The sequence below is a fragment of the Saccostrea echinata genome, unplaced genomic scaffold (genome assembly GCF_033153115.1).
Source record: "Saccostrea echinata isolate AGI-Se365-2 ecotype Australia unplaced genomic scaffold, CSIRO_AGI_Sech_v1 ptg000045l, whole genome shotgun sequence".
NCBI classification, from domain to species: domain Eukaryota; kingdom Metazoa; phylum Mollusca; class Bivalvia; order Ostreida; family Ostreidae; genus Saccostrea; species Saccostrea echinata.
Window position 1 is genome coordinate 48159 of NW_026889794.1, and position 72089 is coordinate 120247.

A 72089-nucleotide genomic window follows, 5' to 3' on the forward strand; every position below is an offset into this window, starting at 1 on the left:
TCAGAATATGTTAGCTTGGTGCTAAAAGTGTAATATAAACTTTGAAAAAATATACCAAGCCAGGTGAATTTTATGAGGAAAAGCAAAATGGTAAAAACCAGCCTATGTGATTTTCTTTTATGCAAGAAAATACAACAGGTTATTGAGTAAATGTAATATCAGTTCACTCTGTGCTCCTTTAGAAACATTTTTGAAGGAAAAAAGAGGATAAATGAATGAGGATTAAACAATTCTACCATGATTACTCCAGTTGTGTACTTTTTCGGGGAAATATGGAAGGTTTTTCATTTTCCAAGTCTAAGGAGAAAAAATCAAAGAATTATCCACTTTTCTAAAACTGTGACCTGATTTTAAGTCTCCTCCAAAGAAAAAAAATTGTTTGTATCATCTGTCCTTAAGAAATATTAGGGGTCAAAACCTTTAAGAAATTTCTAAAGTAAAGTAAATGAAAATATCAAAGTATTTACTATGCTAGTAGTTAACTATAGTAATTTTTTGTTAAGGTTATTCCTCCATGGCACCTGATCCATCCTCTGATGTTTTTAGAGGCCCGTGTTTACTTTGCTCCCGTTTGTATTGTTTCAATGAACTTTTGAGCTTGATCACTGTTCGTTATCTCCGTATTTCATTGATTGATTGTATGTTGTTTTACTTCCCATTCGAGAATTTTTTACCGCATCTAGAGACGTCACCATATACCCGTAAATGACTTCAGATTCAGACCTTTACTTGGCACTCAGGGCCATTGAGCAGTGAGTTTTTTTTTAATCCTGCCAACGGCTACCGTGACACTGAACCTCGATTTTTAAGGTTTCATTTGAAAGATCCTTGACTTTCACTTCTAATTAATGCCGGGCGCTATACGAAGGAACAGTCACTACTACATGCTTTTCCACGCCTCACAGAAGTTTTTCATTTCGGAAAATGGACTAGATAGTTTCCCCCCTATTAAAGAAGAAAATCTACTATTTACTAAGTAAAGTACATTTTCTTCTATAATTAATTTCCCTTGTAAGTTTAAGATAAATGTTTATGGAAAGCCAATCTGGCTTAAAATTGATGTTTGCACATATACTTGCATGAATGGACAATTTGTATTTTACCAGTTATTTTGAAGCATTGATCTAATATTTTTGGACGTCGGTCGTATAATACCACCTGGTCGCGCAGTATGATAATTTGTCGCCACGGCCAGGCCAGGTTATACGACCGACGACATCCAAAAAAAAAAAAAATTAATTCAATGCTTATATATATTCTCTAATTTTTTTCTCTTTATAAATTTTTCATTCATCTTTATTGTACAACATTGCGCCTTTAGGACCTGGTTTTGGTAATAGAAGGGAGATCTGTTTTGACAAGGTGAAATTCAATAACGCAAGTGAATATTATTAGGAAGAAAAATTACAAAATAAATTTTAGAATTGAAATTTACAAGAATTTTATATGATAATTATTTCCGGCAAATGCTTCCAAAAGAAAGTTACTTTTTTTGAAAATACAGAGCACTTCTCAATTATTCAATGATTTACCACGAATAATTTTTTGTTGTTGCTTTTGAACTGTGAAGACTCTGCATACTTTGTCAGATGCTTAGCTCATGAGGTATAGGTGTATCTTTTACTTCAAGGATTTTGAATTTTCATGTATAGAATTGGTTATCATATATCTCATAATGTCATCTTACAGGATTTTACACATTTATATGTGTCGTATATGTATTAATTGCAATAAGACAGAGTGGATTTGATTTGTCCTGTAGCACCATCTCTCGTTGTTCGTTGCTGTTAACCCATGCACATGTATCCCATATCTTACTCAAGTCGTGAATTCATGCAATATTTCTTAAGCAGGGTATGATTTTCCTTATTATGTTATTGTACTTCAACATATATATTATGTGACTTTGGAATATTGCTCCAAGTAAAAGTGGACCAATTTATGACCTTTAGCACCGCTTCTTGTTACTTCGTGCTGTTTTTCTTTGTGCATGTATGTGTAATCATTTATCTACTGATTTTTAACTTGTTTCTTTGCCATTGTCCTTGTAAATTTAGATGTGCCTGTTTCTTTGAGCAAAATGTGACCAAGAGAAACAACTCATTGATCTAGTCATCATTATATTATTACCGCTATACAAACTGAACAATGAGCTAATTAGTTACATGTAAATTGTACTAATGTGTTTTATGTATACTTATATGTAATCATAATTGTTATATACCCCATGAGGCCATAATTTGGAAATAAATTCTATTCTATTCCATAGATGTATATAATTCTTTAAACACAAGAGTTTTAATTTGTTTCATCATTCATATATGTATCTTGGTTAGTTCTGAGAACTTTTCTGAAAAAATGGTAAGAGAGTACGAACTGGAATGAAGTCATAGAAATCTCTCGGCTACCAGAATATCAAATAAAGATTTATCCTTGATCACATAAAATGTCAAATAGTTAGAGAAAATGTGGGAACAAAATTTAGGGAAAAGTAATACCCTTGATGAAAAAATTAAAACCACTTTAAGGTCTTCCCTTGGATTATCTATTTAACACAAAAAGTTCTACACAACAGGAATATATAGTATTTGGAAAGATACGTATCCTTCTATATAGATCACAGCCCAAAGATCCAGTAATGGATTAACTTTATATTGGAAAGGATACGTATACTAGTACATGTACTGTATAAAGAGATATTAAAAACTATTGTAAAGAACGATGGGCCAAAACATACGAACACCGGGTTTATAAAAGAATTTACATTTTCAACTGAGAAATACTGTTATTTATCTTTTGAAAAAAGTGATATTCTGTCACAATGTGAAAGGATATCAAAGTAAGTTAAAAATAATTTCTGACCTGTAACAAGATAGAGATGGTACATTGTAACTGAACCATCTTGACAGAGACTAAAACTGCCAATTTCTCCTCAAATAAGTTGCTAAAATCCATATTACAATGTTTTCAATCTCACAACTGCTAAGCTCCTCAACTATGACTTCACAGCCTATAACACTAAGACAGAGGCAAAGAGAAATTCAAAGAACATGTAATAAACAGAAAATTCAATGTTTTGTAGTCTGATATGGAATTTATTTCATGAGTGGGACAGGATTTTTTTAATATTTTCACGAGTGCGAACCACGAGTGAAAATATAAAAAATTCCTGTCTAACGAATAAAATAAAAATTGTAAAATTTTCTGTTTATTACATGATTGATTACCCTCTATTTATTGCATTTTCAGTAGTAAAATACTGTAATTTATTTATTGAATAAAAGTGATATTCTTTCACAGTGTGAAAGGATACCAGAATGATATTCTGTCACACTGTGAAAGGATATCGAAGTAAGAAAATACGTTTTCTGGCCTGTCATAAGATAGAGATAGTAACTAAACCATCTGGATAGAGACTAAAACTGTAAATTTTTTCCTAAAGATATTGCCTAAACCCATATTACAATGTTTTCAATATCACAATTGCTAAGCTATGACGTCTCAACCACTCAACTAAGACGTCTTTGCCAAAGAGAAATCAAAGAAAATATAATAGACAGAAAATTGAATGTTTTGTAGTTGGATATGGGATTTATTTCACTCGTGAGACATGATTTCTGGATATTTTTACTCGTGCTTCGCACTCGTAAAAATATCAAAAAAAAAAATCCTGTCCCACTCGTGAAATAAAAACCATATACAAAGACAAAATATTGAATATCCTCTATATATTTGCAAGGGCTTAAGAGAGAGTTCACCTACTACATTTTAAAAGTAGCCAAATATTTAAGTTTTGGGCAGACTGGACAAAATGATTAGAACGTCGATCTTCGAGAGCATAAATCCTAATCTTTGTAGATGTATAAGCAAGAATTTTGCATTTAATATAGGGGAAATTTATCCAGTGGCCACTCATACATGTTGCCTTTTTAGGCTGCTGGTACAACGCATCCAAAGCCATCCAAAATGACCTCTAGCCATGAAGAAAATTGACGGAAAAGTTCACGTATATCAGATAAACCGTTACATAATTGTTCTATAATGTTCCTACTGAAGCAAGAGTCTTTCACATGACATGCAATTAAATTATTTTAGATTCAATTAGGTTATGCTTGTGCGGTTTTTTGGCAATGGCGTTATCTAGTACTCGTGTTAGACTATACAAGACGAATATTGGAATGTCACGGCATGTCTGCATTTTGCTTTTTTTGAATATTAATTTCCTCAGTAATACACCATACTGTGATAATCCTATTGCAGCGACTTTCGTCCAATTTTCCTCCAAGATTGATGCGGTGTCTTGTAAATTAAGTACACCCAAGATGATCAAATAATGATTTCTTTTCCCTTCGAAAAAATGCAATCAGTTCTTCGGGATGAAAGATAGAATTGTTATAGTTGCTGCTCTTTGGAATACTATTTCTGTAATAACTCTATTCAATTTTAATTCAAAAGCGCTTCGTTTCCCATTTTTGCTCATGTCCCTCGAGTGAGAGAAAATTGATACAGGGTTACCAGTTATTATACACATATTAAGCCTTGCGTGCCAATTGAACAAAATTTATTCATCCGCGGCAACTCTGGGACTACATTCGCGTGTTAAGATACAGACGATCAGCCATGGCGGACGACAGCTGCCCAGTATTCTATTGGCCTCGACGAAGTCGTTCGTCTCTCAATTTATTTTTGTCATTTTCTATGACTTTTTCCAGCTTTCCATCGGAAGAAAATGAAAAACCTAATGCTGTGTTACGCCTAGCACCTTTTTATTTGTCGACTTCTTCCGCTGAAATTTTTCACAATATTCCCGAATAATACCCATCTTTTGTCACGATATTTTTTTTCCAAAGGATTTTTGAGGATCATTGATTAATTAAAGTAGTTTCTGTACTCCACCACCTCGACTAATCTACAAACATAATTTGAGAAAATTATGTCGTAACTCAATTACGCACCGCTATGTGTCAATAACGTTTATATAACATAAAGACCAGTTTATTCACGGATGTCACTTTTCTATTGTAGGCCACTAAACGTTTCCTGACCATATAATAATCGTCAAACACCAGGTATGCGAAAACGTTCATTATTAATTACAAACTGGATTCATTTCTTATTTCTTTTTCTTTTGTTATGGTTGAAGAGTTATTTTTAATTCTAGTTAATGTCTCAGACTTCAAATGAGATTTCTTTGAATTTCTTATTCAGAACATGTTCCGAAGCTAAAAGAAAGGTCTAAACGTGGTAGAAAACAAAAAATAATTTTAAAAAAATTGATTCTATCATATCAAGAAAACTGGAACTCTGATTCCAAGACCATAAACTGAGAACAAACTTAACTCAAAATTTGATTTTGAATACCATCTTCCTGATTTTTATTGAATAAACTTGTTTAACAAAGTTGCAGGTTTGTATAATGTTCAGATACAATGAACTAAGAAAAATTTTGTTTTAGTTTCAAAATTATTTAACAATTTGACTCAAGTTTAAAGTCTTGGGGCTTGATCTTCAAATAAACGCAAAAAGAATCACATGTATTTGAACCGCCAATCCAATCTAATACCTCATTGATGGTGAGGAAATTTACATGTATATTCCACTGCTTTGAGGGAAAAAAAGGCCTTTATGGAAGCTCCAACTACAGCTATATTGCCCATTATACAAGAATACCATTATAATTCATAGTTGTAATCCATAATTGAATAGGATAATAGAAAGACATTTTTTGATATAGAAATTCAGAAAAAGCCATCAATTCTAGTTATGAAAGGGTTTATGTTTTCAAAATTTTAATGTAAATAGAATTTTTAAGACTAATATCAGCAATGATTCCAAGTTCTCTAAGAGGCTTTTCCATCACTCAAAAATGAAATCAATGCTTGACTTGCTAAGATCTTGTGAAAAACACTTTCCAGTCACTGCCCTAAAATAAAAATACTTCTCATGTTTTATTATATTTTATTTTATTTAGATACATATTCATGTCATATCGTTATGTATTTTATATGGCAATAAACATAAAAGACAACAAAATCATAAATTTCAACGATAATCATTACGAAATATTTAGTACATTTAATATCATTTAGGGTCATGTACAATATTTTACAATAAATTAAAACACTAGGTTTGCAACATAATAAATTACAGGGAATTTCTTTAGATATTGTATAATGTAAAGAATGAAAACATATACATTATGTTGACATTGCAATGGTATATATAAACTTAACAATCATGATAGGGAATAATGATATTATTATATAGCATTAAATATGATACTTGGAACAGATTTATTTATTTCGTGTGAACTTGCTATTTGAAATAACTAAAACTATAACAAATTATCAGTAATAACAAGAGCATACATTACAGGTAAAATTTGCTCTTTTATTTTTATATATATTTTTAAAAAAAAACCTTTCAGTTTAAAAATTGAAAAAAAAAATTGAACAGTTTAAAGGAAAGCACTGGCTTGCTAAAACATGTCTAGAAGATGGAGCATAAAAGAAAAAGAATGATCTGTAGTGATGAACTTGCTTTCCATACATCCGTGTTACTTGAATATGCTTTACAAATATACAAAAGCTAATATGATATTATTTTGAATCAGTGGTCGATCATATATTACATGTTAAGATAGAAACAAATATCGATGATAGATCTTATGAAATTGTTTACTTTATATGAGTGTGAACACATATTTATTCAATTAGAAGCACGTACAAAACAAATAACCGAACCATCGATCATGTAATTGTGACTTTGGAAAGGTGAGACATATTATCAGAAATAATTCCACGTTTTTGATGACATGAGTACATATCATCCGCTTGGATTGACCAGTCCTTTGGGTCGCCATATGCAGTGTGGGATGATGGGTACTGGTACCATGGAGATGTTTTCACAACAGGGACAGGTATTCCACCGGTCATAGGCTGTTTGTCGTACATTCTGTAAAAAATGAAACAATGAAAAGACATAGAACCATACATTTTAACCTTTAACAGAAAATCTAAATTATCCTTTTTTTCGTCAATATTTTAGAAAAATGGATTTTATCAAATACGAACCTAGGAGGTGTTCGATTAGAAATTGCTGAATGTATCACTGAGGCTGGGGTGGCGCCGGTAACGGGACTACTAGTTGAAAGCATACCACTGTCATTCTTATTTACACAGTTCACTTTTGGACTTTCTACGGGATCTGATCTAGGTGTAGAAATAGGACTGGGGTGAACATTCTGGTTTGACTTTGTACAATGCCATGACGCTGTATTGTTTATAACGTTTACCCGCGTGGAATTATTGTTGTATATATTCACAGGGGGACTTCCCATATGGTCCGAGTTCCTAGAGGATTGGAGAGACCTTGGACTAGCAGCGTTTTTAATCACGGAACTGTGATGTAATGGCATCGTTGCACTCATTCCCTGATTTGATCCAATATCAGACGGAGAACATATCACTTTAGTTTCTTTAAACAAAGAAGACGTCGTCGATAGACATGGATTATGCCCTACAATTCCATCAACTCCATTATACATGGCTGACGACCTTAAATCTACAGGTTCTAGTGACCCATTTAGTCTTGTAGGGAGTCTCTCGTTGCCATACTCGTATGCATATTTTCGATAATCGTTGTCATAGCGACCGACATCTTCACCGTAATGGACCTTTTTGGCAATGTCCAAGTCATAAGAATTGAATCCGTACTTTGTCACATCATAACCAAACTTTGTTGGCTGAGCCATCAAGTCTGAGTAACCATTGCCCGGATAAGCAAGAGTATGCTGGTACTGTCTATGAGGATCTAAGTAATATCCATTAGTGTAGGCGTGTTTTTCTGTGTCCGACAGACGATAACTGTCCGCTGTGGGATATACAGATCCAGGAAAACTAGCGTAACCTCGATAAATGTCGGGTTCGATCGGTGACGGATACGGGTATAAGATGTCGGGTTTGAAGTCTGCACCTTCGTATCCATTGTATTGTGGGTATCCCGCATATCCATTAAGCACCGGTTCACGAGCACACTTTCGCTTTCGACCCGGACTTTGTATGTAGTTTTCACGCACACAATTTTTTTGCTTTTTGTTTTTCACATTTTTCATTTTTGATGCAATTTCGTCATTAGGAAAGTCAAATCCTGAGCAAATGTCTAAGTCAAGCAATGGATATGGCAATTTGAACTCGTTTCCTCTCTTGTGAAAAAGATCAGCACCTTCATCATCACTAAAATGTGCCACAACAATACATAAATACGCAGGCGTTGATACATAGTAAATCAAATACAATAGATTATTTCATGCCAATTATTTAATTTTCAGAGTTGGAGGTAAACTTACGTTAGTTGTCTATGAGTGCAAATCACGAAATCAGGTTTGCTGTTTTTGTAGATAACCTTGCAGCTTGACTGGAGCCATAACCATCTAAATTCTTTAGTACACCAACGGTACGCGATTAAACCAGAACTACCAGTTTTAATCACTGGAAACAAAGATAAATAAAATTATGACAGGAATTGAATAGATTAAAGAAGGAGACTTAAGGCTCAAGCAACAAAATAATGAGTATCAAATTGTCAAAGTGACTAGTGTATGTACTGTACTGTGTTTGGTACATACGTACTAGGATTTACTAACTAAGTCCAACTACATTTGTACATGTGTGGAACAAGTCAATGTTAAAAATAAAACCACTATCAATAAAACATGTACCATATTTTTATTATCAATATTAGCCAACCGGATAATACATAATTGTTACAAAAAATACAAGAATTATCCAAATTCCTTTTACATAATATAAAGACATAGTCAATCACATGCAACTATTTATGGATCATGGATCAATTTTCACCCAACAAGAGAAATGTGTGACAAAGGGTGTCAGCTATGTACTGTATACTGACTGCTGGCGACAGCCTGGGCTTCCCTTGTCCTCGTCGGGGGACACAGATACCAGTAAACAAAGACAAGGTGAACCATGAAGATCAACTATTAGCTGCCAGGTTGATTTTTAACAGCAACTGAGAGCAAAGGATATGTCAAATTGTCAAACGTCTGTCTTTCACGATATTGCATTTCAGTTTTATTTGAAATTTAATTCATTGTTTAGGATTATAATACGCTGGCAGTGATAAAAGGGGTATTTCATAGAAATTTTGTGAGCATATTGTGGTTGAAATGGCAAGAAAACAATCTCAATTTTAAAAAAAGAGAGAGAAAATCTGCTTTAAGGATCTACGATATTGAAAAATTTCAACCTGGTTTTAAGATAATAAGTATTGATCATTTAATGCTTGAATAATATTAACATGAATGTGACGTTATCTCAAAGTTTTTGAAAAAAAAAACAAACTTACATTCCTGATGAGCAGATGAGAAATAATTGAGGTCATCTGGATGAATAAGGTCATATCCAGATTTAGTTGCCAATTCTCTATCTGAAAATCCAAACATGGCTTTTCCTCTGTAAAAAAGAAAATATTTAATGAGAAGTGAATATTTTTATATTCTCTGAAGTTTTGTCATCATGTACCATTTCAATTAAAAAAAAGGACATCGCAAAAGAGCAAATCCATTCCAATATCAATTTGTGCTTGTGTAACTTCCGTTACGTACGCACTCACCCACTACCCCCCCCCCCCCACACACACACACACAAACACACAATGCGTTACTACATCCCCTCCAACTTCGTTGCGAGGGTATAAAAAGGCAACAAACATATACTGGAAAATGTTGGTAGTCTTAATATAGCTTATTACTATGCAACTGTTAAAACAGTTATAGTTATCATCTATATGTAGGCCTAAATGTCTTTGGAAAAAAAATTACTTTCGGCTTTTTCACAATATAGTTCACATTTATGAAAAGCCCTTGTTATAGGTCATCAGTGCTATTGAAACTAACCTGTTAAAGCAAAAAGACAATGGAAAAATTTGATAAAAAAGTTTTACCTTTACAATGATATACAATATGTCATAAGCTGTTATATTCCTGAAATCGGAATTTTTGTCAGCCATAAACTCGGTCAATTTTTCACTCTTAAGCGGTAAGATATAAAACAAAGATAAGTTTGAATCTTTATCCTTGAAACTGTTTTAATAGAATGTCAAATAACCAATTTTGTCTTAAAGCCTCTTACATGTATATAATAATCTACATTTTGCACTTATTTGATCAAAATTGGAGTAAAATTAATCAAGTTTTGAAGAAATAAAGTAAATAACATGTATTTTACAAATTTAGTGTCATGCTTTATATAACCCTCTGAAATATTCATACACTGTTTAATGCCTGTCAAAATATCTAAAATCAAATATTTATATAAATGTTTTCAATGCTTTAAGTCTATTTTAATTGAATAAATAAAAATGGAATGAACAACATAACAACGTATAACAACTTCAATAAAGAATCTGATTTATGTTCTCTGCCATTACAGTTAAATTCATTTAGGTAGTACTTTTTAAGAAACTGAACATCAGTTTTCATTAATTTATCCTAAAATATAGTTTTTGGTTTGTAACTTAAAAATAAATGTAGATTTTAGAATTTCAAAATCATTGCGGACACTATATTTCATGAGCGCCAATTATATTAACATTAATCAATTTTTATTATCGTGATAAAAATGACAAATTCAATGACAAACACTGACAATTGTAGAAATACAGACAAAAGCTGAAAGAAAATAAGGAAAAGAAAAGATAAATCAGGAAACAAGAAAAAAGTTCTATGAGATGAAAAATGTTGATAAAGAGTAACGTCACCAAAATCAAAATAATGATAATAATAAGTCTTAAAATTCAAAAGAACAGAAAAAAGAAGAAACATTACAGAATGATAAATCTAAATCTCGTTATTGAAGGAGCAGTAAAGAAAGGGAGAAAACAGATACCGGATATATATAAGAACAGAAATTCAGCAGAAAAAGACAATTCGGAAGCAGTTTTGAGATGAAAATTGGTGCATGAAGATCAAGCTTAAAATTGGAGGATTCTGCAGCAGCAAAGCTGAGGCCACAAAAATGATACAACTGATGATGATGTCATAAGAGAGGAAGAAAAACATTTAGGTGACAGAGATAAGACCAGTGAGAACTTATTTTGTGTTGAAATTTCAGGAAGAAATACAATTGATGTATGTACATGTATATAACTGCAGATGTTAATTGCTATCATGATTTCTTTTTGGGGGTTTATTTCTCAGCTTATTTCAGGTCCGAATACAACAAACAACTTAAATGAATTAGTTATGATAAAAAATAAAATAAAATAAATATTAAAAATATTAAGATTCTTTGGAACGGTAAATTTTTTGTAGTGTCCGTAACGAATTTGTGATTTAATAGAATTTACTTTGCTTCTTTCAAAAGACGGTTTAGTACAATACATTTAATATTGAATAAATTCTATATGAGGAAAAGAAGGGAACTCTCACACAATATCTTGAGCTTGTTTACCTAATTGGTATTTTTTCACAGTTTTGTGACTTGTTGCATTGTGTGAACATTGAAGCAAAATTGCATAGTACCGTATAAGAGGAAATTTTAGCGAGACGCAAATTTAGCGATTTGTCCTAAACTTTGATATTTTATTTTTAGCGATTTTATAATGCTCACTTAATAAGCTATTACAAATAAAACAAAATTAATTTTTAGCGATATTCTATTTTAGCGATCTTAGCACTCTCGCTAATAATGCCAAAATTAAATCCTCGCTAAAAATTCTGCTTATACGTATTTGGATTTCAAAAAGAAGTTGCAATGAATTTGCAAAATTAATTATTTTTGCAGAAATTTCAAAAGAAATGAAATTAGTGTTTTCAATAAACTATTGTGTCCGCAACGAATTGATACAATACTATTATGATATCCTCAGAAATGTAAAAGGTGAAGATAACGAACACTAATCAATCTCCTAAATCCAGTAAACAAAACAAAACATAAATAGGACAAAAACACGGGCCGCTGGAACTACCAGAGGTGGGATCAGGTACCTAAGAGGACCAAGCATCCCCTTGAAGAAATAAACACAAATTTGAAGAAAGAAAAGCAATGAAAATCTAAATAAATTGTAATATTTCTTTTATTTTCCCTACTGTGATATTTTTAGTAAATATTTTTCACATTTTGTCATAAGTAGGTAAATTAGAATGGTTGAATCTACCATGAAGTGATTATAGCAAAGAAACAATCTCAGATTCATTTTTCTTCTAATTAAAGTAAATATACAATTATATTTCCTTTATGATAACTTTAAACACTGTGTCAGATACTGAAACACTATTATAATTTTAATTACAAATATAAAAAAAATTGGTTATAACATTATTACTATGGTAAGAATAGTATACATATACCCCTTCCTTCCTCTTCACATTGTTAGTCGGTTCCAAAAAAGTGATTACAGATAAATATTTAAAAATTCTACATACATGTCCCTTTCAGAAAAATCATAAGACTTTAAAGAATATTCAGTTTCATTTTTCAAAAATGTTGCCAAGCTGTGTAAAATACTGTGAAACAGCCATTTTATGTTTTTTCCCCTTTCTTTTAACATTTCAACAAAAAATGAACTTTAGATGCACGTGAGAGAAATATACAATTTTTTAAAAACTAGTTCATTTTATTACTATTTTTATTCTGATCTTTTGATGTTTTCGTAATTCTAAACAAAGTGTAGGAGGATATTATGTAAAAACGCATTGAAAATTACCTTCTCTTTCAGATTTTGACAATATGTAAACACGTTTAAATTAAATTTTTAGAGTTAGAATATTTAACTGCTTGTCTCACGAAAACTTGTGAAATTACTGTTTTATTAGGTTACAAATTAAGAATACATTACAACATATCAAAATTTCAACAAAGTTTAACAACAATAGAAGATCGCAAAAATATACGAAATGGGATCTGAAAAAAAATTGGTTTGATTTACAAGTACATAGTTGTCCCAAATATAAACAAACATATCACCAACAAAATTTAGCTGTGTCATTGTAAATATTGAGAGCTATGATCTTAAATTACTGTAGGTCGACCTTGAAGGCGTTACAAAAATCTTCATATTCATATAAGAGATCAAGGTTTTAACATGAAACTTAAAGGTTTTCAGAAAGAATGAGTTTGCTTTATAAGAGAACAAGGTTTTAAAAGAAAAAAAAAAAACACATTTAAGACTCCTCGTTATGAAAATGCGTATAACAAGTACAGAAATACATATTACCCTAACAAAAAACATGCTATAGTTTACTATATATAGTATCAAAGTTTTTACTATATTAAATCAAAGTATTTTACTATGGATTTTAGATTGTTATATTTTATGTTCTCCAATTTGAACATGCGCATTTTTTTTATATAACATGAAAATGTTATTTGTATATTCACATATTATTCCCCAATTTCATTGGTATGAAATTTGAGATTTTAAGCTGCAAAATCTCAGAAAAAGTTCTAGAGTAAAGTTTCATAGTAAATTAAAGTATAAAAGTACTAAGTATTTACTATAGTTATCTAGCAGATCTGAAGGAAACAATCGAATTTATGTAAGGCATTGCTAATTGCTGACATATTGATTCAGTCAAAAAATACCTCAATATCAATATTCTGCTTAATATTCTGGTGAAAGAAAATGTCATCTTCTTGCAAATTAAAAACAACTGAAAAAAACAACTACATTTGACTACGTTTGACTATGTAAGTTGACATTGTCATATCTGCATAGATATTACACAAACATGTTTGTATTCTAGAAAGCTGTTATGAATCATAAGAATATTTTGTATCTTAAATATATAAAAGAATAAAACCAGAATACAACTATAGAGTTACTTTCATGTTGTTCAGTTTATTTTTGAGGCAATAATTAAACTCTCCGTTAAGGAATCATTATAACTATTCACAAAGTGAAAGAAATATTTCTCACAAGAGGAAAATTTTACGCAGATAGAAATGAAAGAAAGCGTTAGTCCTCTATGTGTCATTCTATACATTAAGACTAAATGATCTAATTCAAAGCTGATACATGTATATTTCGATAGAAATGAAATTTAACTCATATGAGTTGCCTTATAAGGTTTTTTTTTACTAGCATAATTTTATTTATTACATATTTCAAACATGAATAAACATCTCATTTCAGGATAAAACGAGCCGGGAGATTTCCTAAAAGCCAGGGCTTGTATACTGCTTAACCCTCGAGTCCATATTTATTGTCGATTGTGACTTTATTTTTCCTGAAGAAAATAAGTATTAAATATTCTTTTTCTTTGTCTAGACTGTTTCTGTATTAATAGTATTTTGCAAATTAAAATCCTTGGTGTAAAAAGAAACAAAATATATACATAAATTGATATTTTGGGTTAGAAATTTGCTTCTGTGATTTGATTCAGTCTGCAGAATGACAAACTGTTTATTTTTAAGATAGATGCCTTCTTTATTCATCCAAACCAAATAATTCTTTTAAAAGTTAAGGGCATTTAAAAATAGAATTTTCATTTTTCCCCTCCAAATTTTGTAATGCTTATGGAACACTTCATTCAAAAGAAAAAAAGAACACAACAGTGCCTTGGACGGTCAGTATATATGATCTGAATTGTCATTCATCTCGCATTTCATTGCATTCTGAACTTGCCACTGTATTATAATTTGAGTTGTCTTCTTTCATAAAAGTTTCATGCAATTTGTAACAGCAAAGTAACAATTTTATTTGTTTGAACATTGTAAATAATTAATACCCAATATTGAGTTCGTAATTTGTATCTAACAGCTCGTAAAGTATTTATTATTTAGTCATCACATATCTCTTGCGTGATTGCTTTTTTTATTTTGTAAAGAATGTTCCTTCAGCAAGTTGGTTACAATTTCCAACACTTAACCAACACCTATCATGTTGAAAAAGACTAGACGATTTATACCGCTACAAGTCAACTACAAAGTCGTGACAGAAAACAATAGCGCGTGAGAAAAAACAAGGGTCACGTAAATTTTAATGTCAATTAAGACCTTCTTTACTACGAGGCGAAAGTTTTCATTCACAAAATGCTCATGTAACATTCCCGTGATCAAATTGCTAAAATGGACAGACAACAGGCGATAAATATCCCTAATTCATTCATAAAAATAACCCATCCTTCGTGTTTGTCCGACATGCTTGGACCCGTGAAAACTTCTATATAATACGGACAAGATAGAAACATGCAATATTAGATCGCTTGAACGAATCTTGACAGTGTAGCCATACGTTCGATGTTTGTAGTCGAAATTGGTTACACTTGTAGTATTTCGTCTTGATTTTCCCCATTTTTGACTTTTTCTTTCATTGTTTGACGAGTACATCCGGTTTTATTTTCACTTTACAGAATTTGATTACAATTTGCATATACGATACATATCTATGATAATAGTGAAGATTAACATTTTCTAATGGTTGAGTTTCAATGCAATTATCTCCACAGTAAACAGTCATTAATGTGAAAGTAACACTGTTTTTCTATATCAGATTTGACAGAATGTCTATTTAAAAGATTTTGACTGTAATCCAAAATTTCTCAGCATTATCTAGGGTTCATAAAATCTTAAATCCGTTTAGCATAATTAACTTGTTCCACTGTTAAATCTGTAAAGTCATCATCACATAATGATAACAGATATCTGATATGGTCAAAGTTATAATAATTCACCATTCGAAGGATACGCGATGTCAAAGAAAAATAAATTAAAATGACAACCAATATAAAATACAGAAATTCAAAGAAGAATTTAAAGGATCGTATTTTGGAATTATGTCATCGAAAAGATATGATTAATGACAAAGGTTACAGAAAGCAGCTTGCTGGTCTTTAAAACTGATATCTAAATCGCTGTTCCCTAGATTTAAATTTTGTAAACTACCCAACCTCTTTCCATATCAGCATTGAAAACTTCTGACCTCAAATTTGTAATATTTCTATAAAGTCTTCTTTTGTGGTATTTGGTTTAGAAATTGCACAATAGAACTGAAATTTCCATCTAATGAGTAATCTAATTTGTGAGGTTTGCGACCGTTGTTGTGTTTGAAAACAACCTTTTCTACAGATAAGATGAATGGATTTTTCCTGCAAGCACCTGTGCACGATAAAACTCATTAAAGGAACTTACTAGTCAAAGATGCTCAAAACAGAAAAAAAAATTCACTCGGACATGACCGTATTTCTTTTTACTCCGACAAATACTAAGAAAACACAATGTAGATTTCACTTGCCTATTGTCCATTGACATGGGAGAAAAATCCATCTTATGCTTGGACTTAAAAGTGAGTTCTCGTGATGGGATGTCCATAAGGGAGAGTGGACCAAAGGGACAACACGTAGCAAATAACGCCAGCTGTGGCTCATCCGAACGTGCATTCTGCCCATGTAACATTCGTATCCATCCACTGATTTCTAATGTCTGTAGAAAAATCCATGCATACACTGTATATTTATCATGTATATACATGTATCTCAAAGTTAAGCTGTGATTTCTTTCAATTTACATCACATCTCGAAAGAGATATTTGAGAATGACATGTTATACATGTATTTGTCAGGTTATGGAGATATGACTGCATATGAAATGCAAAGACAGTTGTAGTTTTTAACATTGAAAATGGTCAAAAACTTACAATAAATCCAGAGGTGTTGTCCAGCAAACATCTAAACCTAACAGTGAAAGATCTATGAAGGTGTCTAGAATTTTCTAAAACATAAAAAAAAAAATGATATCAAGAGATGCATATTTTGATAAAGAGAAATTCCTTAATGCACTTTTGTCTACAGGGAAAAAGTTAAAGAAGAAAAACAAATGGAAGAGCTATTGATGTATAGGATAAGATGAATATGATATTGTTTTCCATATTTTGTTTATTATGATATGTACATTGCTTTAAGCAGTCGCTGTATGCAATGAATGATACAAGTAATCAATATTCAATATTTATGAGATAATTCAAATTTCTAAACTTTTTTTCTAAACATTATTTTAAATGTTGTTATAGATACAGTATGCACCCTATAGAAACCAACCAGGCATCATGAGCTCGTGGAGGGACATATTGGCCTTATCCTGGGGAAGAGCAGAGTTCCAGGAAAGCTGACGTTTAAATTCCTCCCTGTCTTCTGAATGTATAAGCTCCATAACACTCTGGTGGATGATGTCCGACTAAACATAAAATGTATTTATGTTTTATTTCGTGTATAAAGTTAATGGTATGATCTTGCTTAAATTACTAGATGATTAGAATGTGTAACACAGGACTTTATTCAATTGATATCATTCACTTCAGATTTTATTCTTATATATACATGTATATCATGATTTTTACTTTTTCTATAAATACTACAATAAATACTACAAAATTAAAAATAAAGACGATTGTTGTTTTGTTCACGTATAAGATTTTTGAGATTGATCAAGTTCGTTATCGTTACTTTTTTTATTGTAAACATACATGTGTTGTTCAGTAATCTAAAAATATGCAAAATAAAATGAAAAAATGAATTGCATGCCTCATATATAACTTTAATTAAAGAGTACACACAGGGTAGCAGTGTTTCAGTTTCAAGCAAATCATTTCATATTAAAGAAATACAAAACGATCAGTGATTTACATTTTTTTTTTATAAAATAGAAGCCCTTTCTCTAAAAACAATTGCTTTAAATTTTGCAAAAATGTGAAATCATATTTCAAACTCTTAACACTGAGGTTGCATTAGGAAAAATCTCCGCTCAAAGATCAAAAGAGGGAGAAGGATTTAAATTTGCACGTTCATATCACCCAGTTGTAAATTTATGATTAGAAGATTTCCTTCGTTTTCAGCTCAATTTCCAGAGACTTAAAAGAGAATGGAACAAAGATGTTTATGACGATACAAAAACATTTAGGAAGATAATTACAGTCTTCAGAGGGCGCAGTTACATGACATTAAGTTAAATCATTTGGACGGTAAAAAGATATTACTTAAAGCGATTTTATCTGTTACTTCGAGGAGGATCGGAAAATTGAATTTTTGTTGGACAATACCGTTAAATCGAGCATGAGCAAAAACAATTCAAAGGGGTTGTCACAAGATCGAGCTCAATAACTAATCAATAGTAAGTGCATTACAATCATATGGAATACACATTACGATTTTCTTGAATACATGTAAGACAAATAACAAAAAATACAATAATAATTTTGGTCTTTTTTCTACCATCCAGGAATAACTAAATATGTTTGCGTTTATGTAGTTTTACTTTATTTATAGAAAGAAACCCAGCATTTAAAAAAAATCCGTATTTTATATTCATTTGCATTTCTTTATTTTTTAGGAAAAAGAAAAAAAATGTTTCTCTGATATATTAGTATGTCAGTATAATTCTCTCTCTCTCTCTAATTATATAAGGGCTAATTTTCTCTCAGTTTTCTCTCTCTCCCTATTTTTTCTCTGTATAAAATTATGAATGTAAACCTACCTGGTGGAATCCCAGGTACTGCTCTACGGTCCTGGAGGCATAGAAAACCTCTCCATCACATGTTATCACAACCATGAAGCCATATAACGCCTGTAAAAGGAGAAAGTAGGTAGATGATCTTATAGAAATGTTTCAAAATGCACTTCTTGTTTCTTCCATCTCTCTCGTATTATAATTAACTTTGAATAATTAATATTTTACCTTATCTTGATGACTTTTGCAGACTCTTATGAACGAAAAGTTTTGGTATGTACCATTGTGTTAAACTACTTGTATATCAATATTATCAAAGTTACCAAGTTTTCTGATTCCCACGATCCACATTAATTATAAAGCAACCGGATAATAAATGATGGTATCAGTAATCATATGTGATTTAAATTACATTAATTGCACCAATAGAAATATGGTAGTGTAGAAAATATCACCAAAAAAACTGAAGTGTCAACCCGAAATCCAGATATATTGTTAAATGTTAAGATATAATAAATCACAAACAAATCTTTATATACGTTAACAACTAATTAATGTTTTAAGATGCTTTATTTGAAAGATATTTCAATGCACGAAATAAAGTTAAATAAAACACAAGATAAAGCAGCATACAAACTACCCTTATAACCCCTTTCTCTACAAGTTGTTTTAGTAATACCTGTAAAATACTGTCTCCTTCTGAAAAACCGGGTTCATGAAAGAGATGGGATCTTCCAATGATATGATGGCTATCCAAGTTGTATCGGTCGGGTAAAACTGCTACAATAAAACAGTGTTTAAATCAGATGAGCTGTAAAATATTAATAATTTATTTATTCCAATAATAATTACATGTATATACTTTATACCGCATAATATCATAAAGCATCATTCTATATATACACCTAACTTAAATTCTATCTACATGTATTTTGAATTTTTTTTTTTTTTTTCGAAAAGTCCCTTTTGCTTCCTTTTTTATTTAAACATTATTTTATTCACAAAAAATGAATGGAATTTGGCAACAAGCATGACCTATTTTAAATTTAGCCCTCTCCTTACATTAAGTTAAGGTGGATACACACTTTTTTCATTACATGACAGAGTATTGTTTATCATTGTATTTGAGAATTGAGAAAAATATCTTTTTTCATAAATACCCTTTTTTTATTGATTTTTTTTATTTTAAAGAGGTTTGATGTTTGGTATTAATTTGCAGTCAAATTTTCAGGAATGCAGCCCCTCAAATACCACCATATGCATATCAGTACATCAAAAATATTGGAGGAAAACTGATGCAGTGGATGAATATCAGGTAATTAAATATATTGTGATTCACCAAAGATCCCAACCATATAAAGTTGTGCCATGTTCATCAACAACATTGTATTACCACTCCCCAAAGAAATACTGGGCTGATCAAATTTTACCAAGAGCGGATAAATCTTGTCTGAAATGAGGTGTAACAATTTAGAGTGTTTATACCTGAGAAAATTTTAACAGAAAGCGGTTTGTCATAATGCAATTAGATCAGATCTGGGAACGAAGTTGATATCTGGACAGAATATACCTTGTTCTTATATCAAATTATGCGAAAGATAAAAATGGTAGCTGACATTTTATCTACTGTGACAAACATGGTTTTGTTTGCTTCCTTGAACAGAGCAGTCGGGCCAAGAAATGGAAGGCCTTAGTTTCGCGCAGAGATAGACGCTTGTGTTTGTTCATTTAGACGGAAAATGTCCATAACCTCTTCCACAACCATTGAGAAATTTTGAGAACTAATTATCCACAATTTTTCAGAGAGTTGTCAAAGGTCAAGAATGAACTAAAGATACTCCTATCTAGTTTCCATGGCTTTAAGTTTATTTGTAAAGTTTGAGGTTATAGCGATAATGCAGTTTGTAAAAGGAAAGCACTAACAATGCATTATTGTTTGGTAAACAGAATATCGGGAGATTTTATCTCTTTATATCAGATGTGCATCAGATTTATATAGCATATTACAAGATAAATGAAATAGTACTAGTGCAATATCAGCTTTGAAATTCCGAGCATGTCATCTCTGAAATCATCATCTAAATGCATAGAAATGGTAAAAAAGATAATTATATAAGATATGATTTTTTTTTAATCTTCAATCAGTGTGATATTGAGTTGAATCTCATAGATTGATAACTTTTTTTAAGTACATGGTAATCCAGATAAACATATATACTGAAATCAAACTTTTCATATTAAAAAATAAGGATATAAAGTTCTTAAATCTGAAATGTTCATTTGTTTACAACAAAATTCCAATTATTCCAAATAAAAAAATACCTTAGTTAACTATAGCTAACTATACTAATTATAGTTTACTATAGTATATATTGTAAGGTTTTTACTATAGTCAATCAAAGATTTTACTATAGTAAATCAAAGCATTTTACTATAGATATCACATTGTTATATTTTATGTTCTCCAATTCATATATGCACATTTTTTTTTATATCAAAGGGAAGTATGACTTGTATATTCTCAAATTTTTAATCATATTTATCGAATTTAATAGATTTTAAGCTTCCAAATCTCAAAAAAAGTTCTTAACTTTATAGCAAATCAAAATATTTACTGTAGTTAACTATAGTCAACTATAGTAAATTTATGTAAAGAATATTATTCATTGCATTATTCCACAGTCAAGTAATAAATGTAAAAAGATTAAATACCAATAAATAAATAAATAAATAAATAAACAAATAAATAAAATAAATAATTAATTTAATTAAATAAAATTTAAAAAAATAATTTATAAACCTCATAGTACTCTCTGATACTTTTACTAAATTGGAACACACTTTAAATGAATATTACTCCAATTGACTAAGAGTGTTCCAACACGCTAGCTTGATAAAAGTGATAACTATATCAAATAGCTTGAACTTTCTTACCAATGTTTGCGAGTCGTCATTATGACACATACATGCTGTTAACCCTAACAAATGCTATGGCAAATCATGATTTGTTGCAATCACGCAACTAGTTTCATTTTCCCGTTCACAACGTGTTACTATTGCACGCATAGTAATTTCAACTCTCTATAACGTTACACAAAAACATTTTAGCGGAATTTGAACTGCTGCATTGAAACCGCTTCCTATGATTTTACGCATATATAAAATAATAGCAGAAATTTCAAAACATGCTTTCTCTTAGTCATAAGCCAAAAATACGCAATTTTATTGTAAAATCAAAAGGATAAAATATCTTCTGCAAGGAATATCTGAAAAATATATGCACTTTAATAGTACAAGAATTTTAAGCTTATACCTGTCTGTGTTATTGTAAAATAATTACGTCACATATCCACATAAATAAACAGGACAACTTAGATAAGGGAAAAGCAATGACTCTAATTAAACAATATAGAGAACACTAAACTATCGCATACATTATTCAGAAAAATTCTCAAAATGAGAAAGAAGACAAGAAAATGTTCAAAGACAAGGACTGCCGTCTTTGGTCGTTTCATCTACAACTTAATTACTTAATCAAAGACGAAAAACTAAGACAGGGAAATTATACCAAGAAGACAATTCAAGCTTAAATTAAGGCAAGGCCGGCAATTTTGTCGATGGATTTAAAATCGGCTAGTAATAGAAAACCAAGATTGATGCTCGGCTGCCGTAATTATGCAATAAATCACAGGCAAATTTCCGCGCCATTTAGTTATGACGGCTTTCTCCTTTTTTTAATGTTGACTCTTTCGTTTCAAATTCATTTTCTAGAATGGAAAGACACTGTGCCGATATGTTTGTGTTCCTCTCTCAAAGTCCGATGTTCTTTTTATCATTTTTTTGATTTCCCTGAGAATTCGAGATTTTAGATTTGGTAAGTTTAGGGTGCAAACAAAACAGTCTAAATTCTGGTTTCTACTGGAAACTGAATTTTGTCTTGTTGTTGACTGTCATATACCCTTTAACTCAAACTAGCAAATCACATTTATGATAAATCTAAAGTGTTAATAGTTAAGTGTAGTAAACCTTGTTCATGTGAAATTGAATAAATTCAAATTTCCTAAGACTCTATGTGCTCCGCACACCATGTCCATTAAATGAACTTTGAGAAGGTTTTTATATGTTCATGTGATTATGAAATTGTGTTTTTGAAAAAAAGTTATGGAAATCAGACATCTCAAAATTATTTCTTGTCCAGCCCGTGACTTTCTCGACATAAACATACCAAATCATCACCCACCATTCGTCAAAAAGACGTGATTGCAGATCATTAAAGCCAGCTTGTCACATGTTAATACTATCTGTATCAGAATTTTTTAAGGTGTATGAGAAATGTCACTAGCAAAGATGCCTAATCAGTTTATATAATAGACTTTAAGATGGCAGATTTGAAGCTTTAAATCGTGAAACATAGTGTAATTATTTCATAGATACTCATTAAGTTGACTTAATACAAATGCCCTACATGTAGTTCATGCAATTTTCTTTCCTAAGACTAGTTGATGAGAATAAATTAGTTTTGATTTACCATTCCATCAGCGACTTCTTTCATTTAAAGTACAAAATTACGTAACTTTCCTTGGTTAGAACTGTAGACTAAAAAAATAATTAAAAAATGAGAAAGATGCCTCCAGATAATCAGAACGGGTAATTTTCTGTGGTTGTGGTTCAAAGTACATTTAGAATTTTGTTATAAACAGTTTACTTCAGAATACATTTCACGACACGCACACAAAAGGAAGAAAACGGTGGACTAATGAAAATGTGTTATTAAAGATATTTAGTAAATCTCATTACTTCCGTGAAACAAAAAAGAAATACGACAACAGAATGGAAAGAGGAAAAAATCGTTATGATGAACTGCGACGTTCACGATCGATTAGATAATTAGCTTAGGATTTGTTAAATTTTCAGATGACCTACCAAGCAGAAAAATATGGCAATGAAGTCAAAATTTTTATGAGAGGTGGTGTATGGAAGCTCTATTCGTCTCCAGTTGATAACAATCTAATGTCAATAGTGTCTTTTGTGTTTGCTCTGATTTAGTAAACGCTAAACGTGCTCTAACTTTGACTAATTCTATTTTCATCATCCTTGTGTCGACTTCAAAGTCAGCCATCTTCAAGACCCGGATGTTATGCAACATTTCATGGCGGTTTGGCAAATACAATTAATTTAACGATTCTAGAGTAAAAAAATAATATTATGGTTTTGATTTGACAATCAACAAACCGTCTTATGGACAGAATGCATAATGTCTTTTTTTTTTAAATGTTTGCCCTACTGACATAAATAGAAAAAAAAACTAGCAGATAGCAGAAAGAAATAATTTAAAAAAAAATATTTTAATCACATAATTTAATAAAATTAATTCTATAAAATTGTTAGATTTAAAATAAAACAAATGACACTCAGTGGTTTTTTTATGATACTAACTCTAACTATGAGGAAACGTACCATCGAATTCACTTAAGGTATATACAATTTAGAACTGGGATAAGTACATAATTCTATTGAAGCACAGACAACCGAGTCAAACAGCTGTGGATAGTGTTTTGTGGGATATTTTTCCGATGCCATTCTCTGAATTAGCACTCGTGCCAATTTCTACCAATTTCCTATAGCCACTTTAATAGAATTATCCCGAAATCAATTGCATCTTGCAATTGTAATGAAAAAGCAACGTAATTAATGTCAAACAGAGAATAAAAATGTACCATTAAAAGACAGGCTTTTCAACAAGAGGCCGAAACTTACACTTGAAAGGGAATTGTACATCACAGCCAAAACATCAATTATGCATAAACCTGGCTTTTTATGTGTGTATATGTGGCTATTATCTTGATAAAAAAGAGAACAGTGTTGTAATCATTTGCTTTATTTACTTCAGGTTTTTAGCCTCAATAATTAATTGTAAAGATGGGAAAGGTTGATATATGATGCAGTTTATTGGGGAAGTTCTACATTCCATCATATATAGACGCAGTTCTAAATGTTAGCTATAGAATATAATCCATATTAAGACACTCTACGAAGATTACTATTCATGAATGGGGATATTTTTAGATAAGGATGTCCTTTCACCTCTTAGAAATGAAATATATGGAGATAACGAACAGTATTCAACCTCAAAAGTTCATAAAACAATACAGATTTTGGATCAGAGCAAACACGGACCTCTAAAACATCAGAGGTGGGATCAGGTGCCATGGAGGAGTGAGCATCCCCTGGAAATGGATGGCGTGATCCATTTTTATAATAGTGGTTTTGTACCTAAGTACTATTAAGCCTTAGTCTATAGAAAGAGCAAAATAACACGTCACAGAAGGAGAAAAAATCTGTCAATTTCGATTCCTCAAATTCGTAAAAAGCAAAGGTAACAGGAAATCAACTTTCAAAATGATACATTGTTTTACCTACTTCATGGTATTGCTTTATTTTTTTTCTTCAAAATATATTGTTACAATTAATTATATAAACAATTTTATATCATAATCATAATTTAACAACAGTTATTTATATTTATAATGTAGTGAATGCCAATGAAATGAAAATGCAAAAACTAAATATGATGTAGATGTGTAACCAGATTGGTAAAATTACTTTTTTTTTTCCTAAATGTATCAATGTTTTTCATATAACAAAGAAAACAATCAATTTCAAGAAATCAATTGACAGGGTTATGTAATTGGTGCAATGATTAATCAAGAAAACGAGAAGGGTGCAAATTATTATATCAGATTTCTCCTACTGGGAGAAATAAAGTGGCGTTGTCAATATGTTGCTGATATTTCTATTAATATAAAAATAAAGAAAATAACTTCTTTTCTCTCTTTTATTTAGATTGACTTTAGTTATGTGATGAAATAAGAAAAATAAAAACGGAGGCACACAAACTAGAATTAGTGAATGATTACCACATGTAATTTGAAAAAAAAAGAATAAGCATACTTTAAAAAAACTTTAAAATCATACGAACAATAAAATTATATCTTTTATTCTGATTTTTATTATATTACAGAAATCAGTTTTTGTCAGAGATAGATATAGATATATATATATATATATATATATATATATATATATATATATATATATATATATATATATATATATATATATATATATATATTCCTGACAAAAACTGATTTTTTTAATATAATATATATATCTTCTGCGAATTCACAACAAAGGCTTCATAGCACTTCATCACTTTTCTTGTAAATGTTCCTGCATTATCCTCAGATATAAATCAACACCTTTAACAAGTGTCACAGAGCCACAAAAGGATCCCCTGGAGGACCATGTCTCCTCTCCAGCAATCTTAAATCAAAGAGCATTATATATTTTCTATCAGCTTTTCAATTAATTACACTTAATTACGGCAACAGTAATCCCAGGATCGATACAACACAACTGCCTCCGAGACATCTCCAAGCGGATCAGTGTTACCTTTATGAGGGATTTTATAAGGGTATATTTGTCGACCAGAGACAAATCAGATGGAATCGTAAGGGTATGGCATCCCAGACTATGGCTCCAGGCCTTTTCATAGTGATAATGTCAGTCATAACTACTCATCGCGCGATTGATGCTGCTAAAGAATGGCAGCGACATTTTTCTGGATTACATTGAGACAAAGAGAAAATTAGTATCTTGGACGATGAATCTGATAATTAATAGAATTAGATTTCACTGTACTCTGGCTTACGAGTATCATCTAACGTTTTATAGCTAGCTTTAATCATTGTGCTCTTTTTCGGAATCTTTGAGTGTTCATTAGTATCCAATGTCAGTTTCAGAAAAAAAAAGAAACAAAAATTCTAAAATCAAAATGTCTGTTTTGTTATGCATTATTTTACATAATGAAAAGACTTACTAAATAAAAAATCGAAACTTAAAGAAAACAGAGAATAGTTAAAAACAAATTCTCAAGGGAAATCAGAAAGATGTTTCTTCTTTCTATTCATAGAATTGTAAGCACATGGGCAACTGCTTAATGACTGAATTCTTTTTTTCTTAAGCAAATCCCATTGGGAGCCATCCCTAGACTTAATTAACACCTTACATTGTTTCTATCTTTACACATCAATTGTCACAGTAGTGTGGATAAACATTTTCTAAAATTGCACTTTCGAATTCCTGTATCACAACAGGTTTCTATCTATGTATTGTACTTAGTTTTTTTGCTAGTTTATTAAAGCTACTCTTCTTATGTGCCATTTCGTTAAAAATTAAAAGATAAATTATGAACTAATATTATACTGAAATACACACAATTCCATAGAGTACAAATCTTTCCATTGACAACGATTTTCATGTTTGATCATTCGTGATTAACGATTACTTTTCAAAATAAATGAAACATATTTTGTAAATTCTTAGACAATACAAAAGAAAATAAAACTAATGTAATTGATTAGCTTAAAATGATAAAGAAGTTAGTATATTTAAATTTTATAATTAGTGTATTAGATAATAATTAAAGAAGCTTTTGTTTGGCTATCTCTTACGTTTAATATTTACACTGCATAACAATTCGTGTATAGTATAATGGAAAGAATCCATGAACAATTTTACAATTTTTTACAATCTTAAGTTCATATAAAAGAAAAAAGATCCAATATGAAGAAGATTGAAAAAATAAAATAATTTTGAAAAGACCAACAACTAAAAGGACACATCATACGTGTATAAAACATCACGCATCAATAAATCCATGGCATTAAGAGGGTTGTGTGCATATCTGTCAATCAAGATTAATTCAGGTTCGTCATACACCCTAGCCATTATTGCCACAGGAAAAGAAAGTGAGGCTAAAAATTAATTATGATTGACCAATGATAAGTCATCTTCAACAAGCTTTGAAAATTCTAGGTTTGCTAGAAGCTTGACATTAACAGTAATCGTAATCACTACTGCAAACATCTGCTAAACCTTGTTTCTTTTGTTGCTTGTTTGATCAAGCGTAAAAATTACAGATTAGGCATTGATGGCTGACAAGAGAATAATGATAGAAACTTTGAATTTTTTCCTATTTTTTTTCCAGTAGTGGCACTCGATAGTCAAAATTAGCAAATCTGATTTAATAATCGATTTGTTCAGGTAAAATGGACTTCATATTTACAACTATTCTCAAATATATTTAATGTTCAGTAAAGATCAGACATTAATCAACAAATCAATTAAACACAAATGTATGTGAGCCTATGAAAACATACGAATATGTGGCACAATATACATTTCCTGGGGGTGGCTTTTAAATATTATATTAAAGAAGTTTGAAATGTTCCAGAATGGAATAAGTAGAGGACTAATACACAAATGAGTTGAAGTATTAACAGATCATACGATGGATACACGATTGAAAATACAAGGTGAAAATAAGGGATGACACAGTATAAGTTTTCTTCTCATAAAATTGATAACACATTTAGTTCATTATTCTTAAAAGTGCTTCTTGGTCATATGTTTTTCGGAGCACTGTCTATAAACAGCCTATTTTTCTTCTTTTGGGCATTTCCGATGTGAACAAGGAAAAACCAAATAAAAAAACATTGTTTCTACATTCACGATTTCTGGATAATATATTTTGTCTATGATTTTTAAATAGAATCATGTGGAAATAAAGCAAGAGATTGAGCTCATCGTTTCTTGAAATAAAAGTTGAAGATCAAGTTTAGAAAACAGTTTGTAACAAGGCTATCGGGTGATGCAACGAATCCAAATATTTTCAGGTACATAGCTTTTAGCTGACATCAAGTCTAGCACAAGTTTAATTAATCCCATCAAGTAGTATCAGGTGACAGAAATTGAACCATTATCTAACACCTTTGTACCCCGCAATGTTCCTTAGAGACTGACCTTAATACTTGCCAATTTGGTGTGTCATTTGTATGGATCCAACTTTTCGCACCAACCAATGAATGGAAACTTAATTCTAAGCTTTTTTCAGTTTCTTTTTACAAAGGAGATTATTTTATTTCTAAACTGTTGGAGTTTTTAAAAGAAAACTTTAAATACCGTGCTTTTATGTTTAAAAAAAATCATATCATATATATAACTAAGAGGTCATTTCCAGATGAAGCCATGAGTCATAATAAGTGAAATGATATTTATATCACGATAGTATAAACTAAACATGTCCTTATATTACTGCAAAACGGGGGAAGAAATGCTGAATTTCTGAAAATATTTATGGGTCATAAAAATTCCTTTTTTTTTTTTTTTTTTTTTTTTTTTTTTTGCTTTGTGAAAGGATTTGTTTTAAGAATTAAAAATATCAAGAATAGGGAAAATGGAAAGGAAGCCAGAAAATAACAAAGAAAAACTATACAAAAAATAAAAATCACGTATAAACCATCAAATTTATCGATTTGAGTCTTACAAATAGAACCCTGCATCTTCAACTGTCAAAATAAAAAAGAAACCACTATAATTTGCAGCCATCATCCTTCAAATTTATTGACAAAAGACTTCCTCAAAAAGCAAGTTATAAATTAGTATTCAAAACATTCCAATGTAATGTTTGACAGGCAAAGGTTTCATTTCTTCTGAAAATCCTTGCAATTTTCATCCTAAAAATTTGTCTTTGTAGTAAATGTAATTATTGGAACGTACGCCGTCCTTTCATACAGCGCCCATTCAGTTTCCTTAAGGAAATGAGTTGTCCCAAAAATGCCTGTATAAATAATATTTCATCGCTACTATCCCCCCATAAAACGTGGGCTCTGCCTTTCTCCATAATAGCATGTCTCCAGTGCATTATGGGAAAATAGGAAGTAATTAGTGTTCTTCAAAATGCGCTCTAAGAAGTACGCTGAAATAGATACTTAGTTGATTTTAATGTCTGTTGCAAGAAAATATGGTCAATTACACCTCAGATGCGTCGTAAATTTCTTCGGATGTCATTTTCTTGCTGCGTTTAAGTTTTGCGAGCTTTATTAGACATAAGAAAATGCTTCTTGAGTAGTTTCGAAAGTGGAAAATTGATGGAAAAGTGACTTATTGATTGGGGTTTTATTATAGATATAATGTAACATGCTTTTAGCTAAAAACAAAATAGATTCATCTAGAAAATATCATAAGGTATTTGTATCGTTTATTTTAGCCGTTTTAAAAACATACTGCCCATTTGCTATCAAACGTTAAGTATCTTGCCAGATATATGTTCGATTTTTATTGCAGTTTCTAAAAGGAATATACTTGGAAGGGTTTTAAATAGAGTACTAGAAGAAATGTACTCACTGCAATACCATAAAGGGAAAGAGAATTCTTTTTAAACGTTCATGTTCATGAGTTCTCTTTAAAGACATTAGCAAACAACCAAAAATACTAAAATTTTGCACGTAAAATGCCAGGTTTTTTGTTTTTTTTTTTTTTTAATTTTTTGTCATTTTTTTTAAAAAAACTTTATATGGCCAAAAAAGACAAAAGATATGTTCTATACTTAAGAAGAAAGGCAAACTGATATCATCGTCAAAATATACCATAGACATTAGAAGGTTAATAGATTGATCACGTTATTGATTCTTTATAAGAGACTGAGATCATACTCTTACTGCATATCTCCAAAATGAAAATTTAAGACATACACAAATAAGAATAAAAAAGAAACTCTAACAGTGAACAGAGAAAGAAAGAACCCAAAATGGAAGATGGCTCGACGTTAAAATATCCTCCGAGTAGCCATTGAAAATAATTGTTCTATAAATCACATGGAGGCCGACCATTAGGAACAAAGCATGAGACACTGCATATAATAAGGAACACAATCCATTAATGAATAGGTAGCAAAAATCGGAAGTTACAGCGTGTAGTTGGCCAAACGAAGTGACAATATGAATAATGAATGTAATGCGCTTGTTTAAGGTATGAGTTATTACGATAATTGCAGAATATCTAGATTCGATATCAATCAATTTGGGTGCCAATTGAGTTTTTATGGTACGATAACCTAAATACTCAGATTATTGCAGCAATATCGGCTATATGTGAGCATTGCTGAATTGTTCTTACGTAACATAAATGGGTAAGTATTGGTGCTTAATCTTCAGAAATATGGTATACATATAGTATATATAATATAAATATAATATAGTATACATATGTGCTAAAAATGACAATTGCACAGCATAGCATATAATCCCCGTTTAAATATTCACTTCCCTGCCTCGTATGAGTGAAAAGTTTTAGCAAAGGAGGTAAAACATAAAAAATAAAACAACTTCCTATGAAGAAAATTTTTCCGAAATTACTGTAGACGTTCTTTTTTCATCGTGGGATCCATTTACGCGATGAACTCGGTCACAGAATTTCCGAGGAAATTTGTCACAATGTACTTAAAGTGCAATAAAGACATACAACTCAAGAAATCCGCATGAATTTCTATCCGCAGATTGACATCACATTTGTGATTCCGCGAAATTATGACCCCGCGGAATAAAGTAGTTTACAGTATTTAAAATATCACTTTTCACTTGATATTTCACAAGTCATCTGGCTATAAAAACGTAATATGTACTTTCCTTTTCTTCCACTTTAAAATGTTGTATCATGAAATATTATCTACTACAACAAGCCATCGGCTGACATAGCACATATTCTTTTATATAAGGAATACCCCTTTCTAAATCTTTATCTTTTTACTAAACCTGAACTATGTTTCAGTTTGAACTCATAAATCAAGAGACATGACAAACTGTATTATTTTGCAAAGCAAAGTTTATTTTGCATTAAATATAAACTAAACTTAACTAAATATGCATAAAAGAATCAACGTGTCTAGGATATTATTTCTGAACAAAAAAGTTTAAAACATCCATCAAAAGGGATTGCAACACCCTGGATCTTACCATTGGCATATTCACATTATCTAAACATCCCTAAGTAATTGATGTGTTTTATACACAAGACCCCTATTTAATAATCAAATTGGAGGTGCTATACAGTAACAATTTCTACAAATTCATCTTCACACGTGTCCTAAAGACAACATATCCTAGTATCAAGTGACCCATACTATAGAAATTAGATAATCTCCTTATCTTCAAATAGTATACCCATATGAAAATAAAACATAGAAATGACGACATTGAGAAAGAAGATGGGGCATAATTATCCTTCATAAATTTCACCCTATACCAGGCTAAGAGAAAATGGCACCCGTAATTCGTATAATTTTCATACTAACTATGCCTGTCGACAATTTTCTCATTTTCAACATCTGTGTGGGACAAACTCGCGGTAAAGCCCCAACAATTAAAGAATATTTGCAATCTGCTCAGGTAGAGAAAAGAAACAACCAGGTAAGGAACTGCATTGAGAAGCAACGCAAGGAGATTCCCCATCTGTCCCTTGTCTGATCCAATATCTTTCGCTAATCTGCACAAACTTATAGTACCCGGCTACAATTTAATCAACGGGAAAATGGGTAGATTGTATTCTAACTGATTTGCATGGATTATTGATGAATATTTTTTTTCTTTTCAATCTTTTTATTTGTTTGCTTCATAGAACTGATCAATAGCAAATTCGGATATCAGTGATAATTTGTTATCTGATTTCACAAATCATTGAATAATTTTGAATTTATTCGTCTTGCCAAAATGTCTTTGAAGGTTTTGTTTGCTACAATGCAGAGTAGAATATTGATGAAACTAGAATTAATAAAAAAAAATCACTAAAATGAAACTTATATTTGGAATAAACATTCTTCAAAAATGAAGTTAATATCCTTATGATACATGTATGTACAGGAAAGGTTACTTTCAAAACTGGCTTAGACAAGCAATTTCCTTTTACAGGATGTAATTATGATTACGTTGGGTAATTAAATACTTAACATTATGATGCACTTTATATTTAGATATTTTAGCTTCTATTTCATCTGTATGTTTCCAATTAATTAATGTAAAGTATGAAATTGCACAGGTGTTGTCTAAATCATTAATACAGTATGAGTTTTTTTCTTCATCATTGGTGAAAACTTACCTGCGAAGTAGCTCTTTGTTCTTAGATAACTGACTGCCAGACGAAGAATTGAAAGTTTGTCTAATTTGGATATTACAGATTGTTCAAATGGCAGCAGACTAGCAAGGTGGTCAAGTTCTGAATTTAGCCTCTCCCTATGTCTTTTGCTGGGATTGCTTTTAGGAGGGTCTTTGGCCGGTGTCTTTTGTCTACAAGTTCAAAACATGAAAACTATTATACAATGACCCTGTGAAAATTGTATTTTGAATCTATTGTGCCTGATAAACGATGATCAAAGAATACATTTTAATAAAGACTAAATCACACAAATGTAGAGGTTCAGCACCAAATTGCAAGATATGCACAATTATGTCAGATATTATATATTTACGGACTATTCATGTCCATTTTCTAGAAATATTGTAAAAAAAGGAATAAGTATAAACTGTATGATTTTATGGACAGATAAATAACTATACAATAGTTAATAATTGTATGTTGTAATATCTCGTAGATATTGTTTGACATCCTTATCATGTGGTTTGAAAACTATTCCAAATAACATTTGGTAATAGTAAAACATTATCACCCTGTTAAAATGTATTGTCATCATAGGACCGAAGCAAATAAATCATCTTTCAAAAACTTGTGAGTATTTACACATTACTCCTTCTTAATGAAATGCACACACAACATTGCCATCAAATGATGCAAGGGCTCATTAAGGCAGGACAATCATTCATGTTGCCCTTTACGCTGCTAGTTAAACTTTCTGACAGGGATTAGCTCCCTTGAGTCTTCTAAGTTCTATTGACAATAGGACTCCTACAGAGACCCAATTAAACGTTCATTATTCCCTGACTGTGTTGGTGGAGATGGAATGGCTTCTTCGCTGTGTAAATTTCATATTTTGCTTGGTGTCGTCTTTGACTTTTTGATGCATCTGTTACTGCGAGGAACCATTTAATAGGCATAATTTAGGAATGTTGTCTTTAAACTCTAGAAATGATGTCTCTGGATTCTGCCCAATCCACCGATAAAGCCATATATGAATAGAAATATATGATATGGATGTGAACATGAACAAGCATAGCAAGTTTAAAAAGAGTGTCATTAAAGGAAAATACACAATAGCATATTCAATAAAAATCATATTTGCTTTAAAGTTCTTTCATTTCTTGCAGTCATTCCATTCATTGAAGTACAAAGGTATTTTTTCTGTTTCCTGTTTTGAAAGATTAAATTCAACTGAATTTGAGGCTATTCACCAATACAAGCAAAAATCTAGTTTCACATTTTTCTAGGTTATCTATGATAATAATTTTTCAGATATCTTGATGTATTTTTTATGATATAACAAAAGATAAATTTCAGAAGCAATAAAATAGTGTAAAAAAATTCCTTTATTGTAGCGACGCTCATATCATTGAAACAAAACATAGATTTGTTATATTCTCTAGTCATTCACAAGTTACCTTCGGGGTAGTCGTTTTTCTTTGTTAATCAAATCAAACTTGCTAAATGATTACAGTAACAGAACAGAAGCAAAGTCATTATAATCCCTTGATATTGACAATTACAAGATTGTATCAAATTACGTCAAAATTTACTCGAAACAATAACTCGAAATATTTAGAAACATTAACGGAATAATTCACTTATAAGGGCAAAACAACAGTTATTTCTATGAGCAAGTTCATCAAATAATTCTCCTTCTAGCAGAAGAACCAGATGTGGAATATTGCATTAGGGAACTGTCAAATTGCCCCCGGGCTTCTATCGGCAGCCATCTACAACATCCCCCGAAAAAATATTTCGCATTGATGCATCATAAAGAAACAATTTGATTAGGTTATTATGTCTGATTGTTCGTTTTTCATGTTTTGTTTTTCTCTATTTGAAACTCGTCAAAAAAGGTTATTCTGATATTTTTTTTGTAAATTTTGTCAGGATGACCTACAAAAAGTTCTGCTCAAAATATTTAATATCAGGAATGTTTGATTTAAAGCTGTTTAATCACTAAAACATAAAAGAATTAATAAATAAATTGATTAATAAATTCAGTACACCAACATATCTCCAAAAAGTCTGTGAAATTCAGTTTGTTCGACAAGAGTTAAAATGTTCTATGCATGTATTATTTTTTATTTAAAATCCTATCAATGTTTTGGTATGAATGTAGAAATTGTCATAGACTCAAAGTTCAAAAGTTTGAAAATATACAAAGGCGTAAAAAAAAAATACATTGATTGTTCTGCTTTTTAAGGTGATGTGAAAGTTTGTTTCGGATATTTTGTCGATAAGGCAATGAGATTTCCACATAAACGTTTCAGAAAGAAACTAGAAAACTGACCAGTGCGTGAAGAATGTTGATATTCCAGACAGGTCATTTCCTATCCAAATTGATGGCTTTATGACCAGAAAATGAGCTTGCTCATCTTCGGCGATGTATGATGGTTATAAATATTCATATATATTTCACACCTTCTGGTGTTGCTATCAATTCTGTAATTCATAAGGGAAGGCATTTTTAACAAGTATTTCTAATACCATATACATTTCTTTCAAGAGCATTGAGAAAATTTCGACTTCATTATACACATTTTATGAAAGTTACTTGTAATTGTTGAAATTCAAAATAATGTTTTCTAAAGATTTTCAACCATTACATTTTCCCCATCAAATTACCTACTAATCATACAGAATGTGCAAGTATTCCCTCGCTGAAAAAAAAAAAAATTCTTGTATAAATGTTAACAATCCCAGAATCACGGACCTTAAAGATATAAAAAATTAAGATGTTGTTTGGGATTGAATATTTGATCCGGAAACACATCAGGGCAAAATGAACAGTTGAAGTTTCAATTCATTTCCCTATAATCAAATTCATAAAATATTGTGGTCATACTCTAAAACCCCTTACTCGGAACCCCTCTGTCTAATTAACAATTGCCCATAAAATCAAGCAAATCAGTTCATTTAGTGCAAGCAGCAGTCTGTCTAGAAAAAGACTGGAAGTAAGCTATAATTAAAGTTTTATAGCTATGTTGTTAGACATCCGCTTGTAGATGACCTCTCAAATAAAATGTCCTGGTCGATGATTTTTTTAGGCCAGTAAATCTGCTCGCCCCCAAATTTTCGCTCAAACATACGAATTTAAAAGATATAAACTTGCTTTTATATGTTTGATGGGCAAGAAAGAGGCGTTCTATTAAAGTACAGGAGTGTAAAATGAAAATTGATACTATACTGTTATAAACTTTGCTGCCTAAAATCGATCGGACAAAAGCGGTTCATTGAATACAGTAATGCATATCATTGAGCAAAATTGTCCAGACATTAAATCTTTTAGGCCTAAACAAAAGATGACCAGCGGTTGTTAGCCATTATGTGTATAGGAACCTCCTCTTTCAACGACATATCTGATCAAGCTATCACTAAAGTACACATCTTGAATTTCATAGTAATATTCAAGAACCCTCAAGCAATGCAAATGCTCTTTTAAACTCTGGAAGTGAAAACCATATTGTTCTATTCAATAGTTATAGTACATGTGTAGTTTACAAATATGAAAATTGATAAAAAAAATTTGTTTGTCAGAATTACCCTTTTCAAAACCTGATCTCGAAAAATTAAAATACTTTTTCCCCACAAACTTACTCAAATTTCCCCTTCACCACTAACCATTTTAATTAACTCGAATATTTGTTGAAAATCATTGACTTCGTTGACATTATATTTAGGGTGTTTCAAACAAGTGAAACATGATCATGAAATGTAGCAAGAATTCAAAACAATAAGCAACCGTAAAGTTGTAGGTCCCCTATTTTTGTGTCATTTAAAGTTCATTCAAAATTCACATAAAATTGACATCTGCCAATAACCATTACATGGTTTGACATGTTCATTTGGTAGACCCAAGGTAAGTCAACCCTATAGAAAAGGCAACATTTAAGTCACCAGACATAACTTTGAGGGTATCAATTACGGAACAACCTTTAGGAAAGGAAGTCCTAGTCCTTTTAGGCACTCCTTTGGATATTTTGGTTTGGCAGTGCACATATGGGGTTTTCCATTTCCAGACTGAAACAGCAATTATGATTATAATTGAATTTATGTATTAAATGCGTTGTATTTACTGTTTACATGTGTGTAATGGTTTATGTAATAGATATAGCATGCTGGGGATTCACGACGGTGGACTGCGAAATTTCCAGCCAATAATTAACGAGCTAGGGTCACGTGGTCAGCTGAGCGGATCAGTTGTATTTTGATACCCGCACGCTGACCACAGTAGATTTTGAAACACTTATATTTCGAAGACCCACCACCGCCCCTGCAATCCTCCCCCTCGTAATTTTATAAATATATCATGTGGATTATTGTACTTATCAGGCCCATTTTGTTTGGAGGTGCCATCTTTTTGATATATTTTTCTTAACAGTTTTGATCTTATTGTTTTATAGGAAATTTTTCTAGTCATTTTTTGGGGGATCAGACATTATTTTATATTTTACGTAACTTTCAATCTGAGCTTGTGAGTCTGATCCCCCTTATTTTGTGTAAAGTATTTTCTTTTTTACCGTCATTTAAATAAATGACATTATTCATCTCTGTGAATGTGTTTGAGTTAATCTTTACAAAAATAAGCAAAAACTAGCTGCGGTGAGCCTGCCGAGCATTTGAAGACATAAAGACAATTTTGCTTTTGTTTCAGAGGACTCAACATTGAATCCCAAGTTTTCTTATATAAACATATCTTTATGTTTTCGTAACTTGCTTATAAAAAGGTCAGTTGTTACAATTTCATGAATATGACCCCCCCCCCCCAAAAAAAAAAAAATTCTCTCTCTTTTACCTGATATATTTGAATTGTGTTCTGTCTTTGAAATCCGGTGCTAAGTTGAAATCAGTCACAAAAGAGAAAAACTTTCAATCAAACAAGTTGAAATACAGTATGTAAATCAATGAAACCTTTGTATAGGAACAGGAAAACATTAATATTCATTGAAAATTGGGGAAACTGATATTATTATTAGTGACATTTGAACATATTCACACATTTATTGATAAATATATGAACCAAGTTAAAAGATCTTTAATCAGTCCAACTGCAGTTCATAGAATTGTAAAGACCTGCTTTGCAATGCACCCATGTAAAAGTGCTAAGTCCCTTAGCGATGTGTTGTAAATTGTCCTTTTCCAAAGAGATAGCATTGACACGGTTCCTTATCCGATCCCCAGGATCTTATAATTGAGGTAGATTTGAAAGAGACAGCATAAAGAACAGTAATTATGAAATAACTTCAAACAATTATATCTGGCCTGAGTTTCGGGCTTTCAATGCCATCGACTAAAAAAGTTGTTAAGAACTACATCTGCTGAAGTAATCGCAGAGGAATGCGTGGTTGTGTAGAAAAGACATTCAAGATATTGAAAAAGTGAATATGCGAGATCTTTGATTCATCTAGGTTTCTGCAAGATAGAATCAATCTTTAAAAACAAGAACTGTTTTGCAAAAGTCTATGATTTGAGATAAAAATCTTTTAATACACAGTAAATATTTATTCTGGCTTTTGACATATAGTGAAGGCTTTTAGCATTCGAGTTGTTAAAAGGCAACGCTGCAAAACAATGCATCAATTATGTAAATGTCAGATCTAAGAGAAGTATGCACTAAAATTGATGTAGGTAGCTTTTTTGGAGGTATATAATTTATGAAGACTGTCATTGCTTAATGAACTGGAAGTGTCTCAAAGAGGAATAAATGTCATTAGAATGACCCCACAAATTGAAAGGCAGACTCTAAAATGATCTGTAATTTTACTAACCTTTCTGCAACGTAACCCACCCCTCAAGAATATCGGTTAAACAAAAACGAAAATAATCTTAAGCACAGGAATTACATTGTAGTCTTTGCTTCTTTGAAGGATACTCCAATGCAATGTCCTATCAAAGTTTGGAATATCTTTTCTAAATTGGACTAAAAGAGAACCATGCTGAAATCTCTGATTTTATTTTCCAAAACATTTTTCTTATTTTCATGATGAATTGTCTTCGGATTTCTCTGTTTATCCGATCATGACATGGGGCCTACGGGGGTTGTGACAGGTTGACGGGGGATACTTACACCTCCATGGCACCTGACTGCACCTCTGATGCTTTAAGGGGGTTATGTTTGCTCTGCTCTCAATTTGTATTGTTTAATTGGACATTTGAGCATGATTACATTTGGTTATCTTCACATTCCATTTTTAAAAATAACAATATAACAAATTTATAATCTTATACTAAATCTCTACACATAGATATGTATTATGCTTTATTCATCTATAATGTCTTTAAAGGTTTCGAAGGAAAAGGCAAATTTCAAATTGATATATTTTCTTAATCCTAAACAAAATGTATTGTGTTCATTGTATGTAGTCGTTTTTGTCCAGAATATATTGACTAGTCTTTTTTGTTTAAAATCTTATCTAGTTTAACATTTACAGAAAGCACCTGTTGATAAATGGTAATTACAGGTGCTTATATATTCTCTCAATGTGTCAGATGTACCACACACTTTCAAGGTGAGAGTTCTGGGGACCACCTACTTAGAGGCCACATCTTAGTTATTAAAAAAATGACACACAGGGCCAGCAAACACTTCTACTGTTTCTTATAGCAAAAAAAAAATCACTCTTAATAAAAATTGTATTACCATTTTTTTAATACTTCAAGGACAAATGGTGGATACAGTACATTCATGAATTATATATTCATCAATTCAGAGTTGTTTTTAAAAATCCAAATCAAAGTTTGAATGTAGAGACCAAACATTGCAAATTTGTCGTACGAAAAGACACAACACATCTTTAAAGATTGCATAAGGAAATTTTTTTTCGAAACACTCTTGCAGGGCTCAACACTCCAGGATCATTTTACATCAACATTTTTCAGTACCTTTAAATTCTTTATTCACAATGTGCCTTGACTGCAGTTTTCAAAAAATATATTTATTCAGAAACAAATTATTTCGAACTTCCATTCAGCAGAGGGTATTAGTTTACCTAATGTTTCAAGCATCTTGATGCCTCAATACCGTTTACAAAATTAATCATTGTCCATTGTCAGCTGCATAAAAGAAACGAAGCGACGAAACAATTAAACGTTGAAATAAGACATAAGTTTTTTTATACGTCGAGTTGATCAAAATCTCGAGACGACGAGATCTCGGGGAACCCGGTACGATCAGTGTTGGGTCGACATCACTTCAGTGAACAAGAATAGAATAATTTAAATCTCGATTACACCTTACTAATTTTGAGGAAAGATTCTGGGTTGGGTGAAGAAAACCTACTGATTGTGGCATTTTTTACTATAAGTTTTGGCCTTGCTTTTTCTGTCTCATACTATATAAGGTGGAGTTGAATTGCTTCGTGAACGTTCTTATTTTTAAATTCATCGAAACCTACACGTTTTCACTAAGGAATTACACAAGCATTGGTACTCACAAAATCTTCTCATAAAATTTGAATATCAAACAAACATTTGAATTTAGATACGTAATGATTTTATTGTGTATTATCGTCGAACATCATTGTTTGATTATTTCAAAATTAAACTAAGAATGGTCCTTTGTGAAGTGAAAAACAACTATGAAGTTCATTTTCTACATTACCTCCAAGAAAGCATCAAGTTTCGACCCTTCGTTGATACAGAACATTACAATATTTAAATAACAGTACGGAAATAAAATGTAAATTATAAGTTTTGTCAGTGAATTTACAAATATATATTTTCACACTTTAAGACGGTTGTTTCATAGCAAAGTTTGACGTAACTTGGGTATTCTGTTAAATTAATGATAATGATATCCCAAAATGTCCTTTTGCCTTTTTTTTTGGTGGAAAATATTATTTTCATTGAAAAAAAAAACATGTAGTCTAAGTATTTAAAAATAATTGCAATTATTCATTTCACTACAAGATACAAGTACATGTATATTGATGTCAAAATAAAGCTGAAAAGTATTTAATTTTTTAATGAGTATAAAGAGGAAGCAATCATTGCCAATAAATCAAAATATATTTTTTACTTACGCAGTATCCATACAGTGGTCCATTGAAAATTCTTAAAAGAACGTTGACAAAACTAAGACATAAAGAAGGATGTTTCAGCATCCTTTTATATGAAAAATTCAACAAATTGTGGAAAATTATACGGATACGTAAAAGAAACTAGCACTATCTATTTCTGTGAAAAATCAAAAATAGATATGTTAATACCAATAATGCCTAATATCTTTTGGTCCTCTGTTAAGAAAGAGCTATATTTGAAACAAAATTATACGTTCTGAAATGCTTAATGAGTGTTGAAAACATATAACAGGAAAATGAAAAGGCAAAGGCATACTATGATGAATGAAGCAAAAAAGAAGTGATTGAAATAAAAATCACTGAATGAACTTCAAGACGTTTTAACATTTTGAAGTTTAATCAACTTCAGCTTTAGAGAGCAGAGGGAAAAAGATCAACAAAACTTGCATGACAATGTGTAGTAATGGTAAAATCAGGAGGTGCTTCCGTATTGCTGCACGCTATCTAGACAACCCAAAACAAGTCTGCCAACAATGGGGGTCAAACGGCCCCATACAAATTTCCTTTAACAGATCGGCTCTCCGGGCGAACCAAACTCCGCCCATATAATTTGTAAAGAAAAGTAGCAAATGTTGTAAATTTTACGACACGGGTTTAAAATGGATTCCGCCTGTATTAGTTATGTATTTTGTGTACTTTGCCAGATTAGTATCTATGGAATGCATGCTACAGAATTTCTTTGAATCACTTTACTGACCAAAACAAAGAAATAAACTGAAGCTTTAGATTAAAACAAGGTAATTTCAAAGTAAATATCTCACTGTTTAGAAATTCATCACAATATTGCAATAGCGTGCAATTTTTTTTTCACATTATGAACACATTGATGACATATATAACACATAATATATAACACATATTTCTTTCTGATGATTAATTTCTCGAAACGCGTGGCGTGTTTTAATACATTACATGTGCATTAGAGCATTGCTTTATCTCCAATTTGTTTAAATTTCAATGTAAAATTGTGTTTTTACATTTTCCAATCCTTGTCAAAAATCACTCTACAGTCATTCATGTATAAGCGAAAATAGATTCAAATTATGTTAAAATATTTTGCGCATTGTATACTGTTAGATCAATGTATTTCATTATAACACCATTGACCCATTCGCATCCAATCAGCTAATTTAGCTTTATCTGGGAACCTTACACATAAAAACAGGATTATTGCCTTTAGTAATCAGTATTTTTTCCAATAATTGTTTTGATCTTAATTCAGTGAGAGTCTAATGTAAAAATATGTAGTAATTATCTGAAGATGTTTGAAATCTTGTTTTCAGCTCTGGAATAATCTTGACTACAATGTTTCTTTTTTCGAGAAAATATCTTTTTATTCGATTAAATCAGTTTCTGATAATTAAAAAAATGTTTTATGTGAATTTTTTTTCCAATAAAGACATTCTTTTTATTCATGCTTCAGAGGTTTTTTTTTTATTTATCACTTCATAATAAATTGCATTTGCACAGGTTTGCTACAAGCACTTGTATATGACTGAATCCAAAGCTTGTTTCCCCGTGTGAAGGATTAATTATGGCTTACATATCTAGAATTTTAAAATAAAAAAATGAAAACGTGGACGCTGCAGTTCTTTTCTTTCCCCTTTTTAAATTGTCAAAAAAGAAATTCATCTCTAGAATGAACCAAAAGTAGATCTTTGAAAAGATAACAAAAACTGGTCTTGATCAAGTTTTACGACATCTTTTGATTATTCTTTAAATATAAAGGCCTGCTCCCATTAACCTTACGACGGGTGTAATAATTACCCCTTGTTTATTAAGCTGGAATGTGTCCAGGTTTGTTTTAAAATTAGTGCTAAAATAAAGACATTAACCCAATGTGATACTAACATTAGATTTAAACATGACAGATAAAAATCCTTAGAAGTTTTCTGTGATCACCGCCTGTGCATTTTTAACATAAAAAGCACACATCGTGATCTTATGCTAACTGACCAATGTAGGCTTAAAGTATCGAAAATTGCTCTCCTGGAATTGTCAGCTTTATTTTTATTTAATTGTTCATATTTGCCTCCAATGATTTCATCAAGGCTGATCGACCGAGCACTTTTATTTTTTGTCATACGTCGACCAATAACAATTACATATAATTGATATTACCTTTTTATCGTCGATTTGATTACACGTCTTGTTGTCAGTGAAGATATGTTGATATGAGTGAATTCTTTGAACATAATATTTACAACATCCTTGTTGGAATGATCATTATATTGTTTTAGATTGCAGTATTTTAATAAAATGAATTGAAGATATTATGAGCACATGTATATATTTTGTAATTTCTTCTTTGCCACGAGTAAAGCTTGTATTTTTATATCAATTAAATTAAAACAGGCCCTGTAGAGGCAAATATATTTCCAAATGTATTGAAATGTTCAAAAATATCTCTCTTTTTTGGGAAAATCTTTTTACCGGTTTTCTTATTCTAATTTTTTGAATGTGGACTCATTGAAAACGTTCATAAATGCCTCTTTTTAGGGGGGATATTTCGCCGGTTTTATCAAAAAAGAATCGAAACACTGACATAAAAAATTAAGAGACAGCCTGCTAGACATACAGCTTTTTGGTTATACAAATTTGACAGCAATGCGACAAGTTTTACCCAAAATATATTGTCAAGAATACACTAACTCTGAAACTTTACCCATTTCCTTATATGCCTCAATTTCTTTAGAATTGTCCATTTGTGACGAGATTTGCATCTAAATAAAATAAAAGCTTCTTTTGTCTTTCATTCATTGTAAAGGTCTTCAGATGCAAACTCCAGCTTAGCAGGACATATTGCAACAAATCAGCTGTTTTGAACCCACAAAAATATAATATATCTGAAGCTCATTTAACATTTTTTCTACAAAAATTATTGTATTTTATTTCAATATATTAGTAGCATTCCACTATTTACAAAACATATTTCATATTTTAACAGGAATTCACATTTTCGTTTTTATTTCAAGGGTTTGTCCTTTAGATTCAACATATAATTGTTGAAAACATATTAATATTTCAAAACTTTCTTTGGTATTTTCTTTTTTGGTCTCTATTCTTATGGAGCTATTACTAGTTACTACCTTTTTAATGCAGTTTCATTAATCCTTGATTGATGTGTGAAAGTACCTACATGTAATGTCATGTATATATGCACAGAAAATGAGTTTTTTGTATAAATCAGAGAACACATCCAAAGTTTGAAAACACAACTAGATATTTAAAATAGAAAGCATGTTCTACCTACGTTTTGACTGTCCGCCGCCGCCGTTTTGTAGCATACATTCTGAACCCCCTGGTGTCATTTACTTCCAAGCACTAGTATAACCTTATCATATTCATTGTCTGTTGAATCTTTGCAATCTGTCCCTAAGAATCATACTTTTCTCGTCAAAAAATATTTCTTGGTTTCACCAACGCCCTTTTCAGGTAAAAATGGAAATGCTCCTTGAATCAGAAAAATGTAAACAAATATTCCAAATGCATGCTTCTACTATACTAAAACAAAGTGAATGTTTATTGGACACGCATGTAGCGTGCAAGTCTTACAAACTTAAATCAGTTCGCAAAAGTTCGTTTCAGGTTGTGAGATGTTCGTGTCACAGTAGTAATTAGGAAAACGCATACATTAGCTTTTGCCAGATTTGCTTTGCCTGGACATCGGTCCAACCAACATCGTTCAATGATTTTTTTCTTGCCCCCTCATAGAAGTGAACAAACTACTGTGTGCCACGCGACCCGTTAACTAATCAACATTACCCGCCTTTTTAGATGTTATCTCCGCCCATTTTGAAAGGAAGAACCAATGGGATCAGGCTAGGGTATATTAACACAATCCAACAGACAAACGGGTGGTATTTAAAGTTGTAAAGCACTCCTGTTGTGATAATGGGTTCAGTGTTAAGATCCTACCGAGGTTTTTTTTTTCTTCTCAAAGGGTCCTAGGCAAGACTTACTTCTAAATTTATCAGTCTTTTTATTCCCATCCTATAGAGCGAACATATTGAAAATAAATGAAGCAAGAGGAACTAAACAAGATAATTGTGAGATATTCTTCGAGAGTTAAAAAGTCAAGGATGTTTACCAAATTTGTTAATAATTATCACCATTTGTTTGAGAACTAGACTCTGGAACTAATTCTTTTCAATTTTCTTTTTTCCCCTTAAAATATTCATAAAATTTGAAGCAATTACACGGGATAGTAGCATCGCAAAATATGCTTCGGAAGTCCTAACTTTCTAACAAACCATAAAAGGGTGGATAAATAACCCATTGATATATACTTCTGTAAGTTTAAGACATTGCTTTTCATTCCTTTAATCCAAAACATGTCTTTATAATAAGTTTGAAAGGCTAAAATGCCTCAGTTTGAGAAACTGGGTTAATAGTTTGCTCAAGGAATTACCATGAATAATAATTATGCAAGATAATTTGACATAATTTAAGGAAATTTTCTTCAAATTACATTTCCCCTACAAAAAACGTAATTCCTCTAAAAGCAAAGTGAAGGAAAATTGTTTTCTCATTGATTGATTTCAAAAGGTAGCATGTTGAATTATTCAGTAAATCTGTCCCGTTAATAAGAGACACACTCCATGTAAGATTTGGGGAACAAAGGCTTAGGTGTAAAAGACTAAATCGATAACTAAATGACCTGTTGCAGAAGAAATGAAAAATTCCCGCCACGAATCGCTGTCGTCTGTAATGCTAATAAATGATTGGTTTTAATATGTGTCCGCGACAGTGAAAAATCGACACTAGATAGGTTAATAAATCCTTATTATCCCTCTAAAATTTACCACTACAATGTCGGTTACAAGCTCAGCAACAGAAAAATGCTAATTTTTCTTTAACATTTAGGATGATATACTTTAGCTCCCATCCCCAAAATACATTTATGACTGCAGAGGCAGAAATTTTCGTTCGTTAACATTTAAGAGACTTGAGGATACCTTTTCTTACAGAGTTTAAATGTAAAAGAAACAAGAAAAATTCATTTGCACATATGTACATGTAAAACTGTTATTGGATATGTGTTTATGTACATGTAAAACTGTTATTGGATATGTGTATATGTATAAAGAGACAGATTTAAGAACACATAAAACACACAGTAATGGGATGACTCGACAATAGTAATTATACGTGAAAAAAAAAACTTTTTATATTTACATTAAAAAAAACAAACATATTAGCAGATATTTTAGAAATTCTTGAACACAATTTTCTCAGTGATTACAGAATTTATTCATAAAACAAATGAAACTTATACATACAAGTTATATACATAATAAAAACGTGTAAATGAACAAGTTGAAAAAAAATCAAGTAATTTATATTTATAATATTTTCACACGATAGACATATTTAAAAAAAAATACTTGGAATGCGTTCAGTAAATCGGTTGAAAAAATTGACTTTTATGAATCAACTAAATATTAAAATGAATATGTAAATATGTGTTCAAACATTTTCAATAATCAAGTTTCAAATAAAGAGTTGTCACTGTTTATTACATTAGAAAATCCCTAACAAAAAAATACTATAGTTAACTATGACATATATGGAGATAACGAACAGTATTCAAGCTCAAAAGTCCATTAAACAATACAAAATAGGAGCAGAGCAAACACGGACCTCTAAACATCAGAGGTGGGATCAGGTGCCATGGAGGAGTGAGCTTCCCCTACCGACCGGTCACACCCGCCGTGTGCTCCTTGTCATGATCGGGAAATAACGGAAAAATCCGTCGACAATTCAGTGTGTAAATAATGGCCTAACAATTAGTATGAAAAACGTCAGTCAGCATTTGACTCAATGATAAATTGTATTTGCTGACAAGGTCATTGTATTGACCATAGAACTTACGAAATGGTGACTTTAAACGAGACAGCTGATATTCTTGTTTCATCAACTTGTTTGTCAATAATTTACCTCGTTTTAGAAATTGTTCATACGTAGAGCATGCTCTTGCGTATCGAATCAACTGAGAGATATATACCCCGTATGCCGGTGATGAAGGTATATTGCTGCATAAGTAAGGGAAGTTGACGATAGAAAAGTTAAAGTCATCACGTTGATCATAAAGCTTGGTTGTTAGATTACCATTAACGTCTTTTTCAAGAAAAATATCCAAATATGAAACAGATGTGTCAGACACTGTGGTATCTTTTATCTCAAGCTCACCAGGATATATCGTATCGACATAAGAATGAAAATAGCCATTGTTAATTGACAATACATCGTCGATATATCTAAATGTCGAGTTGAAGGCCACAGCAAGTGTTTTCTTATTTTCACGTACAAGATTTTGGACAAATTCTGCTTCATATGAATACAAAAAAAGGTCTGCTAATAACGGGGCGCAATTGGTACCCATGGGAATTCAAATAGATAGTTTACTATAGTTAACTATAGTTTACTATAGTTAACTATAGTTAACCATAGTGATAACTTTGACACTATGAAAACTTTGATTTACTATAGTGATAACTTTGACACTTTGATTTTCAATAGTGATAACTTTGACACTGATTTACTAAAGTGATAACTATAGAAACTTTGATTTACTATAGTGATAACTTTGAAAACTTTGATTTACTATAGTGATAACTATGACACTATAGTGATCACTTTGAAAACTTTGATTTACTATAGTGATCACTTTGACACTTTCATTTACTATATTTAACTATAGTTAACTATAGTAAACTATAGTTAACTATAGTAAACTATAGTTAACTATAGTATTTTTTGTTAGGGATGTTCGTCCTCACGAAAACACTCGAAAAATTGAATAATTATAAATTATCATCATAAAACATATGTTCAAGATAAATTGGGTGCTTTCTGTTCGTTCCCCCCTTCTCTCTCTCTCTCTCTCTCTCTCTCTCTCTCTCTCTCTCTTCAGTAGGTATGAAATATACTTGAAATATACTTGCTAAACAAGGTTGTTGAGGTCCCAAGATAAACATAGCTTAAGATTAAGTAGCTACTGATTTCTATAGTCTCTACATTAATGATATTACCAAAGTCACAGAAGGTAAATCCGGTTCAAGAATTACGAATCAAAATGATGCCATTTTTTCTGTCACTGTATTAATAAAATATAGCTTAATAGATGAGATGAATAAACGCACAAGTGTCTCATGTCTACAATGATTGTTATTGTAGTTAGTACCTTTTTATTCGCGAGAAATTTTAATTTTGCGTAATTATTCGAGACCGTCTGCTCGATCGCGAAAATTTCAGTCTCGCCAATAATTCTATTATTAAAGATTATATATGGAGCAATAGAAAACATCGTGAAAATTTTCTTTCTCTTATAAATACCAAACAACAATCTCACGAAAAATTGGTGATAAACAATATATATACATAATTAAAAATAAGGAGTCATGGGGCATGATTATACCCTATTATTACACATTTATACATTTAATATTGAGTAACAATATACTGATTTATATTAAAAAAAATAGCCTCATTGATTGCTAGATACACAAGCATAATATAATATTGCATATCATATTTTCTTATATAGAAAATATTTATGATGCAACAATGACATGATATTTGGCAAAGTATATATATATATATATATATATATATATATATATATATATATATATATATATATATATATATATATATATATGTATGTATGTATATATATATATATACATATATAAATGATAATACTTGATGCAATTCTATGGAACGCCATAGCTGCCTGAAGGTCATTTTCATTTTATATGAGGTGGTATAACCTTTATGTGAAGTGGTGAAGTCATTATATATAGTGGTAAAATCATTATATTCAATGAAAACTTTATTATATGCAGTGGTTTTATCTTTATATACAGTGATAAAATCATTATATACAGTGATAAAATCACTATATTCATTGATAACTTTATTATATGCAGTGGTTTTATCATTATATTCAGTGGTAATGTCATTATATGTAGTGGTTAAATAATGTAATGAAGTGATAGTACCGTTACATTATGCTGTAAAATCCTTATATGCAGTGGTTTTTCCATTATATACATTACTGATATCTTTCTGTGATGTGATGAATTGAATATATACAGTACAAACATAATTTGTGTGATAAAGCAATCATTACATTGTATGAAACCCGCTGCATGTGGAGTGCCAAGTTAATTTCATTCAGTGCGACACCTTTACATGAAGTGAAAAATCTATTATGTGCAGTACTAAGATCATTATATTATATAGTAAAATTATTATATATATTCCTTAAATCATACTTTGCAGTGGTAACATCTTTATATGAGGTGGTTAATTAATTCTATGATGTTGTTAATTTGTTATATGATGTGGTCAATTCTTTTTATGCATTAGTCGTTTCATGTTATGCAGTGGTAACTTCTTTATCATCATCTAAACTGGTCCTCTTGCAAAAACATTTTTAAAAAATGCGCGGAGTTCCAGTTTAAAGAGTGTTTGAAAATAGGAAACCCGGGCCGTGGCAAATTAAAAGCCGGGACTATTCGAGATTTTTCAAATTTCTGATTTAAAATTTTCAGACTCTTTTTTTAGGCTAATGTGTTTTCGCTGTAAAAATTGTATTTTAATACTTGGTATTTTAGATTTTCTTTACGATTTTTGGTTTCAAGTAAAATTGGTAGGCAGTTTCAATTTTCTGATTTAATATTTTATCCATTGTGCTATAAGTACTTAGTATTTTAGATTTTTTTTTTTTTTGGCGATTGTTGATTTCCATGTTGGTAAAATGTGTAGACTGGGTTGGCGATATTTTATGTGTGTGTGTTTTTTTTTTTTGTTTACATATTTGATAAAAATCTAATAAACTTAAAAATTATTCCGATGTTAAACACTGTATTTTAACTAAAAAAAACTTTTTCTTTTTGATAGTTATTTCTTTATTTGAAAATGCTATTTTTATGCAAAATACACATTTTCATTAAAAAAAAAGGATTATTAAACCACATCCGATCATCCGGGAAGAACCTGGTGCAAAACACCATAAATCATTTCTAATTTCATAATATGCAAATGTGCACTTGTATCTATTTGTTAGTAGATGGAAGGAAACTGGATTACGTTAAATATGTAATTTGTTTAATAATTTTTTCGGGGGGGGGGGGGATGTTAAATTACTAATATCAACTATTTATAAGACTGTTTCTAAGACTTCAGAAAACCTTAAATCACATTGAAATGCTTAAAATAAAAATTGCTGCATGAAAACATTTCATTTTCAAGTTTCATCTTTGCCGTCGCCAACGTGGCACGGTGATTAGAGTGTCTGCTCTAAGAGACGCGGAATAAGGAGTCAATCCTTACGTCACGGGTTCGAATCCGACAGTGGGACGTTGAGACCGGTCCTTCGTAAGAGACCGCATAAAGCCATAAACCGAGGTCCCGTTCCACAGTAGGTGTTGGCACGAAAAAAATCCGTCACTGCTCAATGGCCGTAAGTGTCGAGTATAGGACAAAATTTGCAGCTCTCCACTGGCAAATTGTGGCGTCTCCATATGAGTGAAAAATTCTCGAGAGGGACGTTAAACAGCAAACAAACAACCAAATTAAAATCATTTTAGCCTTTTTGAATAAAATGATAAAATTAAGAGTTATCCTTCAAGGCTGAGGATTGGATATCCTTAAACCAAGCAACTTACGCGTGATTAAAGTTTGACACAAGGCTTTGCATTAATAATCCTATAATTACATGTATATGTGGTAATTCTTTAATTAATTTATATTTTATCAAATGGCATGTAGATAATGAATAAGTATTTCGGATTTTTTATGTTTAACTTCCGGGAGATCAAATCCGATTTTAATGAACCACTGGCATCGGAAGGAAATTGATAGTGGGGTGGCTAATTGAAATAGAAAAAAAAATCAAAGCTGAAAAAAAACTTGACAAGCAAAAAAAAAAAAAAAAAAGGAAAATTGTTCTTTCTCCAAACCCGAAAATCCTATTTCGGGGGTGTGGGTGGGTGGGTGGGGTGGGAGGGGGGGTGTGGGGGGTTGGTCGAACATCTCTCAGTACCAAATTCTCTTAAACACTACCAATTACCCTTCTTTCACTACAATGAATCGTGCCTGTAGAAAGTGGGGAGGGGGGGGGGGCTAGACCTACGCCCGAATTTTCAATGCCTATATTACGTCTACCTTTGTAAAAAAAATAAAAGGGGGGGGGGGGAAATAGCCCCCCGGTTCCGACGCCTATGTGAACCAGTTTTTCTTAAACGTGTCATTTCACTCAAAAAATGCCTTTCAAAGAATGAATAATTTTTAACATCAGAATAATTTAAAAGTTTATTAGCTTTCTGTCAAATATGGCAAAAAAAAACAAAACAAAACAAAAACGAACAAACAAAAAACAACAAACAAAACACGTAAAATGTCTACTTGATTGCCTACCCGATTTACCAACCTCACGGGCGGATTCAGAAAGGGCCTATGCCCCCCCCCCCCCCTTGTGTCCAAAATATACATAAGATTTAATAAATCAATTGTTTTTTGGTTTGGCTGTGGGCTACCTACCCCGACCAAAAACTTGTCGGGCCCCCCTTTTCAAGATTCCTGGATCCACCACTGAACTTGGAAATCAACAATCGCCAAGAAAATCTAAATTACTAAGTATTTTAAAATTAAATGCAATTTTTACAGCGAATACACATTAACCTATAAAAATGAGTCTTAAAATTTCAGCACAGTTGATAAAATCAGGAAGCTGTATAATAGAATCAGAAATTAGAAAAATCTCGAATAGTCCCGGCTTTTAATTTGCCACGGCCCGGGTTTCCTATTTTCAAACACTCTTTAAACTGGAACTCCGCGCATTTTTTTAAATAAAAGGACTAGTTTAGATGATGATAAAGAAGTTACCACTGCATAACATGAAACGTCTAATGCATATAAAGATTTGAGCACATCATATAACAAATTAACAACATCATAGAATTAATTAACCACCTCATATAAAGATGTTACTACTGCAAAGCATGATTTAAGGAATATATATAATAATTTTACTATATAATATAATGATCTTAGTACTGCACATAATAGATTTTTCACTTCATGTAAAGGTGTCGCACTGAATGAAATTAACTTGGCACTCCACATGCAGCGGGTTTCATACAATGTAATGATTGCTTTATCACACAAATTATGTTCGTACTGTATATATTCAATTCATCACATCACAGAAAGATATCAGTAATGTATAAAATGGAAAAACCACTGCATATAATGATTTTACAACATAATGTATCGATATTATCAATTCATTACATTATTTAACCACTACATATAATGACATTGCCACTGAATATAATGATAAAACCACTGCATACAATAAAGTTATCAATGAAAATAATGATTTTATCACTGTATATAAAGATAAAACCACTGCATATAATAAAGTTTTCAATGAATATAATGATTTTATCACTGTATATAATGATAAAACCACTGCATATAATAAAGTTTTCATTGAATATAATGATTTTACCACTATATATAATGACTTCACCACTTCACATAAAGGATATTCCACCTCATATAATATGAAAATGACCTTCAGGCAGCTATGGCGTTCCATACAATTCTACAGACAAATCCATATTTACATAGACAATGGAATAGAAACATATGAACCAGAAATTAAATGAATTCCTACAAATGGATTGTTCAAATACATGTACAAAATAAAACAGCAAAGAAGCAACAAACGGCGCTGCTAGAGGACATTAATTAGTTGTCCACATTTTTTCTTAGAGCAATACTCTATTAATACATTTGTAAGTTGAAAATAAGATAATACTAAAATGAATCTCTTATCGTATACTGCTAAAAACTAAAAGATATTACCTGTGTTTATGACTTGAGTAAAATATGAGTTAGATACATGTACATGTACATTTCTATGGACTAACAGTAATGAGATCAGTGCTACAGGATAAATCATATTCACTCATCTACAATACACATAAATTTAAAAAAAAATCTTATTTTAGACAAATATTTGTATAAAGTTATATAATGTGAAGAATTAAAAGCAATATAATTATACTAGCAGAAATTGAATAAAAATCAGATTATGCTTATTTTTCTTTTCTTTCTGCATGTACATAGAAATCATGGATTTTTTACTGTAACTTTGTACAAAGAGTAAAAAGCAGAACTTACAAAAGTAGCGTCAATAATCCATAGTGGATCACCTCATCTCATCTTTTCTTCTCCCTCCTACCCCCTTCTCTCTCTTTCACTAGCTACTTCTCTGTTAATATGTACGTGTAAAACATGTATATAAACCTTTATGTGAGTTAACATCTTGTGCATACCGTGTACACTTCCTGTAAATGTACAAAGTACAATAAAGTCGTGGTATTTCATTACACGATATAAATATGGTATTTATTGTTATACTGATATATTGACAATAAAAACTAAATAAAGCATCTTTAAAAAGCTTCGTCTCAAGTTCAAAATTACTATCTTTCTTTTACATTGAAGCAATGAATTATGATTTTTGGATGTCGTCGGTGAACCGTGCCGACAAATTGAATACCGTGCCTTTCTTAGCGCAGTATCGCACGGCCAGGTGGTGTTATACCATCGACGACATCCAAAAGTAATTACTCAATGTTTACATTTACGTTTTCTTCATGTAATTAAGTCTCTTTGTAAATGTTAATTATCATTTGTCTTAATCTTAAAACTTAGCGCCATTCAGAACTGCTGTGAGTTTTTTGTTTAATTTGTTGTTAAACGTCCCCCTCGAGAATTCTTCCATCATATGGAGATGCCACCACTTGCCGGTGGATATGAGTAAAGGTGTGGTTTTGACAGCTAGGAAAGTTAAATAACGCAAATGAATATTGCTGGGAAAAAATGACAAATTTAATATTTTTTAAAGACTTATATTATTATAATTGTACAATAGTTTAATAAGGTATATATTTTCAATTGAATTGAGCAAAACGATATTCCTAATGTATCGAATCTATATGTACTTTCTCTTTTGAATTCTTTCGCCGTGACAGATTATGAGTGTGTTCATTCATAGGCGTTGAATGTTTTAGATTTCCAATGGATTTCAACGAAGAAAAATACATTGAATGTAATTATTTCTGAAATGTACTCACTACCTTCTTCAATTTCTATATGGGAATACATGATTCCAAAATAAAGACGTCGATGCTTCTTGTGTCCAATACGAATCTTATGAAAAAAGTACCAAATTATTTGTCTTATTTGAACTTCTACATGCATACAAATTATTTGAGGTCTGAACAAACGCGACGAATATTCTGACGTTATCCATATACACTATAAAAAGTATTGGGAATATAACTCCACTAGTATTTACTCTCAATATTTTTTTTATATAAATAGATACATATATTTACGTATAGGTACACTGCAAAAGAATAATGCCATGTAAAAAAATAATTCTTTCTCTGGAATTTATATTCTATATGAATTGTATTGGTTGTATATGAAATAAAAATCATACAATTTGTTTTTCTAGAGATGCAGTGAAATATAATAAAGTATATTTCCAGTAAAAACAACTATATAAAGATCCTAAACAGGACCTTGTTGTGAGCAATTCATCCCCCCCCCCCCCCCGGAAAAAAAAAGTTTATTTAAAAAAAAAAATACTTTCAAAGGTCTTTTTGCATAAAATGATATTTTCATGAGACGAGGTGCTTTTAGGGAAATGAACAATTATCAGACAAATTAGAGTTTAATGCATGATTGATCAAAGATTTCTTGTGGTGTGCCCCGTTTGGAAAAACAACAGTCAGCAAGAATAAAACGTTGAAAAAATGCTTTGAATGAGAAAGTTCATGCCTAACCATTTTGTAATTTATATACACTGTAAAATAGGAAGGTCAAAGGGGTGTTTCTTGTAATCAGAAATTCACAATGGGTGGCTTTTTTTGAGTTTCTAATGTGACGATATTTAGGATATGTATTGCTAATGACCACTGAACGATCACTAACACCAAAAGATAGATAAAGATATTAAAACTATTATCACTTTTTCTGAGACGAAAAGTAATCGGTCGCGGGCCATTTGGTGTTAGCTTCCGAATATAATGCTAACATCATTTAGGTGTAAGAACATTATCACCTGGTCATTGGAGAGGCGTCAAAACTCAGTGGTCAAATACCCTATCTATCATCTAGACTTCAGCGGTCAATGGGCAGTCCTCGATGTGTGATCTTTTGATGTCTTTTACAAATGGTCTCAAAGATGATGTCATGTCCAAATTAACATTTCACACGATCATTGTTCCGGTCTTGCGCTGTCGGGGAGTGTGAGTTACCGTCCCTTACAGATGAGATGATAAAATTGTGTACTGATCTTTTTATTGCTCTCGAGGGTGATAATTCGAAAATCATCCTTTGTGAAAAAGAATTGAGCCACCCAGTTAAAAAATACATGCATGTTTTCCATACCTAGGTGAATATTTCGGGAGGGATTTTCTCCTGCAAATGATATATAATAGGCTATTTTGGTTGATATATTTGTTGTTTTTGACAGGAAAATGTTTATCTGTTTGGTATCAGGACCACACAAAATCATGGATATTTGAGGAGAATTGGAAAAAATAATACGTAAAGAGTCTTAATATAATAACACGAAAAAAAAATCTTAATAAAATAACAAAAAAAAAAAAAAAAAAAACTTGAAATCAACAGGTTATTTCCTAGAAAATCCAAGTGCGGAGTTTGATAATAATGTATTTTAAACAATGTGACAGACGTACTTTAAATTTAATACATGTAAATGACTATTCATGTATGACTGCTTAATTTTTAGGAATCAAAATTGCTTCATTATGCACCGAGTGAACTACTAATAACTATATAGTGATTTATCCAAAGCCGTAATAATAAATTAACATTCCTATTTGTAAAAGTCAAAAATAAAAATAATTCTCTTTTTTTGTTTATAATGTATAGACGATTTAAGGATGAGAAAAGCAAATATATGCTTACAGAGTCGTACCGCGTTAAACATCATTTTTGTGATCTGCACGACAACTCGGCGCTTCCGATGATGAGATGATAGAGAAAATATGAAATAATTAATGTTATTGAATCACTAACGATTACTCTATAGGGAAATCTTCATCAGACGAGCTTTTATTTTCTGATCACTGAAGAAAGGTACGCGCTCAATCCATCACTGGGTATGGAATTTTTTGTTTTCTCTTTATTGCAAAAACTCCGTACTGTTACTCAATTCTGATTTTTTTCAATTTTCTATTTGTGTAATTAGAGTGTCATTAATGTTTTATTTCTATTGAACATTTGCATTTCTAAGATTATTGATGACGGCTGGAAATACGACAAACCTTTGATTTATGGAATTGATGACTATGACACAATAGGGAATAATTTGTAAATTTTGATTTTATTTGAGAATTTATGACAAATAGATAACTTTTTTTTCTTTAATCATGCTCTATAGTTTTATATGATCCCATCCAATATTACAAAAAAATGCATAAAGGGGAAAATATGAAAGAAAGATGTTGCACATACAAAAGGAAAGGTTTTCCAATTAATTTTTTATTTCTGGAATGTGGATGAAAAATGCATTTTGTATAGAAAAGTGAAGAACGTTCCAACAAATCATTTCTTAACCATTAAACTATCCGACAGCACTACAGGGAAATCAGCGTTATGATTTCTGAATCTTTGATAACCATAGCAAGAATAAATATTAATATGCAATATCCTAGTGATCTAGCCCCGTATTATCTCACAAATGACAAATTGTTCTTTTTTAAAAAAAAGAAAGACTAATTCTTCTGGTACATTTGAATAATTTATTTGAACGGATAAGACATTTTATGTTTGATTTCCATTAACTTAATTAAAATCATTGTCTATTCATATACTTTTGTTACAAGTTTAGATATCATTTATAAAGAAAATGAATTTTAAAAACTATAATGGGTCTAGAGCATGTTTGAAAGAATTAACAGTTTGTTTGAATGTAAATTTAGAACCTGAATTATAAATGCTTTATATGCATTATATTTAACGTGATGTCTTTGCATTCCTCGTTTAACTTTGATCTATTTTCTAGCTACAATAAATGAAATATTTTTTATATGCTCAACAACGGGCTAAGTCACTGAGCTAGAGATCCAAGCAGTGATGATATGGTGTTACGTAATTAATTGGACATTGACACATGACCCGATTTTTTAAAGGTACTTTCTACTTAGAGATGTTGATTTTACAATCGTTTAACTTTTTTTTGCATGAATTTGAAAAAAATATTTACCTAAACTCTTTTATTACTCTTAAATCTTAGTCATAAAACGAATAGTCATGAAATTAAATGTTATCCAGTGGGAATCATTTGTGGCGCTCAGACGGGTTCGATCGCCGGTGGTCAGATAGCACAGTTGGTAGAGAACCTCTCAGCAGAGATTCAGAGGTCCGGGTTCGAATCCCGGTCTGGTCCGTCGCATTTCTCCTCTCCTGTTACACATCAAAAAAGTTTGTTTATAATATTTACCCAAAACATAATTGAATAAGATAAAGTACACAACAATCATGTCCATTAAATTACCTTTTCTTTTCTATTCTTATTCAAAATAAAAATGAGCGATGTTGGTGTAGCCCTTGTAATCGAACCTTGATCGGTTGAATTCACGCACCTGCTCATGCGGGGATTAATTGAAGCAAGAGAGGTAACTTCAACTCACGACAAGGCTTTTTGTCCATATATGAAAAAGAGAAGTTATCTTTCCTGCATAATGTGGTGTTGCTCATCGCTACTAAAAATCGGGGGAAAAAAGAAAGAAAGAAAAAAACTCTTATTCAGGTACATGTTCCCATTATCAATCAGGCTTTGTAAATTCTGATGTCGTTTGATATAAAGTATAGTATGTCTACGTTTTAGACAGCTAATTATGAAGGATATGTAAATCAGGACTTCGATCGTTTACGGAAGAAATTTAATTTTTTTACACGAATCGTTTTACCTGCAAATGTACATGTAATTCTGATAACTACATGTATTTCCTATGTCAATACAATAGTCCAAATTAATAGGAATAACAGTCATCTATGGTTATCGATATAAAAGAATGTTGATGTTTTCGGTTTAATAATGTAAAATTTTAAATCAACGAAGGAAAATTAAAAGTTTTCGTCATAAAAAATGAAATAAAGGTAGCAAAGAATTTATTCGACCTTTAATTTATCAAAGTCTAAATTCCGACATTATTTTCATTTATAAAACAAATTCAGTGAATGGTGACATCAAAATTCAGATAATTTATTGCAGCCCGAAGGACTGGGCTGCTCTATATACTGTTATCTCATTATATTGCGGTACTTTTTTTATTATTATTATTTTTTTTATTTATTTATTTATTTTTTTTTTTTTGCTTAAAAAAGGTTATTCCAAATTCTTACTTTAACTTTTCATCAAATGCTATTCATAAACCTAACAATGGCTTACCTTTTTCGTGGCTAATTATTTTCCAAGCTTGTTTCGTTTAATTTGTGGTCTATTTTTTAAAACAGGAAGTCTTACATTGTATTTACCTCCTAAAGTGGAGAGTCTCATATTATCGCGGTACTGAAAAACATGGAAGCTTAGCGCTGTCACGAGTAACACTTTTTATTTTAAATCTACATGAAAACTAAACAATAAAAGAAACTTAAGACTTTCACAATATGAACGTTTCTATGGTTTTTTTTTCTAGGATATAAATTAAATGGTCTAAATAAAATAAAAACGGGAATGAAATCTGTAAAATTACGTTTTATTTAAATAAAAAAAAAATTCAAACGGATGTTCCATGCTTTTTAATCATCACAAAATTCAACATCTAGACGACAGACAGATAGTTCATCAACAAAAAGGATATGAGCTAATCTCAGCATATATATCCTTTTTGGAATATATCGCGATACAATGGAACCCGCGATATAACTAGAATTGACGATACATGTAGTTTAAGTTTTGGTGTATGGCCTTGGAATTGAAGTGGAGAAGTAATTCACAAATACAGGTTAACTCTACATTAAAAAGATTATACATCAGAATGTTCTTTCCCTTTATAAATTACGAGATACACAATATATTTACTTCCTTGAAGTATATCTTTAAAAATATATATGTTTTTCATATGTAATGTACAAAGTTGCTTATCATTTGCTATCAACTAAACGACAGGTCCCTTTTTTTTAGTACATTAAATTTTACTTATCGCATAAAAACGTATGTTACACAAGTTTGTGTTTTACATTATTTAAGTCAAATATATTTTTGATGATAGGTGATACATGTGTCTTATTCTAATTTACATTTTATGCAGCCAACAGTCACTTGAGGTAATGATAAAGTTTAGAATGGTATCGTTTTTGTTCGATTTTCATCCGATTAGAAGATTTCTGTAAATCTTCTCGACTTTAGTCTCCATCATTCAGACGCATGCCTTTATCACGCAATGAATACAAAATATATTTATACTGCCTCACAAAGCATGAAAAAATATGAAAACAATTAGTAAATTTTCCAGTATAAAAATCAAGTTCTGACAAAGGTATCAACATGCATTAGTTCTTCGGATGTATTAAATTCATCGAATGAATTTCCGTGAAAATTTTCTCCAAACCCCGAGGACTGTGTATCCACGACAGGTTCATTCATATCATCAGATGAAACACTGCCTTCTTTTCGTATCCGACTTGAAATAAAGCTTCCCTCCCTTTGATTGTTGTCTTTCCCATTCGGTTCTCTTCGTTGTTTTCCGGACGCAGGTCTCAGTTTTTCTGACACGGACTTTTTCATTTCATATTTTTGACGAATCTCCTTTACAAAAGAATTCTCCTCTGCTAGCTCAACTAGGCGACTGATATAAAGAGTTGACTTCCTTAAAATTTCGAGTTTACTCATCTTTCTAGTTGTCCACTCTTCAGGTAATTTATCTCGAAGGATTTTCAACATGTCGTTGATAACTCGAACTCTTCTCCTCTCCCTTGCATTTCTTCTCGACATTCCGAAAATGTTGCATACATTTTGAATAAATGGACATAAAATGTTCATGATAATGATAATAGCATACTGATTTCTGCGGAAATTATTTTCACAAATACTTTGACCCTAATAATGCAAATTATCACCCAATAACAAAAGAGAACAAAAATAAATGATAATAGACGAGTCAAATAACATCTTAGGTTATACATGTACATGTACCATATTGTATTTACAAGTAAATCCGCCAAATTACATGAAAATTGTGAAAATAAATTCGGAATGGGTTTGGTGTTTTGACAAAATGATTAAGAAACGAAAGCTTAAAAAAGAGGGTAACTAACTCGCATAAGCTATGAAACCTATCTGTCTTGGGTAGAATTTTGAAATACGTAAAAAATTTAAAAGTTACACAAATTAGCCTAAGCTATGGCAGTTTACAATTTGCAAACCGCAAAGTGATTTGCCTAGACTGCTCCAAACCAAACGAAGTATTATAACTTTGGTTACTATAAAATTCATTCTTTTTAATTTTCTAGTATTAAGTTAATAAAATGATTTGTCCTCAAAGTAAAATACTGAATATGACGTCAAGCGCGTTAATTGCTTTATAATTTCTATATGAAGTTTTTCAGAGGTTAATAGGTCATCACGTGATACAGGTCACAGTTTGGATGTGCGGTTTAAACGACCCAGAGGTTTTCTTTTGAAACTAAAATCAAAGAAAAACGTATGTAACAGGAGTAAACAACATTTAACGCCTATTGTAAACAGTGGCAGTGGGCTATCTTGTATTCTAAACAAGAAACAATTGTTTCTCTGTTGACGCTTGGGTTTACGGTATAAAATAATTTCTTTTATAAGTTTGTTTGGTCAAGCTGTCTTAAGAGTATTTCAGTATTTTTCTAGCCACTAATGAGTAAATGTAATGGTTAAATGATCATAAAAATGTTCAATTCCCATTTTATTATTCAGTTCTCTAACAATGGATTTTTTTAAAGAGGCGAATGAATTTGTTATAAACAATATTGACAATATAAAAATATTGGTACTTTCTAATGATTTGTATATTTTTGTACTTTCTATTATATACAATTGCATAACTACTGATATTCATTGATGTTTTCTTTATACATTTTTGCTTTTGAACAAAAATATTTGGCTTCAGCATTATCGATAGATAAATTTACAATATATAGTTATGGACTTTTTAGAGGGGGGAGATTATAGATTTGTTTGTCACCCGAGGGTTAGGGTTTGTTTCCCACCACGTGATATGCTCTAAGCCAATCAGATTGACTGTATTATTCTAAAGGATAATAATTATGTATAGCATTAGGCTAATAATTTGCAAATCAATGTTTTTGTCGACAGGTAAAGACCGAGAGATAAAACTCGTTTTTTTTAAATTTTGTTTTGTTTTGTTTTGTTTTGTTTTTTGTTTTTTTGTTTTTGTTTGTTTTTTTTGTTGTTTTTGTTTTGTTTTGTTTTTTTTTTTTGTTTTGTTTTGTTTTTTTTTTTGTTTGCTTTTTTTTTAACGGACTGTTTGCCTAATTTATGCCTTTTAAAATAATTCAAACATAATATTCAAATCTTTGTGTACCTACATGTAATATTTCTTAAAAACAAAGAATTTTTTAAGTATTAATTTTAAATGGAATTAGTTCACTTCTTAATATACAAGTAAAACAAAATGAACAAATAAATACTACAGAAACTAGACAAATACAAACATAAATCGGTCAGGTTCCATATTTTTACCTCATGTGTACACAACTAAAAAAGTAAAATGCATTTGTCAAATCAATATCAGTCGGCATACAATGATATATTTAAGCATAAAAGTTTTTCTAAAAATAAAATGGGAAACATAAAAACCTGCAGGAAATAAAACAGATGGAGCTGGTACGAAGAGTAAATATATTGATTTTTTTTCTCTTTATCATTCATTATATGTTAACAATTTACAATTGGTTTTCATTTAACGGCTTGGAACATACCCTGGTAAATTGTGAATTTCTTGATGCAAGGATAACGAGAAAAATTCGCAAAGACATAAAATATCCCTAAAAGCTAGACTTCATATTTGTCAAAACCCATTACACTATAGTACTTCGTTGGAAAGAGTATTCTGGATAAATTAATGTTTTCACATAGATTCTGCATAGCTGATGCCGCTTTTGTGTGTTATGTTTCCTTTTATTTTAAGGAAGATCTAAATACTACTCAGTGAAGAATTCTAATTTCATGGTACATGTAGTTTTACGCAGTTAGAGTGACATGTCCTTTCATATAAGGTGGCATAAACGGAAATTTGTAGTAAATGACACAATCTGAAATAGATTAAAGTATTACTAAAATGATATTTGACCTTGATTAAATAATTAAATAGTACATTATTTGTATGTTTTTCCCCAATGTAAGTAAATAATGATTTTTGTACCTATACTAGAATTTCATAGTCTTGATACTTTTTCCAGGAGAAATATGGCAGGTACCCAGTATGTACACCTTTATATGATACAATTTTCTGGAAGTGAAAAAAAGTAAATAAATGAATAATAAAAAATAAAAAAAAAAGATAATTAAAAAAGCAAAATTCAAAGAATTGTGGTCCCCCGCTTTCGGTGTCTTAGTGGTTGAGATGCAGTTAATTTATGGCGTATTGTAACTGTCTTGTCTGTGTGTCCTGTCTTAATTGTCTGTCCATCATACAAAAAAGATTTAGATTTTTGAATTAATTAAAGTTACAGTCAAAATTAAAGTTTCTCTTAAAAATACATCAAACTTGGAGATCAAGGCCAATGAGGTTTATTATCCTAATACAGTCTGAAAGGTCTTGTCACAGCTAATGCACATAAGAAAAATAAATATGAAAACCTGTCTCTTCTTGACCTAAGGTTACTCCCAAAGTTAAAATTTGAGATAAGTAGGTCAAATTTCTAGGTCAAGGTCATGAAGTCAAAAATGATAGTTCTTTCCGAAAGGTGTCGTCACAGGTACATGTAATGTACATGTAAAATATGAAAGTCCTTTCTTCTCTCACTCAGAAGTTATTACCAATGTTATAACTTCGCAAAGTATTGTAGGTTTAATTTCAAGGTCAAAGTCAAGAGGTCAAAAACCGTAGTACATTCGGAAAGGTCTTGTAACAGGTAGTGCACATATCAACTATGAATATCCTATCTTCTCGTACTCAAAAGTTATCACCAATGTTAAAGATTTTGAAAAGTAGGTCAAACTTCAAGGTCAAGGTCATGAGGTTATGATGTTAGAAATTACATTAAAATTGTAAAGGTCTTGTCACAGGCAATGTACATGTAAAATATGAAAGCTCTATCTTTTCTCATTCAAAAGTTATGACCCAGGTTAAAGTTTTTGTGACTGACGGACAGACTGGCGGACTGTAAGACAAATGGGATTTAATGTCCCCTCGCTTTTGCGAAGGCGAAGGACACCCCCTCCCCTTATCATTGATATTTACAAAGAGCTTCCTTTTAAACTCTGAAATAATAAAATGACAGTTACATTTGTAAACTTTATCAATCAAGAATATTGAACCTCTTCCCGGATTGTTGTAACATGTAGCTTGAACAGTTGACGTCAAGATTTACCGTGAAAACACGTACAGAATTACACTTTTTCTCGCTTTGGGGATATTTTCTATTTTGCTGTTGCTCATTTCTCGATATGTCGGGATTGTTTCAGACTGTTTAAATACTCAAGATCAGCTTTATCCGTTTTCACTTTTGGGAAATATGTCACTAAACACCAGTTGACGGTTACCTATACACTGCAAACACTTGTACAATAATTTTGTAATAGTAAAAAAATATTTATTTTGTTATAAAACATTAAGTAAAATATTCATGTAACAAACGTAAAAAAAAAATAATCAAAAATTAAACGTTATATAATTTAATCAATATTTTATTACGTAAAGCCACTTTCATAATTGGACTGGACATCAGGCACCCTGCCTATATACATGAAAGTTAAAGTTAAGCATTGCGATGTGCCAGCACGGTCATTTAAAACCTGTATAAAAATAGTTTAAGCATTACAAGAAAAGTAAATGTCTTTAATTAAAGACTGCAGAAAAACAATTACGCACATAAATAAATTATATGTACTAAACGGACGTGCATATTTGTACATGTAAATTACATGTAGAATAAACCTGTCGAAGTCCCAATATAACCAATTTACCCTAATAGAAAATCAATGTTTTGTCGATGACAAAATATTGACAATCACAGTAGCCAATAGCTTCAGGATTTCTAGTGTTCGATTTTCTGTTCTATTCAGAACAGGGGTTCTCTGTCAATTTACTTAGCATTTAAAATTCTATTTCAACTGTCGTTAAAAACTCAGACTTTTAAAGGACCTTGTTTTTTCGATCATTTAGGGGTTGACAGAGAAAGTAACAATTTAATTCCACAGTTCTTATTTTAATTTCTTTCTAAAGACTAGTCAGTGAGATTTTTAGATAGTTTATTTATATGCGATTACATAGCCCACGAAAAGAAATCCCACAGAAAATACTGATATAATGAAGTCGTTGTTTGTGGAAAAAGATAGATCATACTATCAATTTGAAATGAAATCAGATTCTAGCCCTTTGGGGAAACTTTTCTGAAAGTTATTTGACATTTATGGCAATGAGGAATGCATTTTACAGCCTAATGTTATAGTGTATTGGATGCGTCTGGAAATTTTTCTAGTCAGAGGTAAGAATATTTTATGTGTTGAATAAAATATATCTATCGTGAAGGATACATAACACAAACAAAAAAAAAGATACATATTTTTTGACTGATTTTGAATAGAAATAACATATATAATAGATTCCTAAAATATATATATAAAATCGTAGGATTTCTTTAACGCCGTTCAAATAAGCGACTTTGTACCATTTTCTATATAAATCTGCATAGGTGTCGGAACGGGAGGGGGGGGGGGGTGGGGATAGCCCCTACCTTTTTTTTTTTTTTTTTTTTGCAAGGATAGACATAATATAGGCATTGAAAATAAACCCCCTTTCCCAAAGGTTTTTTGATGATTTAGCCCCCCCCCCCCAGCACTTTAAATTTGCTTCCGACGCCCAGGAGCTGTGCAGTCTATGCAAATATTTTATGACGTCATTACAGAAATTTACAAAATTTCCACAAGTAAATTGGCAGACATTATTGAAATTATCTAGAAGAACATTTGTCTTATTTATTATTAATATCTACATACAGTGTATGTCATCTTTGTTAATCATATCGGGATGGTCTTTGAAATTATATGAAATCGTAAGTTGCAAAAATTATTATTTTTTTCTTTTTGAATCTTACAGTAACAAATTAAATACCAATTTACAATTTACAAATACCAATACATTTCTGCTATATTTGTTGTTTGGGTAACGTATCATTTTCTTAATAATTTAATTTTGTTTGTATTCTAGCCTCTGATTGGTTAATATCCAAAAAGGAACACAAATTATTTCTGTATAACCTGGTTTGGTATGGGACCCCCCCCCCCCCCCCCCCGACAACCAGCTGAATCATCTGTATCCATACAATCCTCTCATTTCCAGTCCTCGGGATTCATGGAAAATTCCAGATTTAATAAATCTACCTTTAACTTCAAACAATAATTCGATCTTACCACATGTAAACAAACAACAAGGCTGCTAGGCCTATGTATCAGTTTTTACCTCCCCTCGCTTCCCATCACTTCCGTTACTTCCGTTACTACGGCTGTATTATTGAGCGGCACATTTGAACTAATAAAAAGCAACGAAATTTTACACCCATAGCTATTTAATGATTTTAAAATTAAATTATAAGGAATGACTCTAATTCTTGGCCAAATTATTCATAACCTGGTTTGGGTCAGTTTACGCTGTTTTATAATCCGCTTCGCGGATTATAAAGCGTAAACTGACCCAAACCAGGTTATACTCGAAAAATTTGGCCAAGAATTAGAGTCATTCCTAAAATAATTATAAAATGAAAGCTAAATTTAAGTACTAATGCAAATATAAATTCGGTCATATAGAGATGTTTTATGTAATATATCTTTACGATTTATTTACCAGAAAATATCCAAATAATAAAAAAAAAACTAATTAGATAAATAAATGGTGATTGAAATATTCATCCAAGTTTGTATTTTTTAAAATCTTTTTATCTGAAAAGTTGACAAACATTGATTCATGATATCTCGCTTTGAAGTGAAATCACAATTCCAGAGTCGGAGGTAAAGCTTTTACCGGTATATGTTCAGAGGGTAATTAAACTTTTTTTTTGTTTCATCACAGCTACAGATACGGATTTTTCTCAACATCATACCTTTTCTTAACAGGATATTGAATCGTAGAATACGTTTTACGATAAGATAGCTGTTCCATCGAACAAAGTATAGAAGCAAATTAATGAGGAAGAGTTAAAAGGACTATTTCATTTCTTGTGAGGGAAAAACGATATCAATTAAATCTTAAATCTAGCTTCTTGAGATAAAATCGATGTAAAAAAGAATTTAAAAGTTAGAAAGGTTTAATTTATTATAGATGAGCTCGGGAAAATCGTTTTAATCAAAATGTTTTGGTTTAAGTTAAAAAAAAAAATCCAGCAACAATACCATTCATTTTCATTGTATTTGATATACATATGTATTGCTTAATAGATAGACCATCTGCATTAGTGTTTGCCATATATTCTCATATTCATACATCTCATATTCCCAGTTAACATACGTCTTCTTTACAAACATATAAACATCTCAAATTAAAAAAAAAATCCGAAATTAATCTGACTCAAGATGAAATGTACATTGAACAGATTTATTTCTTCTCTTACTATAGATTTAAAGCTGTATAACGTATAATTCATATTTGCGAAGTAAATTAACTAAAGAAATTCTTTTTTTTTTCATGTTCTAACACTTGAAAAAGAGTCATCTAATGATTGGTATCTCATCTTAACTGCATTAGAAAAAGACTGGTGACCCATATGCATTACGTTAGGAATCCTTTAAATGATTCTTAAATAAATTAAGAAGTGTGGACTCCATGCAAGATATTTACACAGCGTGATCATTCAAATTGCTTTTGGGATATGTTGTATGACCAAATGTGATGGGAAAGACCTTTTGATGAAAAGAATTTTGAAATCATATTTGATATGAATATACATGACATAATGGTAATCTGTCTAATTATTTTATACAATTCATTTTGTAGAATACTGCATAACAAATAATTTGATTGTAAATAGGTATCTCAGATAAAAAAAATTACTTGTTACATGTGTATCCTTAATCACTTTTCAGAGATTAAAATTTCGATAATCTCCCATTGTGTACAAGAAGTCATGGGTAATTTTTTTTTCACAAACATGTAGTACGCCGGAAGAGAGCGATTTTAAAAGCTTGGCTTTTCATACTGTCAATCTATTCCAATTAAATTTTTAAAATTGCCTTCAAGTAACATTGCTTTTAACAAAAAAAGTAGTAGCACTCAACTAGATAATAAGACATGACTCAATCGCGATACAAATCTGTATTAAAGGCACCGTGAAAGGAATAATACTTTTGTATGGAAAGGATAAAAAATGTAAATGTTTTATCGCTATCCGTCTTACTTAAATGTACTCGGCAATATCTTCTGTTCTTTCAAACGCTATACTATACAAAGGTTTGTAATGTTTAAACAAGTTGTTTAATTTCTCAAGGAAGCGTTATATTCAAAGATTGAGTTGTGGGTCTATATATAAAGAATGCTGGACCTTTACAGATTGGAAGTCACAGCGGAGCATGGCTTTGTGTCAGTAAAAACCTTTTACATGTGAGTGCTGTGATGTCAAAACTACAACAGCTGACAATGTAGAGAACACTATAACCGGTAAGAATCTTATATTTTGAATATTGGTGGTTTTTATGGCAATTTTCGAAATTATTACGCTATTTTTAAGATTATTGGTTGCATATTTACATGATATTTAATATACTTTTATGTGTTGCACGTATTATTAACTGAGATAATTTTGCTGTTATTCACAATTGAGATGTTTTTTCTTCTTCAGATTTTCAAAATAATTTCTTTCAAGGAATTTACGCACAATTCTATACGTGTCACATAATACACGTATTTAAAATCTAATTTTTTAAATCTATAATATCAATGTGATGATTTTTGAAAACAAGGGGGTGGACGCCATAGACATACTTTATAGTTTTCAGGGGTGTGCAATTACAAAAATTAGTTACTAGCCCGTCGGGCTAGTGGCAGTAAGCAAGTTACTAGCCCGAGGTTGCCAGTCACTAGCCCATTAACTACCGAAAACAATACATGTATAAATATAACAAAAAAGTAAATAAAAAACATTTAAGTTGAAATGAATAAAACAAATATTGGTTTTGCGCTTTGTTAATGTCAGGTACTTCTCCCTATTTTTATTGCCTGACGCCACGTGCGTCAGGCAGTATAAGGATTAATTTTTCTGGGATCCGAAACTAAGCGATCATTCTTAATGAACTAGATTTTGTGCAAGCTGATTTACATCGGAATTTGATACCTGCATTTAAACAAATACAGTTTGCAGAAGAAAGAATCATATAACTGATGCAAAATAATGATGTGTTTAATTCCTTCAGTTTTTTGCATGCAAATGTTTATTCTTTGCGATTCTTTGTACGGACATGTCCGTGTAACATTTTTTCTGCGTTTCTAAACTACTGGATCAGTCCATTTGCCTTCTACGAAAGGGGTGACACAATCATTTCGCGCCAAATGTCACATGTAAATTATCTTCGCGCCTTTTTCTTGGGTTGTTCTATTGAATGGGTGTGATAACTTCTATGGAAATAAATAAAGTTTATTCTTTTAACATGATTCTTAAGCTCCAGATTTTTTATTAACAGTAAATTTTATCTCATTTTTTAAAGAGAACACATTGTAAATGGACAGGCAACACTAAAGCAATTGATTTGCTGATTATTCTTACTATTTATCCCATAATCATAAACGAACTCCCTCCACCTAGTACATGGGACATCCCTTCTCGATTCAGTCTGTTTTCCACCTAGCCTTTCTTTCATTATTACATTTATTAATAATTAGAAATGCTTAGAAAGTCAGCGAGTAGCATATTATTTCATGCTTTGTGATGAACAAGGGTTTCCTTTTAATACAGTGACAAGCGTGTAGGTCAGTAACCGTAGAGGAATGGGCTTCACTCCCGTAAGGTTCTAAGTAAAAAATCCGCAAAATGAAGAAGACATCATGATCTGTATTGGTTTTCATTTCATAAAAAAGCACGTTATTATAAATATGAGAAAGGTCCTGAAATCGATTGAAAAGAAAAACTAAACAATTTCAAAACTGTATATAAAGATGTATTTTAAGCTCATTTATAATACATGTACATGTATATGGTAAGACCATCATCGCGTGAGTTTTGTTCGGAGGGGGGGGGGGGTTATTAGTATCTTCTTTTGCGCTAGCTATAAAGTGTACAGGTCATTTACTTTGATTTCTAGAGTAGCATTGGAGCATTTTTGTCTCAAACACTTCAAGACAACTTTCCCAGTTAAAACTGTTCATAATTAATTTCGTCGTCGAAAACGACGGAAAACAGACCAGTCTGTAAATAGAGGCCGTCTCATCAATCTATCACTGAGTGTGCATGAAGTGTGCATGAGTGTGCATGAAGAAGCGCGCCCTCTAGTATGAGAGTACATGTAATATGAATTTCTTTAAAACGAATCATCTAACTATTTTCCCCAGAATTATCAGTGGCGGATCCAGGAATTTCATAACGGGAGGGCGCAGTAGAAGGCAGGGGGTCTGGGGGCTGTATTGAAACCCCCATGGGTCCAGGGCAAAGCCCTGACGGGGGTGCGGGAGCGAAGCCCCGGAAGCTGACGAATTCTTACAAATAAGTGTTTTTTCCTTGATTTTAGGATAATGAACATAAGTTCTACATACAAAAATTTCAAACGGGGGATTAATTGGGGTTGGGGGGTGGGGGCGCACGCCCGGCGTGCCGGTGCTGGATCCGCCTTTGATTATAATCTACGCTAGCGCACTTGCAGTTTCATCCCAACGTAACTAGTCAGCCCGTGGGCTAACTAATAAATGACCAAATAGTGGCATATCTTAGATATTCGTTAATTTGTAGTATTTAGTTATGACATTTGAGAAAGTCAATTGTACATCTTGTGTAAACTAATGAAGTATCGCAACTATGTTGCTCCTTGATGACGGAAACGTTTAGCACCTTTCTTGCATATACGTTCCATAGATATTGATTGATTAGTCAGGCAAGCTTTTTGAAAAGCTATTACTTGTCGACTATAATTGTCACTGAAACAACTGGCGATAGCAACACACAATACATATAGGTTAAAACGAATTTAAGATTATGATTTTACAACAAAGTTAATTCGTACATCAATTCAGTCGACGTAAATATACTCATATTTTCGTTTTAAATTTACTAGCCCGACGGGCCAACAAAGTATAGATTTATGATAGCCCGACCTCTAAAATTGGTAGCCCCAGGCGTCGGGCGATGGTAATTGCACACCCCTGGTTTTCCACGCTACAGATGTACCTGTCATACATGTATTGCTTAAATTTTTGGATACTATGTCAACCATGATTTATTCATTGTTTTTTTTTAAATTATTAAATTACAGAACGTTCAGAAGGAAAAAACTTAAAAATGCCCTCCAAGCAGTCGAATGAGAGGTTTCTCAAAGCCGACAGACGAAATCAACTAGAAAAAGTTAAACTAGAGAGAAAATTAAAAATATATGATAAAGAGAAATGGTGCAAAGCCTTGGAAATTGACCGAGAGAAGGAAGCATTTGCCAAATCTTTGGACGCTGTTCGGAGAACCTCTGGATTTAGTGATCAAGGCATCCCTCCGGCTGGCAAGGGAGATACAGAATATCTGAGTGCACCTGTATATCGAATGGGAGTACGACTTAGTGAACAAAGATTAATGGGATGGCGTTCTCAAGAAGAGGAGGAGAGGAAACGAACGTGGAGTTCGCATCGATTATCAAGTCATCGAACATCGAATAGCGATAATCGTCGTCAAGGTAATGATGTATCAGATTACGATACTGAGGTATATGAAGACAATGTTTTCTCTGACGATGAATCTATTCAAGATCTGGCATTTGATCCAAAGCACATGGCTAAGAGTATCATGGATAGCTACAAATCGTTGTTTTCTCAAGAGGACTTTAAACTAGATAAAGATAATGTAAAAAGAATACGATCGGCGAAATTCTGTCGCTCCATAAGTGAAATCGATCTAGGTGTTCAAAAGAAATCCAAACAAAGACCCCATACGGCAGTATCGTCAGTAAAAAGGGGAAGAGGTGCTTCCCTTCCTTTACCTCAAAGGCCTTCGACTGCAACAGCGTGCAGAACATCAACAAAAGATAATGTAGTGCTTTTGAAACCTTTGAGATCCAAGTTTTATAGACATCATCACTCTGGTAGCGACTTTGATTCAGATGGAACAGATGATGTCGATAGTTTACATTTATCTTCTCAAAGTATAACAAATGTGAAAAATTCACCACAAGAAAACCCGGAGAGTATAAAAGAGGAAAGTCATTCTGAAAACGGTTCTAGTAAGCAAACGCACAGAAAACTTCACCATCGTGTGTCATTATCAAGATTGAACGATGGACCAAACACTGAACCCATTCCTGAGGACGGTATTCTAAAAACCACTTACGATAAAAACAGAATATCTTCAGAATCACTTGGTTCCGACAAAGCACAAAGGTGCAAGTCAGCCAAGCAAAGGAAAAACTCGTCAACAGTTCCAATGCAATCTATACATGAAAATGGTGAAATGAAGTACTCAAATTCTAGTGATGTAAACACAAGTGACTCTGAATCCGATTTATCTAATTCTCGCAGAGCACGAATATCTTCCTCAAGACAACGTCACTTAAGCGGAAGCACAGTGACGTCAGATAGCAGGGACTACTTTCCTGGTAGTAGCGTTTACAGTAGCATGAGTGATTTAAGTCTGGATTCCAATGGACAGCGACGACCTAGTAAATGGCGGGAATTTGTCTGTGCAGACAATGCCAATATACCATCATCAAAGTCTTTGGTTTCCGTGACAACGGTTTTAAGAGCTGCTCTTGCTTTCTCTAAAACAGCAAGGCAGCGAGCACTTAGTCAACTCGTACAAGAACAGAGTACAGACGCAAACGAAATCATCCGTCAGGAAAGACTTCGGAGATTAGACTCAAAAAATAGTATTTTAGCAGCCATATCTCAAAATTTTGCAATCAACGTTGACAATATGAACCATGGAAAATCAACAGATGCTTTTCATTGATTTGTTTGTTTACTTTACTGTTGTGATGCTCGTATTTATTTTTCAGACAATATGAATAAACTTCATTGGGATGAGATATTAAATAAGATAATAAATTTAAGCACATCAAGGT

General features: G+C 31.5%; 2 protein-coding genes across 2 annotated transcripts; one reads left to right on the top strand and one right to left on the bottom strand.

The window, feature by feature from the left end:
• Positions 1–6749: 6749 nt before the first annotated feature.
• LOC133201586 (uncharacterized) lies at positions 6750–59633 on the bottom strand. Its single transcript, XM_061337382.1, has 12 exons — positions 59175–59633; positions 36421–36515; positions 32454–32641; positions 19141–19241; positions 18489–18578; positions 17057–17192; positions 16657–16730; positions 16255–16442; positions 9367–9473; positions 8348–8489; positions 7074–8234; positions 6750–6954 (listed from the first exon to the last, which is right to left on the bottom strand). The coding sequence occupies exons 1-12, from the start codon at positions 59631–59633 to the stop codon at positions 6750–6752; spliced, it is 2946 nt and encodes a 981-aa protein (XP_061193366.1).
• A 7765-nt stretch (positions 59634–67398) lies between these two features.
• LOC133201588 (dentin sialophosphoprotein-like) lies at positions 67399–71977 on the top strand. The gene is made up of 2 exons (XM_061337383.1): positions 67399–67503; positions 70302–71977. The coding sequence occupies exon 2, from the start codon at positions 70328–70330 to the stop codon at positions 71975–71977; it is 1650 nt and encodes a 549-aa protein (XP_061193367.1). The 5' UTR covers positions 67399–67503; positions 70302–70327.
• The last annotated feature ends 112 nt before the right edge of the window (positions 71978–72089 follow it).

Excerpts from the sequence above, each read along its gene's own strand:
- LOC133201588 (XM_061337383.1), top strand. The coding sequence starts at position 70,328 with ATGCCCTCCAAGCAGTCGAATGAGAGGTTTCTCAAAGCCGACAGACGA.
- LOC133201586 (XM_061337382.1), bottom strand. The coding sequence starts at position 59,633 with ATGTCGAGAAGAAATGCAAGGGAGAGGAGAAGAGTTCGAGTTATCAAC. Across the intron at positions 32,642-36,420 it reads CCTTTCCTAAAGGTTGTTCC|ACAAAAGACACCGGCCAAAG; the intron begins GTAATTGATACC and ends TTGAACTTGTAG. Across the intron at positions 8,490-9,366 it reads CTCATCTGCTCATCAGGAAT|TGATTAAAACTGGTAGTTCT; the intron begins GTAAGTTTGTTT and ends CTTTGTTTCCAG.